This window comes from Mirounga leonina, unplaced genomic scaffold, assembly GCF_011800145.1.
Source record: "Mirounga leonina isolate KUSES-001 unplaced genomic scaffold, KU_Mleo_1.0 Mir_115, whole genome shotgun sequence".
In the NCBI taxonomy this organism is placed as follows: Eukaryota; Metazoa; Chordata; class Mammalia; order Carnivora; family Phocidae; genus Mirounga; species Mirounga leonina.
In genome coordinates this window covers 87,809,769-87,881,857 of record NW_023270268.1, presented here as the reverse complement: position 1 = coordinate 87,881,857, position 72,089 = coordinate 87,809,769, and the positions used below count along the sequence as shown (strand labels likewise).

Here is a 72,089-nt window from a genome sequence, read left to right as displayed (position 1 = left end):
TAAGCCTCTGGTCATGATCCTGGGGTCTTGGGATGGAGCCCTGCATCAGCCTCCCTGCTCAGCAGGGAGTCTGCTTCTCCCTCTGCTTCTCCCCCTACCCCTTCCCCTGCCCGTACTCATGCACTCTCAAATAAATAAATAAAATCTTTAAAAAAAAAGAGAGACATTAACAAAGCTATCGAGTGTAAAATGTATTTGTGCCACAGAGTATTGTGCCAAATACTCCAAGCCTGCGCTAGCAAAGGTCTGGTTAGGAGCAATAGCAAAACCAAAGTAAAACCAAGGGATTCTCTAAGCTGGGATAACCAGAGGGCCCACAGGAGGAGGGGCTGAGCGGCTGTGGTCATCTACGACCAGCAGGAGCCCTAGGTGGTTGTCCAATCACAACTAAGAGCTCCCTAAAACAGTACTGGTCGAAAGGCCATGGGGTAAAGTCAGTAGCAATTGCATGAATTGCATCATGCCCCCCGGGGAGGCCCTGCTGTGAAGACAAGCTTCTGGGAGCAATAAGGGGCAAGTCACAGGGCAAGCGCTGTGTTCCTCCAGGCACTCTGAAACAACCTGTTGCCTCCTCATTTACATATTCATTTCCACAAGTTCAGCAACCAAGTGGCTAAGCAAACGGTCACTCTGCTGACACTAATATGAAAGTATCAAATGGGAACTTAACATGGATAATGAGGAAGGGTAGGAATAGGTCCACTGTGGGCACGGTCTAGGACTAGGCTTAGCACTCAGCTGGAAAAATGCATAACGTTCAGGAGAGAAATTAGAATGGTTATACCTAACCACTAAGAAGACGTAACTGCAGAAGGTAGGTAGATGAGTAGAAAGTGCCTTCTTATAGAGCGGCAGATGGGAAATCCCTTAGAATCTTTTGTTGAGCATTTCAATTCACCCCATTAGCAAGTCCTAGACTAAAGGACGTAGCCTCCCAGACTCTGGAGAACCAGGTGGAGAGATGGAACCAAATTGCCTCTGACCTCTGGCCTAGGTCAGGCCCTCTCACGCCATCACCCTCCTCCAACAGAGTGGGGTGATAAAAACTCTGGCTGCTTCCGGTTCTGCCACCCAGTGGCTTGGCCTCTGAGACCAGGGTTTCCACCTCGGTAGGATGCAGGTGTTGGCTGGACTGGTCCCCTGCAGCCCTAATGCCTGCCATTCCAGAACCAGGAAATAAGCTACCGTTAAATGAAGCACGAGAAAAGAACACAGTGCCCTGGGAACCCAAAAGTCTTCCATGGGTCTGGGCTTTCATGCTGGCTGTAGATTTGCTTCTCATTATTTTTGACCCAGTATAAAATTAAAACAAAATTTTTTCCAAGAATATTCTGGGCAGCAGAGGGAAAAACAAGCCTGGAATGAAAACCATCCCCCAAATAAATCTCAGAACAAGCAGGCCTGCATGGTTGAGAGCTCACTGCAGGGTCAAAGGTATTGCTCCAGGTTCCAACAGAAGGGGAGCTGGAGCTTTTGGGCACTAGAGCCTAATAGTCCCACCTTCCTCTCTGCTGGTCAGTACCCAGCCTCCCTTCAGGGTCCTGCTCATGCCCACCCTCCTGCCCCCTCATCTTTGAGGCTTTTCCTGACCACCCTGGCCCTGAATGTTCGGCCACCCTTAAATTCCCCTAGCTGAGTCTATACACAGAACTTGTCTCTGTTTTCTAATTTCTTCATGAATGTTAGCTTTCCCCCCACATAGACCCAAAGTCTCTCGGGCATACCACCTTTGTTTCATAAACCTCCACAGAGCCAGAGGGAGGGCAGGTCTGTAATTAATGTTTGTTGGCTGAGGTACAGGTCATTCCATAGACAAAAAGAACACCACTCAATATGTATGGTAATAGTTATTCCTTCTTTTGTGCCTCTTATGTTTATATATTCATTTAATTTTCATAACCACCCTTGTCATCAGATGAGGAAACTGAAGTCACTCACAAAGGCTAAATACCATGCCCATTAACCAGGGCTAGTGAGTGAACAGGATGGCTCTGAACCTAAGTTTAACACCAAAGATCACATAATACCCTCATGCTGCTTCCTCCTGCCAGGAATCTGAAGGGGAGCTACTCTGTACTAGAAATCTCAGTCTCTGAAAACAAACAGCAAAAATTATAAAAAGCATCCCCAACTATGAAAACCCATAACTGTAGATGTTTCGTTCCCAAAAGATTATGAGAAATAACTCATAAGATCCTAGATTAACAAATTAGCATCAGGTCTGGGGGCCCAGAGTGGAGGTGGGGGTAAAGAGGCAGATCTAAAAGAAAGGGAAGTCTCTCCTCATTCCTTTTGTCTCCAGAGGGCTCGGCACTAAGGACCCAAGAGAAGAAGAAGAGAGGGGAGAAAGGGGACAGAAGTACCAACACTGGGGGAATGGGGACAATGGTGGGAAAAACCAAGAAGCTGGATCTATACAAAAATCTCCACAGCTCCCTAGTGGGGTGCCCCCTGAGCATTCACCCTCAGACACCAAGGGACAGTGAGCAGGAGGACAATGAAGATACGGTAGTGTGAGCATCTGGAAATGCAGCCTTATCCCCATGAGCTGCAAAGAGGGAGCAATGCTGTGGCCCTCCTGCTGCCCCAGCCCCACTGGGCTGGCTGTTACTGCCCACTTCACAGGGGCCACAGCCCTGGCATACCAGGTACATACACAGCAGGAAGGATGCACCTGCTGGCGTGTAGTGACAAACACTGAGGTCTGCTCACCTTGAAATTCTAAGAATTGCATTTGCTCAACATTTTGGCTTAAAATGCATGGAAAAACAGGAAGCCAAAGCTCAGTAAAGAGATAGGCATTCATCTGCAGAATGGCACAGGTGGGAGAGGAGAGTGGCTGGCTCAGCAGACCCCAGCCCAGCACATTCACCTTCTGTGCCTGTGGGGCAAGAGGATGGGGAGTGAAGGGATAGAGGCAGAAGTCACATGGCAAGGGAACCATCCCAGTGACATGTGTGATGGCCTCATTCTGGATTAGTGTGGGATGGTTCCTTGATTCCGAGCCCACATGCCACCCAAGTGTCCCCTTGTACATTTCCCATGCCATTGGTCCTCTCTAAGGTTCTCTGGGGGCACCTTCTGCCGGTCAGAGGAAAATGACACAATAGTCAAGATAGGCAAAGACAATGTTTTCCGGGGGGGGTGGGTACTTTCTAAGGCTTGTTCTCTAAATTTTACTACATTTACAGAAAGGATAGGTGGGAAACATTTAAGAATGAACAATTTTCCAACCTGCATGTGTTGGTTTGAATTGGGGTAAGGGCAGTTAGGCTTCCAAGTGGGCTTGGTGTATATTTCTAGAATACCAGTAAGTGTTGTTCCCAGAAAAATACTAAATAAAACTCCACATGTTCATGGGTTATCTGGACCCCTACCTGCATTCTGAGCCTTTTAAAAGTCAAAGAGCCAAAAAACCAACTAGTTTTACTCCAGACTCATATTTTGGGGGGAAACAGCAGGGGTCATTCTTGTAGACATTGAGTACGTGATGACCCCAGAGTGTTCACGATCTATTCCTCTGAGGCTGGTAAAGACCCCCGGGGAAGGATCAAGACTCCTCCCCCATCTTGGCACTGCAAGAGCCCCTGTCCCCTCAGCACCATCTGCCACCAGCTTTATTTTCTGACAAGCCTTCCCAGCAGACTCCCCTGCAACTGCCAGCTGGGGGCCCCTGCCTTGCAGTGAATGTACCTGTGTGTCTACTAAGCTCCAGGCAGCAGATGGACCCACCTGACCCTGACCTTACCAGTTAGACCAGGAACTTCCCAAGGGTCTAGTCTGCTCTGCACATATCCCCTGAGATCTGGCCGCTGGAAAAATAGTCTCTTGCTGAGGGGGTCAGCAAACCTCACACAAAGAAAAACTGCCACAAGGCCCCAGCCAGCCCCCTCCTCAGTTAGCCGTTATTGCACAAAACAAACAAACAACCCCCCCCCCACCACCACCACACACACACAAAACAAACGACCAGCACAAACCCTTCACCACTGTGGGGTGGTTCTCCAGGCTCATGCCTAGTGGTGTGTGAGGACCAGCATCGTTTTGTTTCATCAGTAAATGAGGGAAAAGACATGTACACCCTAGTGAAAAGGCTCTTGTGCAAGTCCCCCAGAGTACCCAGCACCCAGTGTCCAGTCACTCCCCACCCAGAGCCAACTCCCCAGGCCCCTACCTACTCTGCCTCAAGACCCTTGGCCCACTGAGGGTGGGAGACAGAGGGGGAACCTCACTCTGGACACCAGGAGGGAACATTCCATGCTGGCCTAGGGCCCTGTGGTGCCACAGCTTCACCCTCCACAGTCCCTGCAGTGTGGGGAGGGGACAAAGACAGGCTGACAGAGAAGGGAAGGAGCTCAAGAATTTAAGGGAAAAGAAAAGAGAGGGAAAGGAAATGATAAAACAAAAATTTTATTTTACTAGAACTCAAAATGCCCTTTAGGAACCCAATAAGGTTACCAGAAGCACCTACAGTTCCTCCAGAGGCTTCCATTGCGGATACCTGAGCTTTGAAGTGTCAGGGGTTCCTCTAATGGTCCTCTCAAGCCCCCCATTTGGAGATAATTTATTGACAACTTATTCACTTTGACATAAAGGATTCCACTAAGTCAGGGAAGAGCCCATAGCCCCCCTTGGAAAGGGGATTTAGCTCTAGGGCAGGCACCTAAAGGCTGGGGAGGGGGGGCAGTGAGATGGGGACATTGCACATACTCTGCTCTTTGCACCTGGAGTGAGGAGGGATGGTGAAAAACAGTGGCCTGGGGTCTGGCACCATGCCCACTGCCCAAGTGTACCCCCCACCCCAACCCAGCTTCCTGAATTGCAATGGCTACTTTTACCCTCTCTGGGCCCCAAAGGCCTGGGTCTTTCTCCTTCAGGTAATGATATACAGGGTGCTGTCCCTAACCAAAGAAGTCCTAGAAAACCTCTACCCAAGAGTCCACCTTCCCATCTGCAGTACCAGCCCTAAAAATTCAGTCCTTTGGGTCTCGAAGGGTGTTAGTAGCCACAAGTTCCAAGGAAGGGTTCTACCTCAACCACTGACAGCTAACGAGTCCTGGGAATTCGTTATCCAACTCTCTAACTGCAATGATCTGTGAACAAGGGTCCCTCAACCACCGAACCCCAGTAGAAGCTAAGGAAGCAGAGCGATGGGAGGGGCTTGACTAAGGAGCTGGGAGTGAGATCAAGACTGCAACGCCCGACGCCCCAGTTTTGCCTGGGACCCCACGGCCGCCTCCACTGCCTTACCTTCCCAGGCTCACGTTTGGGCTGGGAGGACCTTCACGTGGCACCCTGAATCCTCCTGCAAAGGGCTAAGGAACTGGAAGATGAGCCCACCTTTCTTCCTTGAGGGCTTCCGCGATAAGCACCCCTCAAATCAAACGCACCCCCTTTCGAATAACGCCTGTCGAGACAACCGCATCACCGTTTCCCAGCACCTCACCTCCCCCCAAAAGAAAACTCCTGGCTGTCTGGAGTCGTTAGGGTCCTTCCCTTACGCTCCACACCCACCCTCCCGAAAAAAACCCTCCTTGCCGCAAGTCGGAGCCCCTCTCCAACTGGGGAGCCGGTGGCAGGCTTTCGAGGAAGGGTCCCAATCCCCGACCCCCACCCTCGGAGAGTGACTTCCAGGGGCCGCGCCGGGACAAAAGCGCGCGGCGGGCTCACTCACCCGCGCGGCGAAGGCGGCCGGGTAGCCAAGGCACCGCGCTCGGCGGGGGCGTCCCTGCCGCAGGAGCGCAGCGCGGGCCGCGAGCTCGCTCCGCAGCCGGCTGCAGAGCGGGCGGCGCGGGGAGCCGGCGAGGCGCGTCCGGGGCGGGCCGGATGGGACAGGAGTGAGCGGCCGGCGACAGAGCAAGTGGAACAGCCAGGAGCGAACGCGCGCTTGTGCCAGCACTGAGAGCGCGGCGCTCAGGGTCGGACTCGGACTGCGGGCTGCGGCTCACACGCGCTGATTTGCATGTCGTTTGCATAGCGCTCCGGGAATGGACCTAAGGTCCTTCCCGCCACGCCCACCGTCGCGGCCCCTCCGAGCCGGGAGTCCCGAATTCCGAGGCAACCGAGCTCCCCACGCCGCGCCGCCCCAGCTCCTTAGGCTGCGGTCAACGCGTTTTCTCGATTTGTTTTGTATTTTCGCCTGGAAGACCGCCCGATACAGGACAAAAGAGGACCACTCATTGGAAAAACGCAGCGTAGACTTCAAAATTAATTTCCTGTCTGATGTGGCGATCAAAAACAACGAGTCGAGTAGATCCCTCAAAAGGATACAGTTTTGTTTTTTGGATAAAGTATGGTGAAAAAAATTCGCTCACTTTTAAAATTGAACAAGTTACGTGCAATTTTGTTCAGTAGTTGAAGAAATACAAAATTGTAGGGGCGCCTGGGTGGCTCAGTTGGTTAAGTGTCTGCCTTTCGCTGAGGTCATGATCCTAGGGTTCTGTGATCGAGCCCCCCGTATTGGGCTACCTGCTCAGTGGGGAGCCTGCTTCTCCCTCTCCCTCTGCTGCTCCCCCTGTTTGTGTGCTCTCTCTCTGTCAAATAAATAGGTAAAATCTTAAAAAAAAAAAAAAGAAAGAAAGAAAGAAAGAAAAGAAATACAAAATTGTATTGGATAGGATAAACCAGTTCTTAAAAATGTAGATTCTGGAGTTGTGAACCCTACCCTTTCTGGTTGCAAAACTTTGGGCCAGTGGGGGTTTATGATCTCTATTACTTGGTTTTCTTCTAAAATGGGGTTAATCTAAGTGCCTCATAGGAATGTGACGCTTCAATGAGATACAGCAGGTAAAGCTCTTAGGAAAATACCTAACATACAGTTACTGTTAACTTCTTTTTTTAAGATTTTATTCATTTATTTATTTGAGAGAGTGAGAACACATGCGCAAGAAGGGGGAGAGGGAGAGAGAGAGAATCTCAAGCAGGCTCCACACTCAGCAAGAAGCCCAACTTGGGGCTTGATCCCAAGACCCTGAGATCATGACTTGAGCTGAAATCAAGAGGTGAAGCCTAACCATCTGAGCCACCCAGGTGCCCCCAGTTACTGTAAACTCTTAATCATGCAAGTATGATCAGTGTCTCCTAAACCCAGAGTCAATCAGATCAAGAGGCAAGAAGGAGGGAGAAGGGGGAAGAAGCTATAGAAGGCCAAGAGAAAATGCCCTAAGATTAGACATAGTCTCTGGAAGGTTCAGACTGGGGTTTCCCACCCAGCTCTGCTGTGAGGCTAATTACCCCAGCTCTGAGAAAGCGGTTCTGCGTCTTCTTTCTCCCCAGAAGATCCAACTTTGAATGCATTCTTTGAAACATCCTCTTGGGAATGTTCTGGAGAAACATAAAAAGTTCAACTAACCACTTCTTTAAAAAACAGAAAAAGGGAAAGAAAATAATTAAAGTGTAAAGGAAGCAAAGTCTGTGTTGTGGTGGGAAAAGTCCCAGATGGGCAGACCTGGGTGTTAGACCTGCTTCTGGTACTATCTCTGTGGAGCTTGCAAGAGACACTCACTGTCTCTGGGCTTCAGTTTTAAAATGAGGAGGTTCCATGGGATTTTTTTTTTTTTTTCTGGGCATCTTCTCTGAAACTTTAGCTCCAGGGTTCCTCTGACATCTTCCCTTTGTTGTGTTTTAATCTCTTATTAGTTTGTGTTTTAATCTCTTATTAGTTTGTAGGATACCTACAGTCTTTTTTAAATTATTATTATTATTTTTTTGGCTCACCTAATACTTAGTTTGCACCTGACATGAATTATATTGTAGAATTTCCTCATCTGTCCACTTGTATTGTGAGGTAAGTATCTTTGCAGTCACCACCCAAGTCAACAGAGAGAACTCTGCCAGCCATCCTGGAAGTCTCTCCATTGCCCCAGCCCAATAAGGACCCCCAATCTCCTTCCTCCCAAAAGCAACCACTAACCTGGCTTTTATAGAATCACTTTTGCTAGTTTCTTTACACTATTATCTCCCAAGTGCATCTTGCTGCTTGTTTGTTTTTGTTTTTGCTTTTGCTTTTAGCTTGATGTGCCTTTTAAGTCTTTGTTACAATTATCAGTTGAAGAATTTAGGCCTTTTGACCTGTGGAGTTTCCCACTCTGGAAATTGTACTTTTATGGGGCAGTTCAGCATATTCCTGTCCTTTGCATTTCCTGGAAATTGGGAGCTGATCCAGAGGCTTCATCAGACAGGTTTGATCCCTTTTGCAAGACTATAGGTAGTGGGGTGTTCTTTGATCAAGAGGCACATGATACTTGGTTTTGCTCTTTTCTAAGGTTAGCAGCCGTTAATGCTCAATTTTAACACCCATGAAATCTATGAGGGTTACAAAATGATATTTTAATTGTCATTTGGTTTTTATTAGCTGAATACATTTATAAGGAGATGTGTCCTCTTTTCTAGTATTTGGTTACCAGGAGATAAGTTCATATAGGAAAGTCTGGATACATATTTGCTTCTTTCTTTTAATTTACCTATTTTCAAGATAATCTTTCAAGATATTTTGTCATCCTCAGAAGGTAACCTTTAAGTTTCTTTCTTAATATTATTAAAAATTCATGGATTTAAAGATATTTGATAGATTTCAATCTATTGCAATTTTAATCCTTATTAAAACTCAAACTGTCCTATCTTTGGCCAGTAGATAGCTTCCTTGCTACCTGATATGACAGGATGTTCCAGGCTCATCAGATGTATTTGTTGCACCAAACATGGAATTATCTTGGGCGCCTGGGTGGCTCAGTCATTAAGCGTCTGCCTTCGGCTCAGGTCATGATCCCAGGGTCCTGGGATCGAGCCCCGCATCGGGCTCCCTGCTCCGTGGGAAGCCTGCTTCTCCCTCTCTCACTCCCCCTGCTTGTGTTCCCTCTCTTGCTGTGTCTCTTTCTGTCAAATAAATAAATAAAATCTTTAAAAAAACAAACAAACAAAGATGGAATTATCCATTTCTCTAAGAAGCTCTATTTTCTTTTCTTGACATTTTAAGATGACAATATGGGAACTAGGGGTGTTCATTACTACTAGATTGGTAACTGTTTCTAGGCCTCTTCAAAAGATAGAACTAGGATAGAATACTTCATGAGTTCATATTAATATTTCGAATTTCAGGACGAACTATAGGGCTTGTACTTAACCTCTTCTATATTACATTGCCCTTTCTTTCCTTTCTTTCACATGGAGAATTCTGGTTCTCAAGGATAATGGAATTAGAATATTTACTAATTTGAAATTTATTTCACATTAAACATATAATAATCTCAAAGTAACAATACTACCACCACTGATCATGGTTCTTAAAAACAGTTAATTTTTGCATAGAGTATCCATTTTATTATAATTGTACTCTTTCTAAATTACTAGCTTCTATAGCCATTGCATTCTATAGTATTTTTTATTTAACCCTCATTTGGTCTTAGTTTTATGGGTAAATATACATTTAATGCTCACCATTAGTTCCTTATTTCTCTCAATCCAGTCATTTTGATTGTGTGAAAGCCTGTCCTCTAGTAGATTCCTTAGGAAAGAAAAGGCTTATGGAAATAGTATTCTCTGAGGTTTTGCATGTTGATACAGTTTGTCTATGCCATTTATAATTGCAGGTCAGTTTTGCTGGATAGAAATGCTTGGCTTGCATTTTCTTTCCTTGAAAATCTTATATTTTGCAACTTATTTATGGCATAAAGCATTGCTGTCAAAAAGTCTGATATAGTGTACTTTTCTTTCCCTTGTAAGTTAGATTCGTTTTGCATAGATACCCAAAGAACCTTATCTTTTTTTTAAGCCCAGTAATTTTACTAGACTATGTCTGTTGGTCATTCTTGTTTGATATTTCTCAGGTAGTCAGTGTGTTCTTTCAAAATGTAGCCTCAAATATATACATTTAATTTCAGGGAGGTTTTCTTTAATTATGGTGGTTTTTTTTAAAAGATTTTATTTATTTGACAGAGAGAGACACAGCGAGAGAGGGAACACAAGCAGGGGGAGTGGGAGAGGGAGAAGCAGGCTTCCCGCTGAGCAGGGAGCCCAATGTGGGGCTCGATCCCAGGACACCAGGACCATGACCCGAGCTGAAGGCAGACGCCCAATGACTGAGCCACCCAGGCACCCCTTTAATTATAGTTTTCAATATTTGTTCTGTTCCCTTGGTTCCCTTGCTTTGGATTGCTTCCCTGGGGGCTTCTATTATCTGTATGTTGGGCCTTTTTTGCCTGTCTTCTATATTTGCACTTTCCCTCAAGTCCTTTTAATTTCTTTCTTCATTTCTTTCTTATTTTGAAAATCTCCCTCCTTTTTACTTTCTCTTTCTGTTAAGGCTTTGTGTTTAGTTGCTCTTTTGTTCCTTATAGTTTAATCTTTATTTCTCAAAAAATTTTTTTAATTCAATTCTTCTTTGAGTTCTGATCCAATTTTTTATTTTTATTTTTATTTATTTTTAAAGATTTTATTTATTTGACAGAGAGAGACACAGTGAGAGAGGGAACACAAGCAGGGGGAGTAGGAGAGGGAGAAGCAGGCTTCCTGCGGAGCTGGGAGCCCGATGCGGGGCTCGATCCCAGGACCCTGGGATCATGACCTGAGCCAAAGGCAGACGCTTAACGACTGAGCCACCCAGGTGCCCCTAATCCAATTTTTTAGTTTCTCTAATTCTGGTGTATGTTATTCTTATATCACTTTCTCGATGTCTTTTAGCTCTTTTAGAACATTACAGCTTCGATCTGTTTTTGAGCATATCTTTCTGGCAAGTTTTCACTGTAGGGATATTATTCTATTTCTTACTCCCTTTTTAAAGTGACTTTTCATTAGAGTTGACCCTGATAATTTTCTGTTGCTCATTTTGACATGAATTTTTTTCCTGAACTTTTAGAAGGGGGTTTGGTCCAGATACCTTTTCTAACTTCACAGAGCTCCCCATTTTGTTGTTTCTGTGTAGTGTTAAAAAAAAAAAATTTGGTGGGCACCTGGGTGGCTCAGTCGGTTAAGCAGCTGACTCTTGATTTCGGCTCGGGTCATGACCTCAGAGTTGTGGGATCCAGCCCCACATCAGACTCCACACTGGGCGTGGAGCCTGCTTAAGAGTCTCTCTCTCCTTCTCCCTCTGCCCCACCTCATGGCCACACTGGTGCACTCTCTCTCTCAAAAAAAACCAAAACAAAACAACAACAAAAAACAATGGTGGCTGAATTTCTATGATTTCCTGGCTTTGTTTCTCTCACATTTATCTGGCTCTTCCTTTTCCTTCCACTTTAATTTTCTCTATTATATCAATTTTTTTCCACTTTTCTATTGTGGCAAAACATACAACATAAAATGTACCATTTTAACCATTTTTCAGTGTACAATTTAGTAGTATTTAGTACATTCATAGTGTTGTATAACCATTGCCACTATTTCCAGATCTTTTTCATCATCCCAGATAGAAACTCTGTATATGTTAAGAGGCAGCCCCCCCCCATACCCCATCCCCCTCTGTCCCTGATAACCTCCATTCTACTTTCTGGTTCCATCAATTTGCATATTCTAGGTACTTCATATAGTTGGAATCATACAATATTTGTCTTTGTGTGTGTGTGTTTCATTTAACATAATATTTTCAAGGGCCATCCATGTTATACCATGCACTAAAACTTCATTGCTTTTAATGGCTGAATAATACTCCATTGTATGTATATACCACATACCACATTTTACCTATTCATTCATCTATTGGTGGACACTTGGGTTGATTCTACCTTTTGGCTATTGTGAACAATGCCATTATGTATATTGGCATACAAGTATCTGTTTGAGTCCCTTTTTCAACTCTATTGGGTTTATATCTAGCAATGGAATTGCTGGGTCATTTGGTAAAGTCTATTATTACCGTACCATAAACTTTTGGAGGAAACACCAAACTGCTTCCATAATGTTTGCACCATTTACATTCTCATCAGCAATGCACAAGGGTTTCAACTTCTCCACATCTTCACGAATATTTTTAAGATTTCTTCTTTGACCCATGCATTATATAGAATATGTTGTTTAATCTCCAAGTATTTTAGGATTTTCCAGTTATCTTTCTGTTATTGGTTTCTAGTTTAACTCCACTGTGGTGTGAGATCATATGTGTGATTTCTATTCTTTTAAATTTCTTAAGGTGTGTATTATGGTCCAGGATATGGTCTTTTGGTGAATGTTCCATGTGAGCTTGAGAAGGATGTATATTCTGCTGTTGTTAAAGTAGTCTATAGATGTCAAATTTATGTACAGTTGATTGAGGTTGTTGAATTCAACTGTGTCCTTGCTGAATTTCTGCCTGTTGATCTGTCCATTTCTGATAGAGGAGTGATGAAGGCTCCTACTGTAGGAGTGGATTCATCTATTTCTCCCTACAGTTCTATCAGTTTTTGCCTCATGTATTTTGTTGCTCTGTTGTTAGGAGCATACATGTTAAGGATTATTATGTCTTCTTAGAGAATTGACTCCTTCATCATTATGTAATGCTCCTTTATCCCTGATGACGTTCTTTGCTCTGAAGTCTGTTCTTTCTGAAATTAACATAACTACTGCTGCTCTTTAAATTAGTGTTAGCATAGTATACCTTTCTCCAACCATTTATTTTGAATTTCTATGTATCTTTATACTTAAAGTATGCTTGTTGTAGGCAACATAGAGTTGGGTCTTGTTTTTTTATCTACTGTGAAAATCTCTGTGTTTTAATTTGGCACATTTAGACCACTGATATTCAAAATAATTGTTGATATAGTTGAATTAATAGCTACTATATTTGCTACTGTTTTCTACTTGTTCCCCTTGTCCTTTGATCTTCACTGTGAGGATGAAGTTGAGCTACTGGAGCTCAAAAGTGTGGGCCCCTCTCTTCTCTGTGTCTGGGTTCCTCTGAAGGTTTTAACTCTCAGACTCGTCCATACTGAGCTTCCATCAATTTGTCAGTTACAGTTTGGTTTGTTTTATGCTGTCACTGGTTAGTGCTTTTGCTTCTGGGTTTCTGCTCTGGTAAATTGTGATTCTCTGTATCCATTCGTTTATCTCCAATACTGGAAACAGCAGTTTGCCCTGTGAAATCACTTCTCTCACAGACCTAAGAAGAATTGTTGATTTTTGTTTGTTCAGCTCTTTATTTGTTATGATTTCCAAACTGCTTACATGACAGACCAGAAACCAAAAGTTTCTCATCAGGATTATTAACTTTCTGGGGTTTTTTAATTTTATAATGACCATCTTAGTGGGTATGAAGTATATTCCATTATGGTTTTGATTTGCATTTCCCTGATGACTCCTGATGTTGAGCATCTTTTCATGTGCTTATTGATCATTTACATATCTTCTTTGGAGAAATGTCTTTGAATTCTTTTGCCCATTTTTCATTCGGATTGTTGGGGGGGTTGTCTTTGAATTGTGGGGGTTCTTTATATATTCTGGATATTAATCCTCCATCAAATATATGATTTGCAAATATTTTCTCCCATTCTATGGGTTGCCTTTTCATTCTGATTGTATCCTTTGATCACAAGTTTTAAATTTTGATGAGGTCCACTCTGTTTTTCTTTTGTTGCCTGTGCTATTTATGTCATTGTTAAACTACTGCAAAATCCAAGGTCATAAAGATTTTCTCCTATATATTCTTCTAAAAAATTTATAGTTTTATCTCTTAATATTTAGATCTTTAATCCATGCTGAGTTAATTTTTTATATTGTGTAAGGTAAGAGTCCAACTTCATTCTTTCACATAGGGATATCTAGTTTTCCCAGCACCAGCACTCTCTCCTTTTTCTCATCAAATGGTCTTGGCACCCTTGTCAAAAATCAATTGACCAAATATGCAAGGGTTTATTTCTACTATCTATTCTATTCCATTGGTTTATATGTCTGTTCTTATGCCAGTATCATGCTGTTTTGATTACTGTAGCTTTGTATTAAGTTTTAAAATCATGATGTGTGAGACTTCCAAATTTGTTCATCTTTTTTTTTTTTTTTTGAGATTGTTTTGACTATTTAGGGGTTCATTGAGATTTCATGTAAATTTTAGGATTTTTTTCTTTTTCTTTTCTACAAAAACCAACATTAGGATTTTGATAGGGATTACATAGATTGCTTTGGTAGTAATGTTATCTTAACAATACTGTCTTGCAACCCATGAACATGGGATGTCTTCCTATTTATTTAGGTCTTCTTTAATTTCTTTCAGCAATGTTTTGTAGTTTACAGTGTACCAGTCTCACCTTCTTGGTTAAATTTATTCCTAAGTATTTTATTCTTTTTGGTGCTATCAAAACTGGAAGTGTTTTCTTAATTTCCTTTTCAGATTATTCATTGCTAATGTATAGAAATACAGATGATTTTTGTTTGTTGATTTTGTATCCTGCCCTGTTATGTCAATTTTATTCCACTTCTAAAAAGTTCTTCTTAGAAAGAGTCCTGTCCTGAAAGGGAAACCTGGCTGGTCATTTTCAAGAGTTAATGAGAACTAAACTGCACCAGTCCTAAACTCTGGTTAGTGACAAGATAAAAAGGGTTTACTCAAAGTTCTAGGAAATATATCACTTAGTCTGAAAAATGCTGTGGCCCAAACATACAAACCTAGCATATATACCTGGTTTGTCAAGATGAAATAAATCTGCTCCAGAGAGAAACATGTTTTTAGTTCCCTTAAATGTCCTGAAATAATGCAAGTTAGTTCCATTGTCCCAAAGCAAGAAACTAATTGTAGAATATATTCTTTTCCTTGGTGGAGCAGGGGTGTCTGTTTATCTATACTGCCTTCCCAGGAAGTTTAATCTGCAAGCCCTGGCCTCCATCTGTCTGTGCACATCCTCTGCACTTCCTTCCTATCTCCAGATCCCTTCCCTGGCCTGGCCCCCTTCTCTGCTGGGCCCTCGTTAGGAAAACCAAAGGAGAACAAAAGAGAAAGAAGAGAAGGTAAAATGTCACAATTTATTAATCTCTCACAAGTATAGAATAATAAATAACTCACCTTAGTTTCTGAATTTATTAAATTTCTGAATTTATTAAATCCACAGCATTAATGGATTCAGGCTAAAGACTTGCTGGTTTTCAAGTTTTCAAGTCTGGCTGCATGCTGGATTCACCTGTGGAGCTTTTTAAAAGCTTTTTATGTTTAAAAACATAAATACTAAAATATTAAAAATATTTATGTCTGGATATCCTCCTTTAGAAATTGATTCAGTTGATCTAGGGTGCAGCCTGGGGAATTTTTTTTTTCATTCCCCATAATTCTGATGTGAGACCAGAGTTGAGAACTATGTAAAGCTTAGGTAAAATCCATAACAGAAAGAACAGTTTAGAAATCAACCAGCTGTGCTTCTATTTGCTTTTCAGTCCTTAAGACTAATTATTTGTTTAAAGACCAGTGCCTCTACCAGAGGAATTAACAAATGAAAATACAGAATACTGAACTCCAGAAAGTATTTGTAGACTTGTTCCTGTAGTAAATATCTATAAATTGATTTTCTATACAGTTGACCCTTGAACAACAAGGGTTTCAACTGTGTGGGTCCACTTATATGTGGATTTTTTTACAGTGCAATATTGTAAATGCATTTTCTCTTCTTCCTTAATAACATTTTCTTTCCCCTAGCTTACTTTATTGTAACAATACAGTATATAATATATCTAACATACAAAATATGTGTTGATCAACTGTTTATGTTATTGGTAAGGCTCCCAGTCAACAGTAGGCTATTAGCAGTTAAGTTTTGGGGGAATCAAAAGTTCTATGTGGATTTCCAACTGTGTAGGGGGCTGGGTGCCCCTAACAGCCCCCCACCCCCGCATTGTTCAAGGGTCAACTACACTTTATTTTTATTTGTTTTTTAAAAGTTTTTATTTATTTGTTTGTTTGTTTCTTTATTTTAGAGAGAGAGCAGGCATGCATGCAAGATGGGGGAGGGTCATGTGGGAAGGAGGAGGGAAAGGATCCCAAGCAGACTCTGCACTGAGCACATGCTCCATGCAGTGCTCAATCTCAGGACCCTGAGATCATGACCCTGAAATCATGACCTGAGCTGAAACCAAGAGTCGGAGGCTCAACTGACTTGAGCCACCCAGGTGCCTCAATGGTCAACTGTACTTTAAATCCTATTATTTCATGCATTATCATTATGTAATTTAAAAAGTCTTTGGGGGGGGGAATACTTGACTACAAAGCCAATAATTAAAATATAACTCCTAATTCCAGAAAAATGTTTCATTTTTTAACCATAAAAGTCACAATTCTAATTGCTAGGAAAATAAAGGAAAGAACAGTACAGTAGGTAGAAAGCAAAGAGTAGCCATCATCTTGCTCACAGCCACGCACTGCAATCTCCTGAGTATCCTCTACAGAGAATTTCTTGGGTATCTTTCAGGAAAGGGCTGTTTCATTAGATCACTTCTTATAATAATAACAACTCTAAAATTTAGTCCAAGATGTTATGGTTAGTATGTTAGAAACAAATGTAATCCAAATCAATGATTTCAAGCTGCGGAACCCCCAGAATTCCAAAAGGTGATTGGAGTGGATGGAATGGGGACTCGGGCCAGGCCCCCAAGCACCCACCCACTCCTTGTCCAGAGCAGCTCTGCTTTTCTTGATTTTATGTGCAAAGCTTTCATGTATGACTTTGTAGAACACTTAAATCCTCTGTTTTATATAGTCAGAAAGACTAACAACAGTTTAAATAAAGACAAATATGGACTTGAGTGATCACATTCTATTATTTCACATTCTATCTATCATTCTCCCTCATATTCTACAGCTAAACCTACAGGTTCTCTATTTTCTCCCCTTCCCCACCAAACACAATGTAAAGGTTTATCTTAGAAACCACAGAGGAAAGTGCTATAAAAACCCAGCACAGCAAAGACCACATTTAAGGACAAAATGAGCACATGAAAATCATGGCTGAGAAATCCATCTATTGTTTAAAGCTAATTTGGGGGCATTTTATATGTAAGTCCCTTGATTTATAAATTCTATAAACTCAATTTTCTGCATTATGAGAATCTACCAGATGATATCATCTATTAAAATTTCTTTAAGGGAAATGGAGGTGAGAGGGTAAGTTGTACATTTCTAACTCAAATTCTTTGTGTGGAGGGAATATGGTATAGTAGTAAGATCTGAGTTAGCCCCTTGGTTTGCATTGGTTTGAAGCTTGTCATTAACTAGTTGTGTGACCTTGGACAAGTAACTTAAATTCTTCTGGGCTTTAATTTCCTAACTGTTAAAAAAGGTAAAATAAATCCTGTCTGCTCTATAGGGTTGTTTCGAGGGTTGAATGAGAAGATACACTGCAAAGCAATACTAGCAGAGTGCTTGATACATAATAATTGTTCCACAGATGGTAACTATTGCTCTGTGGAGCATCAATTAGTTATTCAGTCCTGCCATGCCAAATTCAATACTCTGGCCTCTGGGGGGCTGGAATTTTTTCCATTATTTTTGAATATACAAAGTGAGTGAATGGGTACATTTACTATATTACTTACCTGTGGAAAAATTTTTAAAGGTTTTCATTGCAAAAACAAATCAACCAAACTCTATCATAACAACAAAATGGTATTTCTAAGAGGGGGAAAAAAACAACAGAAGAAATCCTTTTTTGGGAAATTTTTGCTCTGGATTACCCCAGCATGTTTTATAATGGTCTCCAACAGGTCCATGTACCCACTGGAAAAACTGGTTAATTAAGTCAAGAGCCCTCACATAAATAGAAACCTGACAGTAGGTTAAGTAAAACAGCAACGTTCCAGATTCCTCTTCTTTGTTGGTCTTCCAAGGCTCATCTGGTCCCTCTCCCTACCACCAGCAAGACCATACCTAAACAGTCTTAAGGGCATATCCACTTTTCTTTCCTGGTAATCTCAGAAGCAGATTTCAATTCAGTTTGGAGTTCCAGTGATGGACATTCTGCCTGGAAAGTATTTTCTTTCTTTTTTTTTTTTTAAGATTTTATTTATTTATTTGATAGAGACAGATAGCAAGAGCAGGAACACAAGCAGTGGGAGTGGGAGAGGGAGAGCAGGCTTCCCACTGAGGAGGGAGCCCGATGAGGGCCCCGATCCCATGACTCTGGGATCATAATCTGAGCCGAAGGCAGACGCTTAATGACTGAGCCACCCAGGAGCCCAGGAAGTATTTTATTACGTCTCTGTAATCATTAATGCTGCTAATAAAATCCACTCAAATTTTGACAGTGACAACAATTTTAAATACTTAAAAGATTTAACAAGATAGACTCAGGATCTATAATGAAGAAAAGTGTGTGTGGGGGGGAACTATTAAAACACACAAAACAGGATTTTAATAAAATTAAAGTTACAGGTGTATAGTTAGGGAATAGGAAAGTCATTGATACGGGAAGAGGAGGTGGAGAGGGAGAATGTTGATGAAAAAAAATAGCAAGCATGATATGATCCTATATATATAAATTTACTTGTGTATGTATATGGCATGCATAAAGAATGCTTGAAAGGATAAGATGTCAGTCTCAAGATGATGGGATTTACTTTCTTTTTAAATTTATATAAAGATTGGAATTTTACAATAAGCATTTTTTTAAAGATTTTATTTATTTATTTGAGAGAGAGAGAGAGCATGAGTGCGGGGAGGGGCAGAGGGAGAGGGAGAAGCCAACTCCCCGCTGATTGGGGAGCACTGACATAGGGCTCAATCCCAGGACTGTGAGATCATGACCTGAGCTGAAGTCAGCTGCTTAACTGACTGAGCCATCCAGGCGCCCTTCATTTGATTTTTTGTATGATCAGAAAAAATAAAGGTATTTTCACTGTTGAAAAAAAAAGTGATTTACCATAGTAGCAAAAGCTATAAGATACCTGCGAATAAATCCCACAAAATTTTAACAAGCTCTTTATGGGACAAGTAAATGGAGCATTATACAATATTAATGGGTTGAAGGTCTCAATATAATAAAGATGGCAATTCTTCAAATTAACCTATAAATTCAAAGCAATTCCCATAAAATCTCAAGAGGATTTTTCACAGAACTTGACAAACTGATCTCTGAATTGACACAGAAGAGTAAATGGCCCAGAATAGCCAAGACAATTTAGAAGATGAAAAAGGAGAAAGGATCACCCTATCAGATATCAAGATGTTGTAAATCTGCAATAATTAGAAGTGTCGTATTGCACAGAGGCAGATAATGCATAAGTGAAACAGACTTGAGAGAATAGCAAAAGACGCACAAATATTGCAGAACTTGGTGAGAGACAGGTGACATTACACATCAGTGCGAAGGACAAGAGGGCAAACAAACATAGGTTGCTGGCCTCCTTCCAGAATTCACCTTAGAAATGCTACAGAAGTGATGGTGGGTTAATGAACAAGAGAATTCAGGAAGACAGGAAGTGGTTTTGTTCCTGTATGTATCTGGGAAATGGTAGCTTAGAATGAAAGAAGGCCAGGCAGAGGACAGGTTGTGGAAGAACAATTTTATTGTATTTTCTTCCATCCTCCACACTGTTCTGGGTGAGTCACTACTCACCTCAACACCTCTGTATTGGGCAGAAGTAATGCCAGCAAGTGCTACTGGATATAAGAATAATATTATAGCAGAGCTGGAACCTGGCTGGTGGAGAGTGGCTAACAACAGGCGCAGGTCAATGTTTTGACTCCTGAGCCGTTCTTACTCCTATCCCAATCCTAAGGGAGGAAACTCGTGAAAAAGGGCAGAGCTGAGGGAGGAGATACAGGACAAGCTAATTCATGTGGGTAGCTAAATAGGGAGTGATCAAATTTAGACTGAAATAACAGAAGTCATCGGTCTAAGGAATATTTCCTGTCCCTATGACCACCACACCACGACATCATACATGTTGTATAAACTCATCAAGAGAGGTCTTAGGTTAGAGTATAGATTTCAGTCTCTTCTCCCAGGTATGCATTACTAGGTAGCTAGGTCTAGGTACCTAGGTTTCCCAGGGTAATATGAAATTATAGGGGGAAAGAATGACAAACAAGGTACACATACTTAATGGTCCATGCTAAAGGGAACAGAATCAATAGATCAAAGATTTAAAATATACATAATATATTGAACAAGACAAGGGAGAGTATTAGAAATATGAAGCAGGAGCAAAGCAATTATAAAGAACAAACTGTTCCTCTAATATAACAACTGAAATTCAGTAAATGAATTTATCAGCAAAAAAGATATAGGTGAAAATCAAATTAGCGAGATGAAAGACCAGATCAGGAACCTTTGCTCATAAAAGTTAAGAATAGACAAAGAGATAGCAAAAATAAGAGAAAAGTTAAGAGATGTGAAGGTTTGAAGTAAAAACTTAGTAGACATCACAGAAAGAGAGAGGAAAACAAATTACAAGGAAATACTGGAAGAAATATTAACTGAGAATTTTCCAGGATTAAAAAAAATGTGTAAGATTATTGATTTAAAGAGCTCATAGAGGGGCACCTGGGTGGCTCAGTCGTTAAGCATCTGCCTTCGGCTCAGGTCATGATTCCAGGGTCCTGGGATCGAGCCCCGCATCGGGCTCCCTGCTCAGTGGGAAGCCTGCTTCTCCCTCTCCTACTCCCCCTACTTGTGTTCCCTTTCTTGCTGTGTCTCTCTCTGTCAAATAAATAAATAAAATCTTAAAAAAAAAAAAAAAAAAGAGCACATAGAGCACTAACTGGAGACATTAAAAAACATACAGACATAAATACAACACTGTCATATTCATTACAGTGAAACTGAAGATGAAACTCAGAGAAAATTCTAAAGGCCTCCAGAGAGAAAAAATTTTATCAGCTTCAATGCAGTTAGGATTTGCTCTATGTCAGGCTTCTTGATAGCCACACTGGGAGCCAGAAGACAACAGTGCAGTGTAATATGCAACATGCTGAAGGAAAATAAATTTGAACCTAGGATTTTATACCAAAACTATGTTTTAAATTTGTTGATTTTTCCCTTCATTTCTTTCTTTTTTTCCCCCAGGGCCCTGGGACCATGACCCGAGCTGAAGGCTGACACTCAATGACTGAGCTACCCAGGCACCCCTTTCCCTTCATTTCTGAGATGGCTTAATTTTTGCCTTTCATTTCTTTCCTAAGCTCTACTAGCTCCTGCTTCATATCCTGTTGTCTCACGTTGTCCCTGAGCTCTTGCTTCTCTGCTCAATGCTCTTTTTTTTTTTTTTAAAGATTTTATTTATTTATTCATGAGAGACAGAGAGAGAGAGAGAGAAGCAGGCTCCCAAGGAGCAGGGAGCCCGACGCGGGACTCGATCCCAGGACCCCGGGATCATGACCTGAGCCGAAGGCAGACGCTCAACCATCTGAGCCACCCAGGCGCCCCTCTGCTCAATGCCCTTGATTTGAGTAAACAGCTGTTTATAATTCAGTTTTAAAAGTTCACAGCCAAGGGAGCCCGGGTGGCTTAAGTCAGTTAAGTGTCTGCCTTTGGCTCAGGTCGTGATCGAGCCCCGTATCAGGTCTCCTGCTCAGGTGGGAGTCTGCTTTTCTGCCCCTCCCCTGGCTTGTGTGCATTCTCTTTCTCTCCCACTCACTCTCTTTCTCTCTCAAATAAACAAAGAAAATCTTTTAAAAAAACTCTCATTGAGTCACAACTTTTATTTACTCTCTGGCAACATTTTTCTGATGTGTTTTTAATTTACTAATTAAAGTAAACTAATTTAGTTTCATTTTCCTATTTTTCCTATTTTCCCCCTCAAAATATTTTAGTAGAGATCCTCTGCTGGTCCTTCTTGATGACTTAGGTTTTGAAGCACGTAAGGAAGTTTCCCTGGATTGGCTATTTGCAGAATGCTTGTGCGTAAGAGGGGTTGGAATGGTCCTCAGTACTCGGAGTTCTGCGCAGTGATTTGTTTAGTGTTTCTTCTCCACATGGTAATAGGCATCTGTGTGTTTTCCCCCAATGTAAAGCCTATGGATCGTCTTCCCATGTCATAAACTAAGGATTTAAAACTTCTCTCATTGGGTGCGCTGTTCATCATTGAGAAGTGTGCTTTGCTAGCTCCTTCTGCATCTGCAGTCATAGCATCTACCCTGTATTCCCTCTCACCTGCACCCTGCTTGACCACTACCACTTTGGGCAGTCCTTCTAATCTGTGGCTTGTTTTAGAGCTGCCTCCTACTTTCCCCACAAATGGAGTTCATACTCCTCTTGTTCACTTTGATTTCTGCAAAAGAAGGGAAAAGGGCAACTTTACACTACTATTTTCGCATTGAAATCCAATGGAAACTATTGTTGAAATGGTGAAATATTGTTTAAAAGGGTGAAATTAAAATATTCAAGGCCTTGGGCGCCTGGGTGGCTCAGTTGGTTAGGCGGCTGCCTTCGGCTCAGGTCATGATCCTGGAGTCCCGGGATCGAGTCCCGCATCGGGCTCCCTGCTCGGCAGGGAGTCTGCTTCTCCCTCTGACCCTCCCCCCTCTCATGTGCTCTCTGTCTCTCTCATTCTGTCTCAAATAAATAAATAAAATATTAAAAAATAATAATAATAAAAAAATAAAATAAAATATTCAAGGCCTCGGAAAGGCACCACACAAAGATACTCTTTGAAAGTGACATCATCCAGGAGAAAAAGAAATAGGGAGGACACCTAAGATATGAGTATTAAAGGAAGAAAGAAACAACAGCAATGCAAAGCTAACATTCTGTATGACGCCAACATGGTTTGAGTGTCTATGAGCTACATGCCTAGTTCCTTTGGTATTGGAAGCCCTCTCTTTGGAAAAGAGCATTTTGAGCTGGAGAGAATTTGAGATCATATCTCCTCATTTGGCAGTTTCTGGGGCCTTAGGTCCCTCAGAGGCACACTTTGTCTTATTTACCTTTAAATGCTCAGTGTGTAGCACAGAGTAGAGATATGGTAAATTATAAATGAATGAAGGTCACATAGAATATGAAGACAGTCACTTGATCATCTGTCTCATGATCCAGAGCTCTTGCTCTTCTAATGCACTGATATTAAAATAAACCTATCCACAGACTTAAATATCACTGCCTAAGTGTCTCATATTCATCAATGATCTATCATGACTTCTCTCAAACTTTGGCCAAATATATAAAACTACAATTTAAATTCTCATACTCTTTCTTGCTAACTTGGGGGTTGAAGGATTTGCTTTATGTGTTAGTCATCCATTATTACAGAAATCTGATCAGATGGATTTTTAATCCAATTGGGATGGGGGAGGGAAGAGGTGATGACAGAGGGCTCAGTTCTCTGGTGAAAAAAATGATCATTAGCTTTGTGATGGGGGGAGGATGGAGGGGTACATATAGGTCACTGCTCTAAATAGTGAAGACCCACTTATTCAAATATTTCTTTATTGACTTGCTCTAGTTTGTGTCTCATCTTCTACCAATCTCCCTATCCTAAGACAGCAAGTCTGATGGTATTGACCTAAAAAAAAAAAAAAAAAAAAAAGATTAATTTTCTCGCCATCCATTGAGGCTCTGGATTTGAAAACTTATTTTTCCTTTACTCCTTTCTTCTCGCCAAACCACAAACAAACTACTACCCTCCAAGAGGGTCTATTCTGCTTGTTTTGGAGCTGCGGACTTTGAAAATATTTGATTCTGGTATCCTATCCCATTCTGGGCCTAGAGCTCACAGCCAAGTGCAGAATAATCTGGAAATGATGGTGGGGTAAAAATATGTACCTTGGCTGTGTGCTTCCTACTGAGCAGTAGACATTTCTTGTTACAGATTTCCCTCCTGGATAGTTTGTGATACCTCCACATGTCTTCTTGAAGTGCCCATGGAGAAACGAACACTTTCACCCTCTAGGCTGAGCAGATGGTAGTGCTGGGTTCCTGAAAATGTCAGAACTCACTGTGAATGCCAGTGTCGATAGGAGAAAAACTCACGTAACTTTCTCCATCTACTTTAAACACAGCTTTTTTTTTTTTCCCTAAAGATTTTATTTGAGTGAGAGAAAGCATGCATGAGAGAGCAAGCGAGCTTGAGGGGGGTAAGGGAGAGCAGAGGGAGAGGGAGAAGCAAGGTCCCTGCTGAGCAGGACCTTGGGATCATGTCCTGAGCTGAAGGCAGATGCTTAACTGACTGAGCCACCCAGGCGTCCATAAACATAAGTTTAAATAATGACTTCTGATGGAATTGGCCAAGTGACAGGTAGGAGGATTGTTTTACTAATATTATGCCACATGCTACACAGAGATTTTAAAAACACTGTGTGCCTTTCATAAAGCAAAAGTAAAACCTTAAGTATCTAGTACAGTATATATACATGTGCATGGATCAATTATATATAGTGATCATTATCATCTATTTAGTGTTATAATTCACAAGGCAGTTTTTACTTATCTTATTTAATCCTCTTAATAAATTCCAGGTGGAAATTCCTTATTAGACCATGCTAGTAGAGAAACAAAGGCATACAGCTAGATCCTGGTGGCAGATTAGGGGCCTCAGGGGCTCAAGTGGTCATGAGTTAGCAGCTATCAGGGAGACAAAATAGTGAAGAAAGTAGACTGAAAAATCAGAGTATCTTGTTCAAAGAGTTAGTTGTGTGGCTTTGAGCAAATGTCTTTAATATTTTTTTGGTTTCAATTTCCATATTTCTAGAAATGAGACTGGACTAGAGAATCATAAGATCCCTTTTACCTATAAAAGTCCTGTAAAAAATAAAGCAAAAATTATCCACAATCTTTTTTATACCAGGAGTATTTCAAACTTCTAAGTTGATGTTCAAAAATTAGTCCTGAAAAAAACAACCCCCCCCCAAAAAAAACCAAAAATTAGTCCTGAGATAGAATTAATAGAGACACCAGTAATATCAGAGCTTTTTTTTTTAATCATAGGTGGCAAATAATGACCTCCCTTCTATAAATCTTCTCTAGAGTTGGCAAGGCCATTCCTTTGATAGGGAAAACGACCTGTCTACTTCATATAAAGCTCTAAATACCCTGAGTAGAACCTTCACAGTTGACTAATTGAAAGATGTCTAGTCAAAATGCTAGAATATTAAATAGGATGTCAAATCATGGGGTGACCAAAGAACTTTTAGTCAAATCCTCACCTTTTGTAACTGTAAAACAAGGTTCATACAGAAAAACAGTAGCAAAACCTGAACCTAGGTCTCCTGGTTTCCAGTCTGCCTCTTTTCACCATTCTTCATGGCCTCTAACCGACCTGGCTTCCCTGGTGAGTTTGTGGTAAGTGTGAACTCTCCCTCTGGGGCAGCTGAGACCACTTGTTGGTCAGAACCTGAGCTTTGAAGAACGGCTCACTTCTGGCTGGACAGGAAGGACCTGGGCCCCCCTGAGCTGTCCTAACATGATGCCACTCAACACCAAGAATGACAATGAGAATACTATCTAGAAAGGAACTATAGCCCTAATATGATCTGTAATAGAATTCAATGGCTAAACCTTTAACAAGATCATAGTAAGTGGTGATCTAACTGCTTTCTTCTTGATAACATCACATCTGGAGTTCCTCTACTCATTGCTGGACTTAAATTTTAAGACACTGACAAACTGGAGGACATCAAGCGAGGGAAAGCAGGATGGTGAGGGCTCTTTCAGTGTTGTAAGTCACTGATTATACAGTGCCCTCGTTTTCAAAGTGCTTTGCCTACAATGATCCCTCCCACAAATTGGTAAGGTAGGCTGGTAGGATAAATTTTCCCTGCAGTGGTGACAGAGTTTAATAAATGCTTCACCCTATCTCCCCCGCTAAATATTAAAAAATCTATGACTTCTCCACAGCACAAGTAGTGTGTGGATATTTGCTAAACAAGTGGATTTTGCTTCAGAAGTTAACAATGGGAATAAAGAATAAAAAATACAGGGAAGCTAATGCCAGCTTAGATGTGTGTAATAAAGCTACAAACTGTTGCATGAACTTACCAACACCAAGAGAAAATCAAGTGAAGCCGAGATGACCATTTGCCAGGGACTTAGCAAAGTTCAACAATTGTTACTAACTGCCTACTATATGACAGGCACCAAGTGCCATGAGAGGTGTCAAGGATGAACAAATGCTGGTCCCTGAAGGATATGGGGTAGAAGAGGTTGCCATGCAAACAGATACATGCATCAACAGAGGCATATACACGGTACAGTAGTAGTATCATGGGTCTGAAAAATGAGTAAGAATTGGTCAGGAGGAGCAAAAGGGTGGTCCAGGCAAAAGGAATACATATGGTGCACTTGGGATCCTACCAGTAGTAGGTATCACTGTAGAATGGATTCCTTCTTTGGGTATAAATGTGAGATAGATAACTTTTATTAAAGTCCCTTCAAAAACTCAACTTAAGCCCTTCAGAAGTCCCTAACATCTTACCATCTCCGGTAATTCTCAGGGAGGTCCTATTCAGGCCAACTGCTTTAAAAAAAAGTGTCCAGTTCTCTACAAGTGGTATTCTAAAACATCAAAATATAAGGTGAATTTAAGCAATTCTGAGCAGAAGGAAACCAAGAGTTAACAGATCTAAAACATGATTAAGGGAGAGTTAGCTCACAAATCAAATCCAGCTTTATCTGGTAGCATGCTTAAATTCTTGATTCCTAAACATAATTTTTGAGAAGGGGCTTCTTAATCTAATAATGGAAACTTAAGCCAATTCTGTCATCTTTGTCCCCTTCCCGTTTTTTCTTCACAGTACTTACCGCTCATGTTCCTTTGTTTCCCCCTTTAATGTAAGCTCGAGGGCAGAGAAGATCGTATTTATTGTTGTATTTTCAGAGCCCAGAATAGTACCTGGTAAATATTAGAGCTTTCATCTCATTTATTCATTGAACGAAAGAATCTTTAGCTGAACAGATTGCCCCACAATGTGAGGAGTAAATACTTGGTAAGTTGTGACTAGGCCGCATGTCCTTTTATCTAACTGGGCATTGCAGTTCTGTCCTTTGCATGTGGTTGAGGCAGCCTTAATAAATTTTAAGGCACTTGACATAAATGCCATTAGTGAAAAGAAAAGATTTTCACAAGATTTACTCAGCTCCAAGGGGGAATAAAGGAAGAATGTGTACAAAGTACTTCTTGGGCTTCTTTAGCCCTTAGGATCTCCACACTTGGTCATAGAACCAGATTCTTTCATCTTCAGTGGTATTTACAAATACCAAATCCATTGTGACGTCTGCACATTACCTCCACAAATCCAAGACAGGACAGAACAGTGACAAAATGCTTTAGGACAATTCTCTCCCATTCTACACCCAGTATCTATCAAGGAGACACTGAGTTCCGCCTGTCAGAGGCTGGGGGATACTCCGCTAATCAGCTTTTCACACTCTGGGACATCTGAAAAGGCTTTGTGCAGGGGCTGGGATTTGGAGGCAGACTGACCCTTCTGAGACTGAAGAGGCAGTTACACTGACTTCTTGTGTGAAGATCTAAAGAGGACTACTGAGAATGGGCATGCTTTCTCTCCTTTTTATCCCATTCTCCATTATCAGTACTGTTATCAAGACTTAACTTGGAACTTGACCAAGAACTTCTTCATTTGAGACATTGCTCAGTGTGACTCAAACTGACCAAATTGGAAACTTCGGAGTCATCTTTGATTTTTCTCTTTCATTTTCTATTGTCACCAAGCCTACTGAAAGTTTTTCAATTCGTCTCTCCTTTTTCACCTTTATTGCCAAAGGCTTGTCAATTTGTCTGGACTACTGCCACAGCTTTCTAGGTGGCTTCCAGCCTCCCCCCACCTCTACTTTTTATGTACGATCATTCTATGCAATTCTGAGAGCAGCCAGTTGTATCTGGTGGTCCTCAGTTAAAAACAAACGAACAAAAAACCCACCACCGCCAAATATACCCAAACACCCAAGACTTTATGGTTAATGGTTATTCCTCAGCCTGGAGCTCAAGACATTCTGATCTGACTCTAACTCTTCTAATTGTGCTATCATCATTTGCTGTTACCTTTATCATATACAGTTGACCCCTGAACACAGGTTTGAACTGTACAGGTCACTTTATACATGGATTTTTTTCCCCAATAAATACAGCACTGTGAATGTATTTTTCTCTTCCTTGTGATTTTCTTTGCATTTTTTTCCCAGCCTATTCTAAGAATACAGTATATTAATACATATAACATACAAAACATGTTAATCAACTGTTTATGTTATTGGTAAGGCTTCTGGCTAACAGTAGGCTATTAGTAGTTAAGTTTTTGAGGACTCAAAAGTTATATGCCGATTTTTGACTGCATAGGGGGTGTTGGTGTCCCTAAGCCTTGTGTTGTTCAAGAGTCAATGGTAGTAATCTTGATCCCTCTATGTTAGTCAGGTTGGTGTACCTATCATCCTCTTAATATACTATTCAACCCCCATGTTTTGATGATACTTTCTTTATGGGGCAAACATTATGAGGATATTCACAGGATTATTCAAATCCTACACATTCTTAAACATCAATATGAAGTTTCTTCTCTTCTAGGTCTTCCTGTACCATTTGCTGCTTCCTTTTAGTTTAAACTTCTATGAAGCTGTCTATCCCATCTTTTTTGCTAGAATCATATTCCATCTTGAAATTTAATCAAATAATTTCATGTTTCTATGCGATGTTTGTCTTATATTAAATAAATAGTAAGCTCCTGGTAAGGTTTCTCAAGGATTTTCCAGTCTCATTTGTTTTTCAATCACATTGTTAACCCTTAATTAAGTGAATCAACCCATAAGCATTTAATAATTTTCTTTGCATGAAAGAATGCTTATCCTATTTTAAGGGCAAAATACAATGCTCTTCTTGTATTATCATATAATAATCTTAAGAATTTCTGCATATGAATAACAACTGAATATTTGGGAGTAGACAGATGACACAGTTTTCATCCTTGCTGTATTTTATATTTCTGAACTGTACTTTGTAACTTATGTTGTTGAAGAGTTGTGGCCTGTTATCTCCAAATACACCAATGAATTAATTTAGGAATACTGGAAGAAACATTAAAAATATTAACGGACAGTTCTATGAAAAAAACCTACTAAAAATTCATTTAGTATTTTTAGACTTAAGAAATCCCTACCTCTAAAATCTGGACATGTCAAAGAGATTATATCTGGGTCCTTCAGAAGTTGTAGCACCAATACTTAAAAACCAGTAGGAGGAGGTCCTGGTGCTGGCAGAACATTTTAATGCTAAGGCCTGCCCAAGCACTGTGCATAAAGACACCCGCCGGTGACCAGGAGGTGTTGGTGGCAGCACAACACTCAGGCTTCTAATAGCTCGAATGGGCTTACACGGACAGAGGTGACACCGAGTAGTTAAGAAGTGCTAGTACAGAGAAGCAGAGACTAACTTTGCTCCTATTACTTATAAAATAGGGAACGTCCTCAGCTAAAGGGCCGAAAAGGAATTAGTGCGGAAAGGCAGAACTATAACCAGTGCAAGATTTACAAACTCCTTTATGTTCAAATAGAATAAGGACAACAATACATTTATTATTCATACACTTATCATACATAATTGGTATAAAACACCATTTCTCTAAAGAAATTCAAAATATGCATTCAGTGCGGCCAAGGTCTATTCCTAGAAGCAGCACTCAGTCCCTTATTCTTCCGAGTTCATTTCTCCAGAAGACCCATCCTTAAGGACTTCTGCAGCCTGGCAATATTCGCGTCCAGCGCTGCAAGGCCGTTCCGGAAGTCTTGCTCGTCACGAGAAGTGAACGTTGACAAAGAAGAGATGCTCCAGTCCGACGTCACGTCAGAATTTAAAAAGCTACCGTCGGAGACCGCGCTACTCCTCCCCCGAACGCCGCTGCCCTGACGGGTGGCGGGGCCCGGGCCCGCAGCCGCCTCCGGCAGCTCCTCAGCCGCAGCAGGGATCCTACTGATGGCCTCCTTTATCTTCTTGAGGAGCTGCCTGTCTTCCCTCTCAGCTGGCCTGGGAAGTTTCTCAGGTGCATCTTCGGCTTCCTTTTTGGAAGAGGAACAAACTCCAGGTTCACACGACTTATTTGCCTTTTCAGAGACAAGGCCGCTGCTGCCGACCAGCTGTGGCAAAGCCGCCGTGATCTGTGGCTGGGGGGATAATCTCTTAGATAGTGGTGACGTCTTTTTAGAAGTGCTTCTAGCAAATGGAATGTAAATTGTGTTATCCAAATTACACTCATTGTCTATTAGAGTTGTAATTTCGCTCTCCTCAACAGAAACCTGTTTTGAAAGCGTAGAAATCATCCCAGGGCCTGATGCTGCTTCCTCTGAGCTTCTTGTGTGACTATGTTGAGGGCCTCTGGAGGGCAGGACGTTTTCATAAGGTCTATCTGGCTCCATGCTCTCCTCATTGTTAACTGCAGAAAGTGTCTCAGAATGTGCAAAAGTGTGATCTGTTTCTAACTTATTTAGATAGCTCATTATGGAAGTATGAGCAGGGATTGGGTCATGTTGAGGTTGTTTTTCGTAAATGTTCAGAAGTGATTTGGTAAGATTATTCCCAGACTTGCAGCGAACACTGTCCATACTAAGATCTGAGAGAAGCCTTGCCATACTGCTCTGTAAAGTTCTGTTAAGAAGAATTTAGTACACTAATTATTCTTTTTTACCTGTTTCTTTCATTTATTTATTTATACCTCATCTTCAAAAGAAAGGATCTGAGGCAAGCACCTGGTTCATAACATGGAAAAAAGCAACTAAAAGCACAAAATCACAGAATGCGTCTGGAACGAGTAAATTACAATAACAAATGATTAAAAGATCTTGGTCTATATCAAATCTAATATAATGATATTTAAAAATACAGGCTTAGGAATTTTTTTCACTTAAGGTATGAAATGCTTTATTCTTGAGCAATGTTGCAAAATGGTGTGGATGAATGAAGTTATTTCTCTCCATTCAAAATATATATGCAAAGGGCACTGGAACAATACTGGGAAAAAAGGATAGTTGGAGATAATTATCTGGGATAATTAGGTATAAGCAACAGCTAGGTGCCAGAAGTGTGTTATAAGAAAAACCACTTGGGGTTGAAAGTCAGACAGAAATGGAATCAAATCCTATCACTAGCTGTGATCTTGGGCAAGTCATTCAACCTTTCTGAATCTCAAGTTCCTTCATTGCAAAATGAAGACATCTACTGTGGAATTACAGTGAACATTAAATAAGATAAAATAATAAAATATGAGGGTGAAGTGCTTAGCACTGCTTCAGGTTATATGGGTGTTCATTTGATGGCAGCTTTTATTAGTAGTCCCATTAAAGCCATTTTATACCAAGCTTTTGGTCTTTTTGAATTGAATCATATATAGGTAATTACATATAAATAAGAAAAGAAATACATCAATTTTTAAAAAGATGCAGAGGATATCAACAGGTAGTTTTAAAAGATTACAACTAGCCTACTTTTTAAAAGTTCAACTTCTAAATGGAGAAGTTCAAATTTTTTAAATGTGATTTTTTTTTTTTTTGCCTATCAAATTAGCATGGTAAAATAAGACTGATACCCACTGTTAGAGAAGCTTGAAGAGGCAGGTACTACTAGTGGGAGTGTGCACTGGTATAACCCTTCCAGAGCACAAACTGGCAATACGTCAGAAGTCTTAAATATTTGTACATCCCACATTTTTGGACCCAATAATTTGCACTCTAGGAATTTATCCTACATATATTCATCAAGAGGCTGTACCCAAAGATATACTTACAAAGATAAAATTTATAATAGAAAATAGATGGATTGAGTATCTTTATCTTCAAATACAGTAGAATGATTGAATTATGCTATAATCGCACCATAGCCATTTATAGTTGTGTTGTAAGGAATATTTATTGATGGAGAAATGTTCATTATGTAAGGTTAAACTTAAAAGAGCAGTCCATAAGTAACATGGATACAATACTATTTTTGTAAAAATAGTCACACACATCCAAACAAAATACTAAAAGGAAATCTCTATACTAAACAGCAGTGATTATATCTCTGGATATAGAATGAGTGTTTTTTTTCCCTACAAAAGGAAAAACAAATTTTTTCCAACCTGGCTTACCCTGTCATCTTTTTATTTTTTACGATTTTACTTATTGCAAGGGAGAGAATGGAGAGCGAGCGAGCACATGAGAGGGGGGAGGGTCAGAGGGAGAAGCAGACTCCCCACTAAGCAGGGAGCCCGATGCGGGACTCGATCCCAGGACTCCAGGATCATGACCTGAGCCGAAGGCAGTTGCTTAACCAACTGAGCCACCCAGGCGCACTTACCCTGTCATTTTTTTTTTTTTTAAGATTTTTATTTATTTATTGAGAGAGATAGTGATAGAGAGAGAGCATGAGAGGGGGAGAGTCAGAGTGAGAAGCAGACTCCCCGCCGAGCAGGGAGCCCGATGTGGGACTCGATCCCGGGACTCCAGGATCGTGACCTGAGCCGAAGGCAGTCGCTTAAACAACTGAGCCACCCAGGCGCCCCTACCCTGTCATTTTAAACACATTCTGAGTTCTGATTGCTCTTCAAATGGCAATGGCTCCTACCACTTTTTCTCATACCTCTCTCAAGAAGCTAATGAACTATTACTAAAAGACAAAAAATGTTATATGAACATATCTTTTAAAAATGCTGTAATGAATAATCACCCACTAATTAATTCGATCAGACTACATACTAAAATTTTCATTTTGTTTTTAGAAAAGGAATACTTATGTTGAGGTTTCTTTCCAGACTTAAATAAAAATGTTATCTTTGCTGTGAACAAAATCAGTGATGAAGAAAGAAGGGACATGACATTAATAAGTTTAATCTCTGGAAATTAATGGTAATCACTAAGCTTCTGATTTAAACAAGAAATGTGACTGACCATTGTCTCTGAAACTAAAAGAAAAATCTCTGTAAGTAAAGAAATGACAGTATGTCAAAATTTTAAAGGAAGCAATACAAACACCTGAATAGCTACAAAGTAGATATATTTCGGTTTCTATATGTGGGATACACCTAAACACACTGATTTTTTAATGCTTAGAAAACTGACACATCTTTATAATAGACATTCAAGGTTCTTTCTCAGCTACTTATAAAAATATACTAATTTAAATAAGTATCAGCACTCTTAAGAGTGTTCTTAGAAGCTATGAGACTATTTACCACTTGTTCACTGAAAATATATTAATTTTCCCTCACATTTTAATGGTTTATAACATGTGTTGTAGTAAAATTTTGAAAAGTGATAGGATGTATTTCAAAATTATTGAAGGCTGGAGAATGGAAAGATGGTTTAGGGTATTTGTTTAGAACTCATACATGTACCTTCTAGTCCCATTATCCCTCTCCAACAATCTGAGAAAGGCACTCAGAAATTCTGTGAAATCTTTAAGAGATTATTTACAACACATACAAAAACCATACATCTATCTTACCGAGGTGTATGACTATAGGGAAGAAGGATGGGCTAGTTGAACATGAAGCTTTAGCTGTACTGTCAGATATTGCTGCATTACTCTCTGTCAAAAGCAAAATTAAAGTGGTCACAGTAGCCCAGCTATCGTACTGGAGATGTTCCTAATTAACTAAATCGCACAGGGTATCACCAAACATACTATCAATCACCAATGTGGGTGAATTTAGCTCAAATACGAACTTTTTATTTTGTTTTGACAAAAAAAAATTGCCATCGTGGGAATTCTTAGATTTTGAAGTTGTTACTGAATCTTCAGAAAACGCAGGGGTAGTACTGAGCCCTGTAAGACAATGCTAAGCTTGCCCACTGTGTTTCTATAATCATTTAAAGAGGCCAGTTAATCTAATGAGTGAGTTAGTAGTCATGATGCAGGATTTATCCCCAGCATAAAAAGCAAAGGTCCTTGACAACAATGGAAAACACATGATAGGAAAATCTTCAGAGTCTTTAGAAAAGGAGAGCAAAACATTTTCACCTAATATTTTAGACACAGTCTTTTCTAAAAGCAGATAATATACAAGAAGTAATGACCTTTTTCATTTCCTATGCTTCTGTGTTAGGGTGAATGTTAAGAAAAGGCTCTAGTTGCAAGTGAATCCTTTTCATTCCTTTAAAAAAAAACACTAGATGGATAAAGAAGATGTGGGGTGTGTGTGTGTGTGTGTGTGTGTATATACACACACACACACACACAATGGAATACTACTCAGCCATCAAAAAAATGAAATCTTGCCATTCACAACAATGTGGATAGAACTAGAGGGTATTATGCTAAGCGAAACAGGTCAATCAGAGAAAGACAATTATCATATGATCTCACTCATATGTGGAATTTAAGAAACAAAACAGAGGATCATAGGGAGTAGAAGAAAAAGTGAAACAAGACAAAATCAGAGAGGGAGACAAACCAAAAGAGACCCTTAATCATAGGAAACAAACTGAGGGTTGCTGGAGGGGAGGGGGGTGGAGGGATGGGGTAACTGGGTGATGGACATTAAGGAAGGCATGTGATATAATGAGCGCTGGGTGTTATATAAAACTGATGAATCACTGACCTCTACCTCGGAAACTAATAATACATTATATGTTAATTAATGAATTTAAATTAAAAAATTTTTAAAAAGGAAAAAAAAAATAAAAAGCCATTAAAAAAAAACACGAGAAAAGCCAGACTGTGTTATTTTGAAAGAATGAGCAGGTACAAAGATATCTCCTACACAAGTAGAAGAATCTCTCCAAAAACATGTCTTCTTCTGTCAGAGAGCAGCTGTGCTTTCCAAACCAGAAAGGAAGGCTCAAGAGGAAATTTAAAATCTTGGCTCAGGTACCAGCCTGGGCACAACGAGCTCTGAAAGTCAGGCAAGTCCCTTCATTTCCGTGTGCTTCCATTTATGCTAATTTCTATAATAATAATACTATTACTTACTATGAAAATCGCCCTTACATTTTTATTAATTTTCTTCACAAATGCACCACACATGTTAAAAGAGTATTTAGTCAAGTTCATTCTTAAAAAAGGATGTGTCTTCCTATATCCATCATCAAGGTGCCAGAATAAGCTTTTAACTCAATGACATGGATATTCAGCAACTAATATGATTATATATTTTTGTATTTCACACGTGTATATTTGGGACATGATATACAATAAATGTTTGTTGAATACATGAATAGGCAAATGAATCCATCCATTCATCCCTCCGTCTCTCAGATTAAAAAAAAAAAATACTAAGGTTCACTTAGACTAAATTAGGCATGGAGTTGTTACCAGGAATAAACTATTTTAGCTAAGGATATGTCATGTGCAAGAGTGAGAGAAAACTTGCCTAGGGATTAAGAGACGTGAGTTCCAGTCCCAGCTCTGTTATTAACTTTCTCTTAATATTTAACTTACATGGTCCTAGTCTCCCAATCTATGAAAATGCAGATATTAAAATCTTTCCATCATAGATGGGGACAAACAAAATAATAGATATGGGATGGAGAAGAGTTTGAGAAAAAAAATCAAAGTACATTATAAATAAAAGATAACATCAGCTTCTGATTTCATGCTCATAAAGGAGCTAGATTTAGTAGTATGAAGTAAAGCCTGTGAAATGAAAAGCAAATTCTCAGGCAACTAGATCCTCTGCTGCATTTTCTCCTAGAGGCAGAGCACCATGCCCCTTACACACTTTCTCAAATGACACTCATCTTTAATTTCTCTCCAAGTCACCAGTGAACATGACTCTCCTTTTACTTCTGCTATATTCTCCTCAGGGCCTATACTGAGGAGATGCTCAGGGACACCTACGCAACTGCTCATGGAATCTGACCATGCTGACTTGCTGTCCTAGTTTTCTTTTCCAAATGGACTATACACCATATGTACTTTTTAAAAAAAAGTTTATTGAGATGTAATTTATATACTATAAAATTCACCCTTTTAAAGTGTATAACTGAGTTGTTTTTAGTATATTCATAGAGTTATATAATTGTTACCTCCATCCAATTTCAGAACATTTTCATCACCCCAAAAGGAAACTCTGTACCCACTAGAACTCACTCCCCGCTTCTTCCCCTCTTTTCCCAGCCCTTGGCAACCACTAATCTATTTTTTGTTTCCATGGGTTTGCCTATTCTGAGCATTTCATATTAAGTGGAATCATAGAATGTGATCTTTTGTGACTGGCTTCTTTTATCATAAATACTTGATAATAACAGAGTTTTCATCCCAAAATTACTCCTCCAAAAAGAGGAGATGTTTTTCTTTGGCAATTTTATAAAGGCTTTCATAAGGAGGGACATTCTCTCACTTTACTTTGAACAAGAGTGGTATAAGCCAACATTTTAGAAACTCTGACTAGAGCCTAATTAATTATAACACTACATAGATATACAAGTGTCTTTTGCTTGTCCCCACTGTTCAATAAAAGTTTGAATGAAATGTGAATGTGAAAAAAACAGTATTTCTATATTAACATAGCTATAATCATTTCAAATATGTTTACAAAACTAAATAAATTATCCTGTATATACATATATATATATCACTATTTCATCTATTTCCCTAGAAGTTCATAATTCAAAACAGATCTTCTCATTTGAAATATAAAGGAGATTATTTTATATTCAAAATTGTTTTATATTTGGAACTGTGAACTTCTAGGATCATTCAAATGCATGGTCAGATCTGCTGATATTCATCAAAATTACTGACTTCTCTAGGATTTAAATAAGTAGTTGGAAATCCAATTCTTAACAAATGTCTCAAGAGAAAACTGTGGCGCAGTCCGTTAAGCGGCTGCCTTCGGCTCGGGTCATGATCCTGGGGTCTTGGGATCAAGCCCCACATCCAGCTCCCTGCTCAGCGGAGAGCCTGTTTCTCCCACTCTATCTGCCTGCCACTCTGCCTACTTGTGCTCTCTCTCTCTGTCAAATAAATAAAATCTTTAAAAAAAAAAAAAAAAAGAGAAAACTGAACTTTGAAAGTACGTATCATATAAAAATTGAGTGGGGTGATTGTATTTATTTGAGAAAAGACATGTTAGGGAAGCAAGGGCTTTTAGGGGTTGCTGCCAATTCCTTCACTTTTGTGATGAAATGATTGAGGCTCAAAGAAGCTAAATGACTTTCCTGAGATCATCTGGCATGAAGGCTTCTGTGCTCAGTGCTTCATGTGAATGATTTCTTAGTGTTCCCATCAACCCTAATCATGCCCCACTTTACAGCTGAGGTTTAGAGAGGTAAATAACTTGCTTAAAGTCACACAGCTAGTACAATGGCAGAGCTGGGATTCCACTCATGTCTCTCTGGCTTCAGAGCCAGAGGGCTCTCCACCATTTGCTAAGTTACTCTTCAGCTTACTTATAAAAAGCTGAAGCTCCTTACAAGAGCCCTTTTCCTGGAATCACATGGTTTAAAAAAGCACTGAGCCAGGTTTGGCATTCCTAAACCCAGCTGGAGCAGAAGAAAACATCATTAGAAATTATTGACAAAATAAGAGAAAAGGGGGAAAGAGAGCAGACCTACAATGATTTTTGAAGTCTATAAATAATCTGACAAGAGGCAAGTTAGTCAAATGAAGTCAACATTACCTGGTTAATTCTCTCAGTCGAGTCACCTCAGCGTCACGCTGACGTAATGTTATTCCCAATATTTGATTTTCCTTTTCAGCAGCTTCTAACTTAAACCGGGAGCTTTTCACATTGACCAAGGCTTCCTCCAATTCTGAAACCACAAAAAAGTTTCAGTTACCTCAATCTTTGAAAAAATGTAACCATAACTACAATTCAAATACATACCAATTTTTATTCTTGTTGTCTCAATGTCAAATTGTTGTTTATTTTCAAGTAAAGTTTGATCTTTCTCTTTAAATATACCAGCAAATTTTTTGTTTTCATCTTTCTGATTTTCAATCACTTTTAAAAGTTCTTCATTTTTACTCTGCAGTAATTCCTGGCTCTTCAGTGACTCTTGTAATTGGTTTTGCAGGGACTTGTTCAATGACTGAAGGGAAAACACTGCAAGACAAAACAGATCAAATAATTGTTGCCCGAATTTAAAAAGCACAAACCTGGAAAAGATCTGTTTTTAAAAAAGAAAACAGGAATTTATTGATTTTGCTCAACAATTATATGCTTGAGTAGTTCTATATAAATACTAAATATATTTTTAAAATTTGATGCAGAAGTCATACCTTTCTTCTCCAATTGATATCTGGGGCATTGAAAAATTTTTTTTTACCTTCATTAATGAAATAATAATACAGGCACAAAGTAAAAAAAATTCAAACACGATGAAATACCAATGATACCAAATGATTCTCAATGAAGAATCTTCCTCCCCACCCTACCTCTGCTCTCCTCCTAAAGGCAATCACTATTAACTTTGGTATCTTTCTGGAAAAATACCTGTGCATATAACATATATATTTAAAAAGAGATGACTCATACTGTACGCATAGTTTCTAACCATCCCTTTTTTCCCCCCATAAGATCGGTATGTATCAGCACAGAGATCTATCATTCTCTTTAATGGCTATAAAAGTCTATGGCACCATCCACTTAACAAATGCAGCCTTGAGTGAAGACTTACTATGTGTGAGGCATGGTGTTAGAATCTGGACGTACAGTGATGATTAGCAGACATGGTCCCTGCTCTCAAAGAGCTGATAACAAACAAGTAATTACAGATAGTGATAAATGCTCTCAAGGGAACATTAAGGTAATGAGCAGAGACTAAAAAGAGATTAGCTATTTAGAATGGCAACCACCAATCTCCCCATTTCCCATCTTGGCCTCCTTTCCCACCCATCCCCACCCCCACTGTTTATTCATAGGGGAATCAGAGTGACTTTTTCCAGAAGTACTCTGGTGAAGATGAGCATTTTTATGAAGTGTGTGTTCTGTTGGGTGGTCATATTTTTCTTATTGCTTTGTAAGAGCTATTTATATATTTAAAAAATTAAGCCTTTGTCATATCATGTATTATGAAAACATTTTCCCCATTTTGTTGATGTGTTTTAAATGTGTTTATAATTTTGCTGCGCAGAAAGTGAAAAAAAATTCTGAGGACAAATTTTATCATCTTTTCCTTTGTGGCATCGGAGTTTTGTAAGGCTTAGGAAAAGATCCCAAGAATACAAAAACAAACAAAGAAACAAACAGTTCTCATCTTTTCCTCTGGTATAGGTTTTTTTCCTTTTTTTCTATTATTTTAAATGCCATGATCCATAAGCACAATTTGGCAATATCTGTCAAAATTACAACTGTATATCTCCTTTAACTCAATAATTCTATAGCTATAATCTACAAAATGCTCACACATGTGCACAAAGACATACGTATAAGACTTTTACTGCAGCCCTGTTTGCACTGGGAAGATACCTAGATAACGATCATCAGAGAACTTCAAATACATTAGGATGGAACCACATAAGCAGAATATCTGTACAGTTCTTAAACAGAAAGAAAAATACCCCCTAGATTTTATTGGGGGGAGGGAGCTAAGAGGGTGGCGTAGTAGGAGGACCCTAGGCTTGCCTCGTCCCTTGATACAGTTAGATAACTATCAAATCATTCCGAACAGCCAAGAAATTGATCTGAGGACTGATAGAACAAACTGCACACCTAGAGGGAGAGAAGAGGCCACATGGAGGAAGAGAGGAAGTGCAGGGCTGTGGTTTGGGGGAGAAGAGGGTTGCAGGTACTGTAGAGGGGAGGGAGCCCTGGTCACAGAGAAAGCGAAGGGAGACTGGGGCACACAGGGATACCTAAAAGGAGAACACTTCCCCAAAGCCACTGCCTGGGAAAACGAGAGGGGCTGATTTTCCTGAGTGTTTGCAACCAGCAGGGCTCAAAGACTGGAGTTTTAAAGGTCCCTGGGCTTGGCTGGGATAGAGCTCTGAGGGCACTGCCCTGCTCCTGGAGAGAAGGCAGGCAAGCAACCCCAGGGCAGACAGCACGATGTGAGGATCACCTAAGGGGCCCAGGGAAAGACTGTTCCTACTTCCAGGAGCACACCCGTGAGAGGTGATATTGCGTCTCCACAGACAAAAGAACTAGCAGGTGCCATTTCCCTCTCCCAGCCCTCACCAAAGGTGCAGTGACACCTGCTGAGGGCAGCTAACCAGGACACTGGCTGTTTAACTGGCTTGCTCCAAACCCCACGCCCCCGTCCTCTGGCATAACGGCCCTTCTGTCCCAGTGCAGCAAGACCCTCCCCTGGAAGACCAGCGCGAGTCTCTACCACACCAGGTCCACAGAGTTTGGAGTTTTAAAAGTCAGCAGGCTTGGCTGGGATGGAGCCCAAAGTGCACTCCAGGCAGGCAAGCAACCCAGAGATGGACAGTGTAAAAACAGCAATCTGAAAAATGCACAGGACACGCAAGGGGAAATTATTCACTCTTCTGAGAGGGCCTCCCTGAGAGCAGCAAGCATTGACTCCCCTCTCTGGGAACAAAGGGGCTGGCTGGCACCACTTCCCTCCCCCACCCCCCACCCTCAGCATAAACCAATTTGGTAAGCTGCACAGCACCAACACTGGCTGCCTACCTGCTCACACCAAGTCCCGCCCTGCGGTCTACTGGTACTGCTTTTCTTGGACAAGTCTGTTTAAGGACCCAGCACAGCAGGCCCCTTCCCAGAAGACCAGCACAAACCCCTGCACGCACCACGTCTACCGACCATAGAGTTCTGCAAGGCTTCAGCTCTAGTGGAAATAGCATCAAGTCTCATTTAACAAGCAGGCCAGAGGTACCTAATTAAAACTCGCCACACTCTGGCCAAGGTTCAAACACTGCCCACGGCAGGTAAGGAGAACCTCTGCAGACGACTGACCTGAGGGACAGAGCAGCCAAACACAGCAGCTGAGTGCACGCAGCACACAGCAGAGATGCTCCCTGAAGCACCAGGCCCTGGACTGGACACTGTATGACCTCTTCTTCATGAAGTCATTATTCTCAGGAGCAGGAAATATCACAGGCTTTCCTAACACACAGTAGAAGACAGAGACCTAGACAAAATGCCAAGATGGAGGAATTCATCCCAAAAGAGCAAGAAAAGGTCATGGTCAGAGATCTAATCAAAACAAATAAAAAGAAAAAAAGGAACACATATAAGTAATATGCCTGAATGAAAATTTAAAACAACAATCATAAGGATACTTGCCGGACTTGAGAAAAGCATGTAAGACTTCAGAGAGGCCCTTACCACAGAGATAAAAGAGCGAAAAAACAATCAGGCAGAAATGAAAAATGTCATATCTGAGATTTGAAACCATCTGGATGTAATGACCATAAGGATGGAAGAAGCAGAGGAACAAATAAGTGATACAGAAGATAGAGTTATGGAAAATAACGAAGCTGAACAAAACAGAGAAAGAAGAATGATGGATCACAAGAGTAGACTTAGGGAACTCAGTGACTCCGTTAAATGTAATAACATCTGTATCACAGCAGTCCCAGAAGAGAGAGAAAAGGGGGCAGATGGTTTATTTGAGGAAATAAAAGCTGAAAACTTCCCTAATCTAGGGAAGGAAACAGACATCCAGGAGGCAGAGGGAACTCCCATCAAAATCAACAAAAGCAGGCCAACACCAAGACATATTATAGTTAAATCTGCAAAATATAGTGATGAAGAAAAAAATTCTAAAAGCAGCAAGACAAAATAAGTCCCTAACTTACAAGGGCAGACCCATAAGGCTAGCTACAGATCTCTCCACAGAAACTTAGCAGGCCAAAAGGGAGTGGCATGATATATTTAATGTGCTGAATGGGAAAAATCTGCAGCCAACAATACTCTATCCAGCAAGGCTATCATTCAGAATAGGAGGAGAGATAAAGAGTTTCCCAAACAAACAAAAACTAAAGGAGTTCATGAACACTAAACCAGCCCTGCAAGAAATATTAATGGGGACTCTTTGAGTGGGAAGGAAAGACCAAAAGTGACAAAGACTAGCAAGGAACAGAGAAAATCTCTCGAAACAATGACAAAACAAGTAATAAAATGGCACTAAGCACATATCTATCAATAATTACTCTGAATGTAAATGGACTAAATGCTCTAATCAAAAGACATAGGGCATCAGAATGGATAAAAAAAATAAGAGACTCATTTTAGACCTAAAGACACCTGCAGATCAAAAGTGAGGGGATGGAGGGGCGCCTAGGTGGCTCAGATGGTTGAGCATCCAACTCTTGGTTTCGACTCAGGTCATGATCTCAGGGTCCTGGGATCAAGTCCTGTGTCAGGCTCCATACTCTGTGGGGAGTCTGCTTATCTCTCTCCCTCTCCCTTTGCCCCTCGCCCTGCTCATGCTCTGTCTCTGTCTCTCAAATAAATAAATAAAATCTTCAAAAAAAAAAAAAGTCTATACTTCCCAAAGCAATCTACATATTTAATGCAATCCCTATCAAAATACCACCAGCATTTTTCAGAGCTTGAAAAAATCCCGAATTTTGTATGGAACCACAAAAGACCCTGAATAGCCAAAGCAATCTTGAAAAAGAAAAGCAACACTGGAGGTATCACAATTCCAGACTTCAAGTTATACTACAAAGCTGCAGTAATCAAGACAGTATGGTACTGGCACAAAAACAGACACATAGATCAATGGAACAGAACAGAACGCAGAAATGAACCTACAACTATATGGTCAACTAGTCTTCAACAAAGCAGGAAAGAATATGCAATGGAGCAAAGACAGTCTCTTCAACAAACGTGTTGGGAAAACTGGACAGCCACATGCAGAAGAATGAAACTAGACCGCCATCTTACACCATACACAAAAATAAGCTCAAAGTGCATGAAAGACCTAAATGTGAGACAGAAAACCATCAAAATCCTAGAGGAGAACACAGGCAGCAACCTCTTTGACATTGGCTGTAAAAACTTTTTACTAGATAGGCCTTCTAAGGCAAGGGAAACAAAAGCAAAATAAACTATTGGGACCTCATCAAGATAAAAAGCTTCTGCACAGCAAAGGAAATCAACAAAACTAAAAGGCAACCTTCAGAATATTTGGAGACGATATTTGCAAATGACATATCTGATAAAGGGTTAGTATCCAAAATACATAAAAAACTTACCAAACTGAACACTCCAAAAACAAATAATCCAGTTTAAAAATGGGGAGAAGACATGAATAGACATTTTTCCAATGAAGATATACAGATGCTAACAACACATGAAAAGATGCTCATCAGTCAACATCAGGGAAATCCAAATCAAAACTACAAGATACATCCTCATACCAGTCAGAATGGCTAAAATTAACAACACAGGAAACAACAGGTGCTAGTGAGGATATGAAGAAAGGGGAACCCTCTCACACTGTTGGTGGGAATGCAAACTGGTGCAGCCATTCTGGAGAACAGTATGGAGGTTCCTCAAAAAGTTAAAAATAGGGGCACCTGGGTGGCTCAGTCATTAAGCGTCCGCCTTCGGCTCAGGTCATGATCCCAGAGTCCTGGGATCAAGCCCCACATCGGGCTCCCTGCTCAGCAGGAAGCCTGCTTCTCCCTCTCCCACTCCTCCTGCTTGTGCTCCTGCTCTTGCTATCTCTCTCTTTCAAATAAATAAATAAAATCTAAAAAAAAAAAAAAAAAAAGTTAAAAATAGAACTACCCTATGACCCAGCAATTGCACTACTGGGTATTTACCCAAAGGATACAAAAATACAGACTCGAAGGGATACATGCCCAATGTTTATAGCAGCATTATCAATAGCCAAATTATGGAAAGAGTCAAATGTCCATCGACTGATGAATGGATAAAGAAAATGTGTTGTGTATATATATACATCAAAAAGAATGAAATCTTGCCATTTGCAACAACATGGATGGAGCAAGAGAGGATTATGCAAAGCAAAATAAGTCAGTCAGAGAAAGACAAATACCATATGATTTCACCCATATGTGGAATTTAAGAAACAAAACAGATGAACATGGGGAGGAAAAGAGAAGCAAACCATAAAACAGACTCTTGGGGCGCCTCGGTGGCTCAGCCAGTTAAGCGTCTGCCTTTGGTTCAGGTCATGGTCCCTGGGGTCCATGGTCCCCACATCGGGCTCCCTGCTCAGCAGGGAGTTTGCTTCTCCCTCTGCCTCTCCCCCTGGCTTGTGCTCTCTCTCACTCACTTTCTTTCTCTCAAATAAATAAAATTTTAAAACCAACCAACAAACAAATAAATAAATAAAACAGACTCTTAACTATAGAGAACAAACTGAGCATTGCTGGAGGGGAGGTGGACAGGGAGATGGGTTAAATGGGTGATAAGAATAAAGGAGGGCACTTGTGATGAGCACTGGGTGTGGTATGTAATTGATGAATCACTAAATTCTATACCTGAAACTACTATTACACTGTATGTTAATTAACTAGAATTTAAATAAAAACTTGAAAAAGAAAGGAAAAAAAAAGATTGTCTACTACATATTAAGTGAATAAATGCCACATTCTGCATGGAGCACTGGGTGTTATGCACAATGAATCATGGAACACTACATCTAAAACTAATGATGTAATGTATGGGGATTAACATAAGAATTAAAAAAAAGTGAATAAATGCAAGCTTCAGAAGAGCATATACAGTGTAATCTCATTGAAAAAAAACACACATAGTTCTTTTAGTGCTGGGCACATGGTAGGAACTCAGTATATGTGAAACAGATCAATTGTATATACAGTAGACATGTGAAAGGAAATACAGCCTTTTAAAAAAAAATAGGGGTATATTGTTGGGATATAATAGCATAGATCTTTTTTTTTAGTTTTTTATTTAAATTCAGTTTGTTAACATATAGTGTAGTATTAGTTTCAGGGGTAGAATTTAGTGATTCTTCCGTTGCATATAACACCCCATGCTCATTACATCAAGTGCCCTCCTAATGCCCATCACCCAGTTACCCCATCCCCGCCCCAACCTCCACTCCAGCAACCCTCAGTTTGTTTCCTAGAGTTAAGAATCTCTTATGGTTTGCCTCCCTCTCTGTTTTTTTGTTTTGTTTTAAAGATTTTATTTATTTGACAGAGAGAGAGAGCACAAGAAGGGGAGCGGCAGGCAGAGGGAGAGGGAGAAGCAGGCTCCCTGCTGAGCAAGGAGCCTGATTGGGCACTCGATCCCAGGACCCTGGGATCATGACCTCAACCGAAGGCAGATACTTAACCAACTGAGCTACCCAGGCACCCTCCCTCTCTATTTTTATCTTAATTTTTCCTTCCGTTCCCCTATGTTCATCTGTTTTGTTTCTTAAATTCCACATATGAGTGAAATCATATGGTATTTGTCTTTCTCTGACTTATTTCACTTAGCACAATACCCTCTAGGTCCATCCATGTCATTGCAAATGGCAAGATTTATTCTTTTTGATGACTGAGTAATATTCCATTATCTATCTATCTATCTATCTATCTCACATCTTCTTTATCCATTCATCAGTCAATGGACATCTGGGCTCTTTCCATATTTTGGCTATTGTGGACATTGCTAATAGCACAGATCTTTTATTTTTGTTTCTGTGCTACTTTAATTTTTAATAAGAAGTATTATTCCTATTTTTTCCAATATAAATTAAAAGTCTTCTTAAGACAAAGTAATTAAGAAAGTTCAATTCTTTATCAGTATTTCCAGAACAAAGAATTTACTATCAGTTCTTAAAGTTCTTTTACTTACATTCAAGGTTGCATTCCAGAGCACCAGATGCCTTTTGAGATTTTTCTTGTTCTCTAAGTTGCCGGTTCAAAATTCTCAGTTGCCTAAAGGAAATAATAAAGAAACATGATTCCAAGAACCCCAAACTCATTTAACAGTGTACACCTAACAGCCTATTAAAAAAGACAACACCTTCTCTCTGGTAACCATCAGTTTGTTCTCTATAATTAATAGTCTTTTTCTTGGCTTGTCTTTCTTTTTTCCCTTTGCTCATCTGTTTTGTTTCTTAAATTCCACATATGAATGAGATCATATGGTATTTGACCTATTTCGCTCAGGTGAGTAGGGGGATGGGGAAAAGGGGGGATGGGCATTAAAGAGTACATGTATCATGAAGAAAAAGATTAAAAAATTAAAAAGAAAAAGACAGGATAAAAGATGGTACCAACTAGGATTGCAGAAGTCCATCTCATCCCCAAAACAAAAGATAAAAACCAAATAAATAAAACAACAAAGCCACATTGCTGTTATTATTCATAGGGCCTGAGATAATTTTTAAAAGATTGCCTGGAACAGCATAAACTCTCCCTTCACAAGAAAAAAGATGACCTCTCTTATTTTCCCTTTCCTTTTTTGTTCTCTCAATGATTTCCTTGTCTTTTTTTTTCAATTTCTTTCACTTCCTATCTCTTCTGGCTATTTTCTTCTTCTGTCTTCCTTCTCTGTATTTTCATTACTGTACAAACAACCTACTTTTTTAAAAGATCTGTCATAACTATGAACTAGAATACTTACAGGGACTGACTGCTATCAGACATGCATCTGCTTGGTTTGTCACATATTGAAAAAATGGGAAATGCAAACCTATGCTTCTAATAATTTCTTTATTAGATGGAAAAGTTAATGGCCCTATTTTAAACAAGTGAATGCTAATGAGCAGCAACTTCGCCCTACAATGAACTTCACAATTTGTGGCACTTCACAAACTGGAACATACAAAAGGAACCACAAAAATGTTTACTTCTAAGAAGTTAACGCTGAAAAAAAGTTGTCTCTATTATCTTTCCCAGAATTAATTACCTGAAAATATTCTGTATTATTTATTTTTGTTACTGAATCTAAAATGATAGTGCCTCACCCCATATCATTTACATGTATTAATTCCAGATGGATTAAGGAGGTAAACATAAAATGGACAAACAAGACCAACCATAAAAGTTTTAGGTGGAAATCTACGTAATCTTGAAGTGGGGAAGGCATTCCTAAGCAAGACTCAAAATCCACCAACCAGCAAGGAAAAGAATGAAAGATTTAATGATATCAAAATTTAAAACTTGTTCTAGAATTAGCAGTCTGGAAGCAAATACATGCCACATATATGAGACAAAAAAATCATAATACTTAAAGAGTTCCTGCAAATCAGTAAGAAAGGCAAAAAAAATGGGCAATTCACATAAGAAATAGAAATGACCTAGGGGCGCCTGGGTGGCTCAGTCAGTTGAGCTTCTGCCTTTGGCTTAGGTCATGATCCCAGAGTCCTGGGATCAAGCCCCATGTCTGGCTCCCCGCTCCCCGCTCCCCGCTCTGTAGAGAGACTGCTTCTCTCTCTCCCTCTGCCCCTCCCCCTGCTCGCTGCTCTCTCTCACTCTCTCTCTCAAATAAATAAAATCTTAAAAAAAAAATGGCCAATAAGCATACAAAAAATGCTCAGCGTTACTGATACGAAGAAATACAAAGTTAAAACAGGAGATATTTTATGGCCACAAGATTGACAAAAATAAAAGGAAATAATCTTTGGTGAGGCAAATGAATTATTTCAATTGGTGGGAGACTACTGATATAACCATTTGAATGGCAATTTGACAGTACCCAACAAAATGTAAAATGTTCATTATCTCTGACAAAATAATTCTAAGTTATCTAGCCTCAGAAATATAATTGAGCCTCGAACAACACGGGTTTGAACTGTGCGGGTCCACTTATACAGAGATATTTTATAAATATAGTACAATACTATAAATGTATTTTTCTCTTCCTTATGATTTTCTTAATGTTGTCTTTTCTCTAGCTTACTTTATTGCAAGAATACGGTACATAATACATATAACCTACAAAATATATGTTAATCAAAACATTCAATGTTATTGATAAGGATTCCAGTCAACAGTAGGTTATCAGTAGTTGAGTTGTGGGGGAGTCAAAAGTTATACACAGATTTTTAACTTCGTAGGGTGTAAGGGCCCCTAACTCTTGCATTGCTCAAGAGTCAACTATAGTTGTACATGTGCAAAAGCATCTACAACCTTTAGATATATTCAAAGATGTTCACAATAGCAATATTTAGTAGTAAGAAGTTAGAAACAACTTAAAAGGGTACATAAATTATGGTATATCCATAATAAGAAATACATAAGTACTTTTTAAAAAAGAGACATCTACATGTACTGACAAGGAAATATCTTCAAGAGTCACTGTGAAGTGAAAAAAAGCAAGCTACAGAAGAACTACAGTATAATACAATCCCATGTTTGTTTCAAAACAATTCTGCTTTTCCGAAAAGTTTCCCCTTTATAACAAAGAGTGAAGATCTAGGAAAGGCAGCATAGACTGGTAATCTATAACTCTACCTAGAATGCTTATTTTGGTATTTTCTAGGAAAACTGAGGTCCTCTTACACACCAAGTGTATGACATAAGCTTTGCTTGACAATTTTCTTGTACGCATGTCCCTAGTCAGATTCTTCTCTTCTCTTCCCCTGTATGGCCAGCCTAAACTTTCATCCCTCACTGTAAGCCTCTCATTCCTACCCTCTCCTCTTCTCAGTAGGATACTTTCCTATTTTCACTAAAAATAACATGGCTTGGGGACAAACTGTTACCCTTCTGCCCCAGGGTGTACAAATTTATCCATATATATATATACATTAATCCTCACTTCTTTCTTCTAGTCTTAGAGAAAGGGAGCCTCATCAGCTTCCTGGATCCCAACTTCTCCTCTACCCTAAAGGACTCTGCTCCAATTCCACCCCTTTTATCTTCTCCACCTGCAGCTTCTCCTCCTTTAGATGTTCATGTGCATAAGCCAAGAAGCATACTAAAAGCACTCCCATATTTAGGAAAATATTCCCTCCAATCCAACTGTACCATTAGCTACTCTCCTTCCTTCTCATTCCCAGCTTTCAGGGCCAGGCTTTTAAAACATGATTGTTCTATTAAAAATGATACATGATAAAAAAATAACAAAAGATAATCTTGTAAAAATGGATAGTTACACACGCTTTTAACAAATATTATGTATTATATTTTCATGTACTTGATTTAAACAAAGGAAAAGAACTGATGACATTTAGGCAAATATTTTTTTTCAGTTTACTCACTTTTTAAAAATATGGCTCTACTGAAATGAAACATATATAATAAATTGCACATATATATAATCAAAGTATATAATTTGGTAAGTTTTAATATATGATGTGATGAAACCATCACCACAATTAAGATATTCATCATGTCTCCAAATTTCCACATGCTCCATTTTCATAGCATCCCCTTCCCAAACAACCACTGATTTATAGATTAGTTTGCATTTTCTGGAATTTTATACTATATATTTGTACATATACAATTATCTTGTAAATGTAATCATACAATATATTCTTTAGCCTGCCTGCCTTCATTCAGCATAATGATTTTGAGATTCATCCATGCTGTTGCACGCATCAATAGTTCTTCCTTCCCACTGTTGAGTGGTATTCCATTGTACGGATATACCACCATTTGTTTATCCATTCACCTGTTAACAGACATTGGGGCTGTTCCCTATGAACATTCACAAGTAAGTTTTTGCGTGGTCATATGCTTTTACTTCTCTGAGTACATACCTAGGAGTGAATTGACTGGGTCATATGGTTTATGTTTAATTTCTAAGAAACTACCAAAGCGGTTGTACCATTTTATATTCCCACCAGTAAATTATGCAAGTACCAGTTCCTCCACATCCTCACTAACATCTGGTATAGTCTTTTGAATTTTAGTCATTCAAATTGACTATGGTATGTAGTGTTATATCATCATGGTTTTAGTCTATATTTTCCTAATGATTAACAATGATGAGATTTTCATATGCTTATTTAATAGCCATCTATCTTCTTTGATGTGTTGTCTATTAAAATATTTTGCCTGTTTTTTGAGTTGTAACAGTTCCTTATACATTCTATATGTACAAGTCCATCAAATATATTTATTGCAAATATTTTCTCTGTTGTTCGCCTCTTTTAGTAATAGTGTCTTTTGAGGAGCAAATTTTAAATTTTGATGAAGTCCAACTTACAAATTTTTTCTACTTAGATTTTTTGTTATATTTAAGGAATCTTTCCCAACCCAGGATCCCTAAGATTTTTTTCTTATGTTTTCTATAAGTTCTATTTAACTTATTAAGTTTAATAAATATTTAAGTTATATATTAACTTATTTAACCTATATATTAAGATTTGTGATTCATTTCAAGTTAATTTTTATATATGGTGTGAGGTAAAGGTTGAAGTGGTCCTGTCCCTCTCTCCCTCCCTTCCTTCTTTCCTTTTTCCCTTTTTTTGTATATGGCTCTCCAATTGTTCCAGCACTATTTATTGAAAAGACTATTCTTTCCCAATTGAATTTCCTTAGCATCTTAGTCAAAAATTGGGTTACCTTTATTTATTATTATTATTTTTAAAAGATTTTATTTGAGGGCAAGGGAGAGAGAGAAGCAGGCTCCCTGCTCAGCAGGGAGCCAGACCCAGGACCCCTGAGATTATGACCCAAGCTGAAGGCAGATGCTTAACCGATTGAGCCACCCAGGTGCCCCTAAAAAATGAGTTACCTTTATATGTGAGTTTATTTCTGGACTCTATTCTGTTTCAATTATATATCTATCTTTACACCAATGCCACACTGTCTTGATTACTATAACTTTATGTCTTGAAATAGGATAGTACCAATTTTGTTCTCCTTTCCCAAAGTTGTTTTGGTTTGGTTATTTTAGATTCTTTGAATTTCCATACAAATTTTAGAATAATCTTTCTAAAAAAAAGATGCTGGGTTTTCCCCAGAGTTACATAGCATCTATAGATCAATTTGGGGAGAACTAATATCTTAACAACAATAAGTCTTATAATCTATGCATCCAGTTTATCTCTCACTTATACAGGTCTTCTTTAATTTCTCTCAGCAATGTTTTATAGTTTTCAGTATATAGGTCTTACACATTTTTAATCAAGTTTATCCCTAAATAGATCATATTTTTTGATGCTATTAATAGTATTGTTTTTAAATTTTACTTCAAATTGTTCATTGACAATGTATAGAAATACAATTGCCTTTTGTAAATTGATCTCATATCCTGCAACCCTGCTAATAAGCTCATTTATTAATTCTAGCTGCTTTTTTGTAGATTCTGTAGGATTTTCTACAAAGACTATCATGTCATTTGTGAGTAAGACAGTCTGTACTTTAAAAGGCTTTTATTCCCTTTCCTTGCTTTAGTGCACTGGTAGAACCTCTAGCACAATACTAAATAGAAATAATAATCACTACTTGCTGGATATCATTCAGACATTTTTTAAGCCTATACAGAGAGAAAAAATTACCCAAACAGATAATATTACAAATACTATTACAAATATTACAAATACTATTTTATATTATAATTTTTATAAATATAAAATTTTATATTTATATATTTATTTACATTCAATATAAATATTGAATTTAGGATTAGATGATTTTATCTGAAGGAAAAGTAACAACTGAAATCAGAACTATTGAACTTTAGGCAAATATTTCTCTACTTCATAAAATAGTATTCCTAAATAACCTTAAATAAAGGAAATAGGATATAAAAACACTGATTTTGGAATTTTTATTGTCAAGATAACAAATTCTATTCTGTACCTTAATTTCCACAGTTGTCTTAGTTCTATGTATAGATTCGATGTTTATCTCTAATCCACCCCTTTATTTGAATTCAACTCTTGGTTAGTTAGAATTTGCCATTCAACAATTATTTTTTGTTGTTTTTAAAGGAATCCAAGGGTGCTGTATTTTCTAAGTTCTTGCACACTTGCGAGTATGCCTTTACACTAAAAGGATTGCTGGGCCACATATGAGATTCTTGGGACATACCTTCTTTCCCTTAGACCTTTGTAAATAATGTTCTATGATCTTTGGGTAATGAATATTCCTGTGAAAAGGCTGAGGTCAGCCTGATATTTTTCTCTTTACACATTATTTGCTTTTATTTTGAATGTCTAGAAAAGTTAATTTTATTTTGTCCTTAAGATGTGCTGACTTCATTAGCTTGATGTGGTGACTTTATTAGCTTATGTCTTGGTGTGGATCATTTTAATGTTCCTGGGATCCTGAATGCCCTACTGATCTGTTGACATAGATTTTTAGTAAATTTCCCTTTATTTACATTATCTTTTAACGTTGTCTTTAATCCACTTGTTCTGCTCTCTTTATCAGGAACAGTCATTATGCCAAATTTTGCATTCTTTGTTTGTCTTCCATATGTATCTTCTTTACAATAATTTTTAATTATTCTCTATTTTGTTTTGTTTTATTTCTTCAACCTTATCCACCATGCCTTCAGTCATTTAACAAACATTTATCAGAGTGAGTGTTAGGCACAATTCTCAGCACTGGAAATAACAGCAACAAACAAAAGAGACAAAAATTCAGCCTTCTCAAATTCACACAGACAGAAAAGAGGACAGACGTTATCAGAAGCTAAGGGGAAGGAAGAGAGGGAATTACTGTTTAATGGGTACAGAGTTTATGCTGGGGATGAAAAAGTTTTGGGGAATAGACAGTGGTTATGGGAACACAGCATTGTAAAAGTATTTAATGCCCCTCAAATGTATACTTACAAAATGGTTAAAAAGATAAATATTATGTCATATTTATTTTATCACAAAATAAATAAATTTTTTTAAAAAAGGGTTTGGGAAGAGGAATAAGCTAAAGTTGGTAGGAGACACTGAACTATGAATTTAGTAGCAAATGAAACAGAAAGATTTGGGGGGAAAAAGCAAAACCCCCCAAACAACAAAATCAGCATTCATATTGCTTAGGTTCTAATGGAATATAGTAAGTATCCTAATGGAATATAAAAAACCTGACTTCATGTTTGCTTTCATTTTTGTAAGATGTTTTGCTTTTACTTTCCTGAGCTCATCTAATTCACTTTTCTTCTCCTTTGCTGTCTTTTCTCCTTTAAACAGCATTCTCTCTTTTCCTGCCTCTAAGGATTCTATTATCTTTAATCTCCTTGAAACTGTGGAATACTTTTTCAAGTTTTCTTGGGTTTTCTTTGAGCAAGTCATCTGGTGATGTTTATTCTTGACCCCCTTTTATCTCTTTTGTCAGTTTGTTTATTCTGAATGCTATGCAAAGATCTCTCCTATATATTCTTTCTTCCCATGGCTTTTGTGACATCTCTCTCTCCTGGTTTTCCTCCCACTTCCCTACGTGCTCCTTCTTGGGTTTCTCTCACAGCTTCCTGCCCCCGTGTTCTTTCCTTAAAAAGCTGTTATTCCCCAGCACTTCACCCTTGGCTGGGTTCACACTCTATACCTTCCTGGTGAATCTACCACTTACACGCTGATAGCAAATCACTTGTTTTTAATCACCATTGTCTCCAGTGCCTACAACAGTGCCAAATCTATAGTAATAGCTCAATAAAAATGTGTTCAGTGAATAACTCCCCAGTCTGCATTTCTATCCTGGATCTTGTTCTGTGCTCCACTTACACCATATAGATCTCCAGATGGTCTAAATGACAAATTTGGCATGTCTAAATCTTAACTCACTGGCTCTCCTATATATTCTATCTCAAAAATAACATGCAATAAACAAATAAACAATATATTCTTCCTTTAGTAGCTTCCATCTGGGAGAATTATGTTACCATCTGTCAAATGATCAAGCCAAAAGACTGAATGCCACTCCTGGCTCCTCCCTCTCATTCCTATTTCATTTTTTTGTTCTGTGTGAGGACATAATGGCCTCATATTTGAGTCTATAGTCAGGAAGTGGTCATGAATTCTAACTTGCCCTGTACATACTAAGGAACTCTCTAGCTCAATGGTTCTTAACTGGAAGTAGTCCCCTCTCAACGCTCATGCAGGAAATTTGGGAATGTGCAGGGGCTTTTGGTGGTCACAATGAATGGGACACTAGAGACATTTCATGAGTAGGGACCAGGAAGGCTAAATGTTAAGAATGTTATCAGAATTCCCAGAGGCGCCTGGGTGGCTCAGTCGGTTAAGCGACTGCCTTCGGCTCAGGTCATGATCCTGGAGTCCCTGGATCGAGTCCCGCATCGGGCTCCCTGCTCGGCAGGGAGTCTGCTTCTCCCTCTGACCCTCCCCCTTCTCATGCTCTCTCTCTCTGTCTCATTCTCTCTCTCAAATAAATAAATAAAATCTTAAAAAAAAAAAAAAAAAGAACGTTATCAGAAGGCCCAAATAAAACCTGTGCAGCCCCAAATGCCAAAAACGCCCAAATGCCACAAGAACATTGCACCTGGCTATTTTTTTTAAGCCACAAGATGGCAATAAACTCCAAGAAAGTCCTGAAAGATCACTTTTCTGGCTAAAGAGAAACACGTAGTTTCTGAATGTCCAAACAGGAAAAAAAATTTTTTTGATTGAAAACGCTGAAAAACGGGCACCTGGGTGGCTCAGTCATTTCGGCTCAGGTCACGATCCCAGGGTCCTGGAATCGAGCCCTGCATCAGCTCCCTGCTTGGTGGGAAGCCTGCTTCTACCTCTCCCACTGCCCCTGCTTGTGTTCCCTCTCTCTCTGTCTCTCTCTCTGTCAAAAAATAAATAAAATATTAAAAAAAAAAAAAAAAAAACCATGCTGAAAAACACTATTGAATGAACCTATGTATTCCAACTTACATTTGTAATGGAAATTATGGATGATTCTTTCTAAATTAAGTTACCAAAGAGGCACAAAAATTCCTACCCCTCTGCTGGAAACCTCATTCTACTAAAAAGACAAATTCTTTGTTTTTCAGATATTTCATTTTTAGAAGGTCAAGTAAACAGTGGGAATAGCATGCTATATAACCTTTGTCCTCTAAGGACATAGAGCCAGAAAGATCTGGTGCCAAGTCTGAAGAATAAGGCTAAACATCAAACTAATACCTTTTAAAAAAATTAAAAACAAGCAGTGGACCAATAAAGTAAGTCTCATTTTCCTGAGTGGCTTATAAAGTAGCTCCCAAAACAATTCTAAAATGTTCTAAAGAAGGGAAATAAACAAGAACCACTGATACTTCCCATGGGCACATGTTTAAAGAGATAATATTGTGAGACTAAGTTCTGGTATGTTTATTTAAAGACACCAATTAGTTGACAGTCATACCTTTAAAAGCACGCTTCTTTCAAAGAGCTTACAGTACAGTCTGCTATTCCACAAAATACACTTAAATATTGAAGTCCTGAAGTAAAAATAAGTTAGACTCTATTTCCTAGCAGAAGCAATGCAGAATGTAGAAATTAAGATAATTTGTTCTCTAAAATCAAACTACCCAGTTTGAATCTTTTTATACATGTGACTTTGGACAAGTTACATAACCTCTCTGTGCCTTGGTTTCCTCATCTGTAAATGAGCATAACATAATATCTACCTCATGGAGCCATTCTGAGAATTTAAAGAGGTGACATATATAAAGGCATAGGACATGAGAAACATTCAATAAATGTTAGTAGTAGTATTAGCTATTACCATTACTATTATATATTTATACATGTTTTTTATTTTGAAAAACTAATGCTATTATAGGTCAGAACTGAAGACAGTATTATTAGAATTTAAGCCCAGCAATCCCATCCTATATCATAGTATCTTAGAGACTAATGACCTTCAGAGAAATAATCCTAAGCAAGTAAATCTCACTAGGTGTCATGCCTTTGCAGTCTCCCGATCCATAAATTTGAGCTCCTCTCCAACTAGGAATCCTATTTTACTGCTTTCTAATTTCCTGAAAATGTTTGTGACAACGTCTACAGCTCATGCAACCATAATCCCCGCTCAGGGCTCATGCACACTACAGGGCCGCAAAAGAACCGACAATGTATTCTAATTCTCTGCAAAGTACGGACCCTGCAGTAGCAGCCTTGGTGGCCATCACGGAAACATTCAAAGTTAGGATATTGCTAATAATGCGTGATTTCCTACATAAGTTAAAATAGCCAAAAGAAAAAATATCTAGGAATTTAAACGAGTTTTTTCTATGTCTGAGCATGATGGGGCTACTGGTGTTCACCCCTATCAGGTTGTCCTTTCCTCCCAGAGTGTATGGGCAGTATGGGAAAATTTTATGTCCCAAATCTTTACTTTAGGCAGGGCCATATGCCTCATTTTAGCCTACAAAACAGAAGTAGAAGCAAGACTGTCACTTCTGGGCTGGGGTGTGTAGAGTTGGTGCGCCAGATCCGTCCATGTTCTCTTTTCCCTGAAAAACATGTTTTATGAGACAGTGGCCTCATAAGATGGAGGGAACCTAAACCCTGAGTGATAGAATGAAAGAGGGTCTTGGCATGAAGGAGAAAGAAACTTTGGCCATGCTATGCCACTGAGATTCTAGAATTTGTTACTGCAGCACAGCCCAGACTAGTCTGACAAATGTCCTGAGGAACTTCATTTTTCTCTCTATACCCTATCAACCAAGTGACAGTGGAGGCAAAGGAGGTGGAAGAGAATATGTCCTAGCAAGCAGAAGTAAGAATGCTGGCAATGTTTAGAAATGGAGAAGTAAAAGTAGAAACGCAATAAACAGTAAATCTATTTTTCTTACAGAGTCCTAGATAGCTCATTTGGCACCTTTGTTCTGGCCATAGGACATCTTTGCATATGACAAAAATATTCAAAGAATGATTCGTACCTGCGTAACTGAGCATTTTCACTTCTTAGTGGTTGCATGGCCAGTGCTATTTCAACTTGAATATTTGTGTTTCCACTTAGTGCTGGAAGTAGAGATATACATGCCTCCAATTCTGTAATCAACCTCTGAATTTCTGAATCCTCTATAAAAGAGAGAAGAAATAAGTAATAACAATACCATAAATTATTTTTGGATGATTATTCATGTGTATTACTAAAAAGAAAATTCTTCAGATATGTACATATTTGCTAAAAACCAACAGCTCGATTACTTATAATTGTGATGTATATAAATCCTATTTTCCTCTTTCCTGCTCCCTGTATTTGCTTATTCAAAAGAATTCTAAAGAAATTAAATTCAGTGAACTAAAGATTAATCTTCTATCATAGGATTATTAGTCTTTTTTTTCAGTTAAAGAGTCCAGTAGGAAGATAGCTGACATGTCTCCTAGCTCACAATCTCAAAGGACTATTGGACTCCTATCACTGCTGAAGGGTTTCCTAAAATTGATTACAGTAATAACATTTACAACACAACCTTTGATCCTGGCATAAGCAAATAATTCACTTTAGGTTATTCAATTTGGCAAAATATTGAGGGAGGATCTACTCTGATAAGGTTTTATTATTTAATTTTATAAAGTAGATTTAAAACCAGCCACACCTCATTTGGTGTCCACATCAAAAGCAGTACCATTTTTGCTATATTAATTTCAGGAAGTGGATGGTTTGAGAGATGGCAAACAGACACAGGGAGAAGGTGGATTTTAGATCTTTTGTCCTTTTATAATTGCCCCTTCATTTCCATTCAAATTTTCTGTGGACTGAAAACATTTAATAATTATAATATTTACTCTCTTATACCCAAAAGAGGTAGAAAGTATACTCTAAATTACAAAACTTTACTCAATCCCATGGGTATTTTAACACCCTGATGTAAATAAAGTACATGTACACAGTAAACATCTGTGACCAACTACTGAGAAGTTCCCTACCAATCCTTTGTAGAGTGGTTTTGCTCATAAGCATTCGAGGCAGAGACCTGGGCTCCACCATTTTCTAGCAATGGAACTTTAGTCAAATTACTTAACCTCCTGAAGCCTAGATTTCTTGATAGTTAAATAGAGATACCAATACCTCATGGGATTGCTGTGAGGATTAAATGAGATAATGCATATAAAACACTCAGCACAGTGCCAGGCACATGGTAAATACTCAATAAATGACAATACTGTTACTCTTATTATTATTCTTACTATGACTAAGTATTTGGTTAAGAGAATAGTAATAAATTGAAGGTCTGAAAACATGGAGATTTTAATACATTAAGCCTTCAGATTAATAGTGCCATGTTCTTATAACACATTTTAAGATTTGGAATCTCTTTTTATCAATCTGCTAATATTAGGTATTCAGTCAGTGCTGCCATAATCAATTACTGTGGTTTCTATGGTTTCTAAGATGACAAATCTGTAACTCACTCCAAGTGAAAGCTATTATTTAGTATATACACATAATGAAAACAAATGAATATGACTTGGCTCAAATATCTCATAACTCGACCTAAGACATTTTTCTTGATTTAATTTATAAAAAAACCCCAAAAGTAAACTGAAAATGGCATTAAAAGGTTTGGATTACTTCTCAAAGTCAGATTTGTTAAACCTTATAACAGCTGGTTATTAAAGAATGATGGGAAGAAAATATCTGCATCTTTTTAAAATAGGAAAAGTTACCAGTCTATTCTAGGGAGTTAATCATCTTTAGGGCTCTTGTAACCCCTAAAAGTTTATGGTATAAATTCTCTTCAGTTGAATCTTTTCAAGGTCTTTTTTGATCAAGTAGAATGAATACACACTTGCAAGTAAAAGACTGTTTGACACTCTCTTGTACATTTCAAATCCACAGGAAACAAGAGATCAAAATCTAAAAAGTAACAATAAAATAGGCAGAACTCACTTCCTTATTAGCTCAAGACATATTTCTGTGGAAAATACCACAAACTCCATGTCGACTATTCTAAATATAAATGATGACTAAATAATATGGCACTTCTGTTTAGCATTAACACCCCACTACAGAAAATTATTTTAGGGCGCCTGGGTGGCTCAGATGGTTAAGCATCTGCCTTCGGCTCAGGTCATGATCCCAGGGTCCTGGGATCGAGTCCCGCATCAGGCTCCCTGCTGGGCGGGGAGCCTGCTTCTCCCTCTGCCTCTGCCTCTCTCTCTCTCTCTCTCTGTCTCTCATGAATAAATAAATTTTAAAAAAACTTAAAAAAAAAAAAAGAAAATTATTTTAAAAGTGCTCATATAGGGCGCCTGGGTGGCTCAGTTGGTTAAGCGACTGCCTTCGGCTCAGGTCATGATCCTGGAGTCCCAGGATCGAGTCCCGCATCAGGCTCCCTGCTCAGCGGGGGGTCTGCTTCTCCCTCTGACCCTCTTCCCTCTTGTGCTGTCTCTCATTCTCTCTCTCAAATAAATAAATAAAATCTTAAAAAAAAAAAAAAAGTGCTCATATACCTTGCTCTGCTAGCAGGGCCTTGAGCTCTCCCAACAAATACTTTATAGTTCTGGCTTTTTCAGCACTCTGGTTCACATTTTTTGCCTTCTGCACATCCTTTATTCTGGAATCTTGCATGTGTATGTTTAAATCCTTTCCTTCACTTGTGACTTCTCCAATTTGTTCTTTGGCACATTTGTCTTCATTACTGGACAGGAAAGCTGGTGGCAACAGAGTGGGGCTTCGGCGAATCTGACTGTCCGGATGAGAATGCAAGAGATTCACATATGTTTGAATACACTTTAGTAGGTCTGGTTCCTTAGGAACTCCTTGCTGTGGCAGAATTCCATTAATAAGACCCAGCTGCTGAAATGGTGGAACAGCTGGTTTGTCCGTTTTAGGCAGGCTACATGGAACGCCAAGACCAGTACTGAAGGAATTCTGTAGAACATCAGCACAGTTCACAGAAACTGTTTTACTTCGTGATGCAAACTGGTTGTCACCATCAGTTTGAACCTCCTACAGACAGAAGAAAACAAGTTAAGCCTTCAAAAATATGAGCATTGACTTGTAGGCATTAACTATAATAAACTCAAACCAGAAATATTAGAAAATGACTTTTGCAGGATGGAGTTATAGCTTACCAGTGAGTAAGCTGGATTTCCCTTGAGCACGATATTCTAGTTTTTTTAAAGCTTATTAATTAGTTCACTCTGCAATATGGGAACATTATAAAGCCATGACTAAAATGAACTGTTTGCAAATATCACACATGGTTTAAAGGCATCAAAAATCAGTCCACCTTGGGACTAAAACAAACTTCCACTTTGGGAAATTGCATTGCAAGAAAATAAGCTCAAACATACGAAAAGCTTTTGCACAAATATGTTTACAGAAACGTTATGGTAGTAAAAAACTGTTACTTAAATGTCCTATCATAGGGGAGTAGTTATGTGGACTATAGTATATCCAGTAAATAGAGTATTAACATATTAAAAATTTACAAAAGGTATATGTTAATTGAGAAACATGTTTACAATAAAATGCTAAGTAAAAAAGGTAGTATATAAAACTGTATAATTTAATTATGACTATATATATATATTTAAAGATTTTATTTATTTGACAGAGAGAGAGCGCACAAACAGGGGGAGATGCAGAGGGAGAGGGAGAAGCAGGTTCCCTACTGAGCAGGAAGCCCGACATGGGGCAAGATCCCAGGACCGTGGGATCATAACCTGAGCTGAAGGCAGGTGCTTAACCAACTGAGCCACCCCGGTGCCCTTATGACTATATTTTTAAAAGAAAGCAAACTTAAATAAAAACCAGAGAATTAAATGATTGACAAGTGCTCTATCAATATGTTAACAGCAAATGTGCTTAAGTAGTAGGTATGGGTGATTTCTTTTTTCTGATAATCTCTTTCCTCCTCCCCCCCCTTATCATCATCCTTAATAAATGGGTAAAACTTTTCTAGTAAAAAATAATTTGAAAAAATAATGCATTATCAATCAGTAAACTCAATTTTTTCTCTTAAGGTGACAATTTCTCAAAGCAAATAACTACTTGTATAATGTATAAACTGTACCCACAGAATGAACCACTGGAGGGCAGGATGGATGCTGAAGTAACTGGACTGGGGTGGAGGTAGATAAGCCGTAACTAGAATGTACAGTTGCCTGAGATTCTAAAAGGTAAGAGGAGAAAAAGTTATCACATCTCATACTGCTTTTACAATAAGTAGGTAACATAATTAGAGTTTATATTCATGCTTTTTAAAATATCATTCATACTAACCAGAATCAGACATGGTCTGGCAAGGTACAGTAGGAATTCCATTAGGGTTGTTCTTTGAAGCCAAATTATTCATCAGTGACATCTGAGTCTGCACATGCTCACAGAGGGCTTGGTATATTATGGGCGAATACATTCTATAATGATCTTGCAATGACCAATTCTGTGGTATATCTGATGAGTCTCTCTCACTTCCAGCAGAAGCTTCATTAGGTATATGCTTCTTCTTATCTGAAGATACTAATATGGAAGAAGGGAAAACAAATTCTTGAAATATGATTCTTCAAAAACTTTTACCATAAAATATTAGGGAAGAAAAGACTCTCAGAAATAGCTCAATTTATCATCTACTTTATAGAAGGGCTTTACCACTATTACCCCCTAAAGAAAATCACCTCAAATTGTCTTTTAAAAGTAGTTAATGAATGTGTACATTCTCCAGTCAAAAATTATTTTTACCACATCTTTAAAATCTCTAATAAATGGTATCTGTAAACTCCTACAATTACAAGACCCCTCTTTACGGGTGTTATTTCTAAAATCTAATAAAACTCTTTCACCTTGCTCCTTGTCCAGTTCATGCTCTCAGGGGAAAATAGAGTAAGAGAGACAGGAAACCCTGTAACAATTCTGATACTTGGACCATTAAAAAAAAAATCAGAGCTTTGAGAGCAAGAATAAAAGTGTACTTAATCTACACGCTGGGCCCTCAGACAAAATCCTAAACCTGGCATTTAAAGTTGAGTAATAAACCTACTTACAACATATACACATAAAATGACTTTAAAACAATTAGTATCTATAAGTATGCACATGAAGCACAACCAATTTGTGGTTATTTATGGAATTAAGTGGCAAGGAGAACAAAGATAACACTATATATACCTCATAAGTGTCATTCTGAGTTTGAACTTTCTTCTACAAAACCCAGTCTGTCACTTTTTCTACTTTTCTTCTTGGGAAAGTGATGGTAAACAAAGTAACTACCCAGTAGTTAGAAGCAGAATAGAGAAAGAGAAGCATAAGCACACACATACACACCTGAATAACCCACATATTAAAATGAAAGAGCAACTGCATACTCCCAATAATTTATCAAAACCCTCAGAATTAAAGATTATATATATATTTTAAGATTTTATTTATTTATTTTTTTTTAAATAGAATTTTTTTTTTTTTTTTTTTTGAGACAGAGAGATACAGAGAGACAGAGAGAGAGTAGGAGCAGTGGGGAGAGGCAGAGGGAGAGGGAGAAGCAGACTCCCCTCTGAGCAGGGAGCCTGATGCGGGGCTCGATCCCAGGACCTGGAGATCATGACCTGAGCCGAAGGCAGACGCTTAACGACTGAGCCACTCAGGCGCCCCAGATTTTATTTATTTTTAAAGTAATCTCTACACTCAACATGGGCTCGAACTCACAATCCCAAGATCAAGAGTCACACCCCCAAAGATCATATTTAAACAAAAAAGAGAAAAAAATACTTACAAATTTCCTTCCGGACTCCTGAAGGAACATGTTTTTCATGTCCTTTCTTTTTAGCTCCAAATCTTTTGCCTTCTAAGGATCTGGGATTATATCTATTTTCTGAATATGCTATTTCTGAACCTATTAATAATTAAAACAAAAATTCATTTGCATTAAGAGAATTATTTGAGAAAAGGTGATTAGCCAAGAGGTATTTAAAAAATTAAAAAACCTGAATCTTCATTTCTCAAAATGTCCTGCAGCAAAGAAGCACAACCATCAAGCCCTTGTACAGTTTCAGTCTGTAAGGAGAAAGCCATTTAGAAATGCATAGACAAAATTTTAGTGCAGAGGAAAAAATAAATAAATTATGTAGTTTTAAAATTTCTTTTTTCAGAAGCAATTTATTATTGGCAGAAATATTTTAAAGCGAAAAGCCTTCAATACTTTACCTCTGAATTTTTATTCCCAATTCTTAGTTTTTAACCTGAAAATTAATTATAATAGTGTATATTGTATCTATTCAGTTTAATCTTACCTGACTTTCTGAATCAGAATGGATAGCATAGCCAGAATCTGCATTAAAACGTGGTATCTTTCTTAAATGGGTCCTAGAAAACAAGTTCGTTAATATTTTCACAAATACTACAAAATTTTTTTTCCAAAATATATTAATAAGTAGTCATTTTCTTCCCAGCAAAGGTTGGATAAGAAAGCTTGTCCATAAAATGGACTTAAATAGGATTTTATAAAGATTATAAGGGCTGTTAAACACTAAAATGATCAACATGAGTAGATATGGAAGGTTCCTCCCCTGAGTCTGTGAAGGTAGAGACCCACCTAGTTTTCTGGGGTAGGCAAAATTTAGTGCACCCAAAAGACCTGAAATGTTTCTTGAGATTTTCTGAAGTTGTAAACTTCTTTAAATACTTACCCTTTCTTTCCATTTGTTAATTTAGCAGGTCCAGTGTGTTTTCCTGAAGATAACACCTATGATATAATGCATTATATTATAGTAAATATACAAATATTGTTCTATTATATTCTCAGTAGGCTGTCTTGACAAAACCTGAAATGTTGTTTCCTTTCTTTTTGTGGTAAAAACATGACATAAAATTTACCATTGTAGCCATTTTTTAGTGTACAGTTCTGTGACATTAAATAAATTCACACTGTGTAACCAACACTACCATCCATCTCCAGAATCTTCTCATCTTGCCAAACTGAAATTCCGTACCCATTAAACATTAACTTCCCACCCACTCTTGCCCCCAGCCCTGGGCAACCACCCTTCTAATTTCTGTCTCTATGAATTTCACTACTCTAGGAAGCTCATATAAGTGGAATCATACAGTATTTTTCCTTTTGTGACTAGCTTATTTCACTTCACCTAATGTCTTGTAGCAAGTGTCAAAATTTCCTTCCTTTTTAAGGCTGAATAATATTCCATTTGATGTATATAGCATCTTAGTAATTTTTTATAAATGTGATATATCCTATAAATCCATAATTACAATTGAACTCTTATTAATAGTTTGTTCTACATAAAATGTCAAGCAAACAGCACATATATTTGTTTCTTCTATCTGTGTAAGCTGAAAATGAAACTGAGGTATTATTTTAACTAGAAGTATCTACTAGAGTTAAGTTTGGACTATATTCAATCTGAGCATGCCCTACATTCCCCAAGTCTTCAAAACATAAAGTTAATTCAACATACAGCATAGAGTTCATAACTCTGATTCTATTTATTCACATTATTTAGAATGCCTGACAAGACCAGCCCATGAAAACTCATTATCCAAATTTCATTCTCTTACTTTCTTCTCAAACTCATATAACAATATTTTTAAAACAATTTTATTTTTATTATTTTTAAATATTAATAACAATTTGAATTATTATTATTAAAAGTAAAATAAGTGGGCTACCTTTTGTGTACAAGAAAAAAATGCACTTGCTTTAACGTGCATCCACTATCTTGAAAGTTAGGCAAGTAAAAGTTCATTGTGTTTGCCTCTGGGGAGAGAAAATGAGAATCTGGGGGACAGAGCAAGAAGGGAGACTTTCCATGGTATACCTTCTTATATCTTAATAACAGATAACTATAATCTCTATTTAAAATATAATTTAAAAAGGATTTTATTTATTTGCCAGAGGGAGAGAGCGAGTACAAGTAGGGGGAGTGACAGGTAGAGAGAGAGCAGGTTCCCCGCTGAGCAAGAAGCCCGATGCCGGGCTCAATCCCAGGACCCTGGGATCATGACCTGAGCTGAAGGCAAACGCTTAACTGACTGAGCCACCCAGGTGTCCCTAAAATAGAATTTTTAAAGGACAAGTTAAATTCCCTATTCACTCCCTCATTTCACCCTTCAGAAGTAGTCACCACTGTTGGCAGTTACATTTATGGTTTCTCTTGACATGTTACATATTTCATCCCAAGATAGCTTTCAGCAGTAACTATTAAACTATCTGGAGTTATATGCAACTGAGAGCACATTTTATTATTTTTTTTTTAATTATTTTTTTTTTTAAGATTTTGTTTATTTATTTGACAGAGACACAGTGAGAGAGGGAACACAAGCAGGAGTGAGAGAGGGAGAAGCAGGCTTCCCGCTGAGCAGGGAGCCTGATGTGGGGCTCGATCCCAGGACCCGGGGATCATGACCCAAGCCGAAGGCAGACGCTTAACGACTGAGCCACCCAGGCGCCCCTGAGAGTACATTTTAAAAACTGGGTTAATAGAGTTACACTTCTCCTTGAGATAACCCGGGATATGATGGAGTCATAAGGCCAGCAATGAGAACCAACGCCGTAGGAAATAAGACCCTATGTAGTGTTGCTCTGCTGGTCCCTGCATGACATCCTTAGGGTCTTTCCCGTTGGTACATACATATGTTGGTGTTCTGGCCAGAATCATAATAAAATTCCAAACCATGGTGCTGCTATGTTCTAGACCAAGTCTAAAAACCACTACCACAATTATTTTATTTCAAAATTTTTAAAAAAGTATACAGAGGTAAACACATGGCATAATTGTACGATAACATGATATTTCTCTAAAAAATATACATGAGGTTATATTACAGAAAACAAGGTAATGAAAATTACCCAGGATAAAAGCAACAGTAACTATAATAATGGCACATTTCCATCAGAACTTTTTTTTGTAATTTTTATTCTGAAATAACAGTACAAAGAATTTCTGTATACCTTTACCCAGATTCCCCAACTGTTGATATTTCACTATATCTTCCATGTTCTCTCAAAATATATATATTAACACAATATATACAATACAAAAAATATATACAAATAGTATTATTGTTTTTCTGAACCATTTCAGGGTAAGTTGCAGGTATGATATTAAATATTTATTCCTAAATATTTCCCAAGAACACGGTCACTTATATAACCACAGTATAATTATCAAAAGCAGGAAATTAACACTGATACTGTATTATAAATTACATACCTTACTCACATTTTGCTGATTATTCCAATACTGTTCTTTATAAAAAATAATGCTAGTACATGTGCAATGCAGGATCATATGTTGCATTGAATTGTCACACCTCACTAGTCTCCTTTCATCTGGAATAGTTCCTCGGGTTATCACTCACTGGCTTTTATAAGCTTCACATCTTAAAAATACAAGCCAGTTATGTTGTAGAATGTCCCTCCGGACATTTAGACTTGTCTGATTTTCCCTCATGATTAGATTGAGGTTGTACATTTTTGGCAGAAATACCACAAAAGGGAAGTTTTGTCTGTCTTAATATGAGTAAGCACATGGTATCAATTTTCCCATTATAGGTGATGTAAACTTTGATTATTTAAGATGGTGTCTGCCAGGTTTTTCACTGTAAGGTTACTATTTTTACCTTTGTATTAAGCATTTAATGGGCAGATACTTTGAGATTATGCAGACTTCCTATTCATTAGACTTTCACCCAGTAGTTTTAGCACCCATTGATGATTCTTGCCTTAATCCACTTGTTTGTGAAATGGTGACTTGTCTAACTTACATCATTCCTTCTACATTTATTAGTTGGCATTCAACTCTAGGTAAGCACTTTTCCTTGTTTGTAAGTATGGACTCATTCTTATTTTATTCAATGGGTTATGATCCATTATCATCATTACTTAAAATATTTTGATGCTCCATTGTCCCAGATTCTGTCAGTGGTAGCCTTTTCAAACTGGCTCTTGTATCATTTTAATATGTCCCCACTATTTTTTGAGTAATTCCTTACTTTCTGCAACAAGGTGCTCTGGGCTCATCCTTTGGTTTTGTTTTTTCATAGTAGTAAGAACACTTAACATGAGTTCTATTTTCTTCACAAATTTTTAAGTGCACAACACCATATAGTTAACTACATGCATGATGTTGTACAGCAGATCTCTAGAACTTATTTATCTTGCATAACTGAAACTTTATATCCATTGAACAGCAACTCCCCAAATCCCCCCACCTCCAGCCTCTGGCATCTGCCATTCTGCTCTCTGCTTCTATGGATTATGACTATCTTAGATCCCTTATATTAATGGAATAATGCAGTATCTGCCCTTTTGACTGGCTTATTTCACTTAGTATAATATCCTTAAGATTCATCCCTGTTGCATATGGCAGGATTTTTCTTTTTTTAAGGCTGAATAATATTCCATTGTGTCAATTCATCCATCAGTAGACATTTAGGTTCCTTCCACATCTTGGCTACCATGAATAATGCTGCAATGAACACAGAAGTGCAAATATCTCCTTAAAATTGTATTCTTTTGTATAAAAACCCCGAAGTAGAATTTCTAGATCGTATAAGAGGTCTATTTTTAACTTTTTGAGGAAACGTTATGCTATTTGTTATAGCAGCTGCACCATTTTACATTTTTACCAACAGTTTACAAGTGTTCCAATTTCTCCATATCCTTGCCAATGAGAATTGCCATCCTAAAAGGTGTGAGGTGTTATCTCATTGTGGCTTTGATTTGCATTTCCCTAATGACTAGTAATGTTGAACATCTTTTCATGTGCTTACTTATACATCTTCTTTGGAGAAATGTCTATTCAAGTCCTTTGCTCATTTTTTAATCAGGTTATTTGGTTTTTGGCTATTGAGTTGTAGGAGTTCCTGATATATTTTGAATATTAACCCTTTAGTAGACAGACATTTTACAAATCTTTTTTTCCATTCCGTAAGTTGCCTTTTCACTCTGTTGTTTCCTTTACTCTGCAGATGCTTTTTATTTTGATGTATCCAGGCTCATCTTATAATTTTCCTGCTTCAGCTGTGGAGTTGACCATTCCTTCATGAAGTCATGGCTCCTTTTAGTGGACGATGGTATTTAGAAACCAAGATCTAGGCACTAGATATTGCTACTGGGTGTTCTAATCTTTTTTCATATCAATTATTTACTTAGTCATAATGACTAGCTGGTTACAAAAGAGTAAATCTTATGGTTTTATTTTTAAATCTGTTTCCATATTAGCATACCTCCAAATTTTCTTTTAATGGTTGTACAGTATTTCTTTGAGTGGAAGTAATATAACATGTCCTAGGTTTGCTTCATATTTTTCACAATTGAAAAACCGCCTGAAATAAACCTCCCAATATACAGAAAAAAGCCTTTTCATAGTCAGGATTAAAAGCTTATTTATTTGGTGAAAGGCCATTATTCATTTAATAGCCCTTGACACAAATTACAAAAATACACAAATCACAATGCATGAGACAATCATTTTGTTTTATCTCACATTTACTTCCACTGGGTATTATCATTGCACTATTTTTCTTTGCTATTTGAGAAAAATATAAGCTTTTCTTACAAGTTGTATCTCCTACCAACAAGTACAAGATAAAATTACACTTGTAGAATAGAGTATCCCAAAGTCTTTCATTTCCATTTAATCCACATCCCATGATTTATTATTTCCGTGAAGTAGAACCTAAATTTCAGAAAGGAGGCTTGTTCAACGTCATACATCTGATTAAATATAGTGTAATGTTTAAAAGAATGGACTCTGGCACCAGCTTTGTAGGTCTGAATCCTGCTGCACTGCTAATGAGTTTTGTAACTACAGGAAAATTATTTGAACTCTTCGTTCCTCACTTTCCTCATCTATAAAATGGAAATGATAATAGTATCTACCTCATAAGGCTATTATGAATATTAAATGAATTATGTGTACTATGTAAAAATACTTAAGAGTAGCATCTTTCACACAAGTGCTACCTAAATGTTAGCTATTCTTATCGTTAAGATGGTTGTAAACTGTTTTTACAAGAACCAAATTTTGTTGCATATTTATGCCAAGAGTGAAAGAGATGTTTTACCAGGTTCTCTCATTTAATCTCCCCAATTCTTTGAGGCAGAATGATACCTACTTACACCTATTTTATAGCTAAGGGAAAGGAGGCTTAGAGAAGTAAAAAGTACTTTGCTTAATATCACTACCACAGTAGTGGCAGACTGGGAATCTGAATCTGTAGGTGACCATGATTACAAAAACCATGTTTTCCCCCGCTTTCTGACTGCACATACTCTTGAGGTTACTCAATGTAAGAGAAAGATCTAAAAGGGTGAGGATGGTCAGGAAGTACTCATGAAGAAAGTCTTTTGAGGGGCACCCGGGGTGGCTCAGTCGTTAAGCGTCTGCCTTCCGCTCAGGTCATGATCCCGGGGTCCTGGGATCGAGCCCCACGTCAGGCTCCCTGCTCCGTGGGAAGCCTGCTTCTCCCTCTCCCACTTCCCCAGCTTGTGTTCCCTCTCTCGTTGTGTCTCTCTCTGTCAAATAAATAAATAAAATCTTTAAAAAAAAAAAAAGTCTTGAGCCAGGTCTTGAAAAAAAGCGTAAGATTCACATTAATGGGGAAGACAGCATTACAGGTGAATTGATAAATGAAGGGAGATTAAAAAAACAGAAAGAGAGGTGGATATATTTAAAGAGGAGTAAGATCACTCTAGGTAGCGAGTCTCTGAGAAATAGTTGATTCATTACCTGAAAATCTACTATATGCCAGGTGCTGTCCAAAGCCTTGAGAATATAGATAAATTGTGTAATAAGGGAGGTAAACATATTGGCAACGTCTCTCGCCTGAAAAGGAGTTTGATTCTGGTTAGCACAGAGCACAAAACGGGCGGCAAGGAGCACCCAAACAATGGGGATGTACGAGTGCTAGGCAAGCCTTCTTTCTATACGTCGCCCTCGAGCTGAGGAGATGGAGAGTGGAGATACCAGGAATAGAAGAGCATTCTAAGCCGGACAGAAAAGAAAGTGCAAAGGCATGGAAGCATGAGGGGGCATGGGGCATCCAGGACATGCAGAACAGGTGAACAGTGCTGGATACTTCAGGAACGGAGGCGGGGTCTGGTAAGGAATGCACTGGTGGGATCAAAAAACGCTGTATTGACAGGCCAAAGAACTGAGATTTTTACCTTGAAACCAAAGTGTTCGTGTCAATTTTTAAGCAGAAAAGTGAACCATTTAGTTACAACGAGGGGCATGCATTTGAGAAAGGTAAGGCTGAAGGCGGGGGCACTAATTGGGAGACGTTTGTGGTTTTTTTGTTTTGTTTTTTAAAGATTTTATTTATTTATTTGAGACAGAGAGAATGAGAGACAGAGAGCATGAGAGAGAGGGAGGAGGGTCAGAGGGAGAAGCAGACTCCCTGCCGAGCAGGGAGCCCGATGCGGGACTCGATGTGGGACTGGATCCCGGGACTCCAGGATCATGACCTGAGCCGAAGGCAGTCGCTTAACCAACTGAGCCACCCAGGCGCCCAGAGACGTTTGTTTTTACTAGTGGTAAAATAACCAGCAATTGTGACGGAGGACCAGCTAATAGCGGCACTAGGTGGAAAAGCCGAGAACCTGGATTTGATGCAACAATGTACTGAGCCTTGGAGAGGTTCCTCCACCCAGGGCGGAGGCTGGACTCGAACCCGCGCCCCACACCGAAGCCAGCACTCTGGCGGACTACTACGATTAAAACAGAATATACGTCTAGGGACGGAGCGGCTGTTGGGATGTTAAGATTGGGGGTCCCCCCAACTCCCCTTTCTCAGCATTTTTAATGCCGCCGCATTGTCTTTGTTTTTACTTTTTTCAGAGTTTTGCACTTCTCCCGGCACTAGAACCCCCTCAATCCCTCTCTACCCCCATGGTGGACGCCTCGGGTCCGCAGCCCTCACCTGGCCCGATCGAGATCCGGACCTGACCATCTCTCGCAGCCTCAGGGAAGCCCACACGGAGGGAAGTAAAGCCGCCCGATAAAAAGAATTAACCGCCGCTGACTCCCGGCCCCCCTTGGCCCGCCCCCCAAGCTTCCGCTTCCGGGAAGGAGCCCGCCGAACGCCGCGCCTCATCGTGTCGGGAGTACAGCCCAGGTCGCTCCGGTACTCTCAGCGCAGCGCTCTGGGCGTGCGCAGTTGACCCCTCCCAGCCGCCGGCTCGTCACACACAGGCAGGGAGCGTGGGAGAAGCCCACAGAATGCGAGCGGGGCGGGGCGGGACGCGGCCCGGGGTAGGGGGGTGGGGCCGGCCGGGAGGGGCTCGGAGTGCGCACGGGGCCGAGGAGTCCCGCCCCTGAACGCCTGAAAGAAATGAGTTCCCTGCCCTGTTGCGAGGGCTTCTGGTGCAGGACCTGCGCCCTGCACGAGCCGGGGGAAGTGGCGACAGGCATTCTCCAGGGTCAGACGAAGGGACTGAGGAAGAGGGCGGTTAGGTTTCAGAAGGAAGTGGTTCGCTCTGTGTTTTGTGTGCTATTTTGAATGACTTTGTTTTTGATAGTCAATAAAAATCAATCCTCGGTCTGGTTATCTTTGCGTAATTCTGATGGCAATTTCAAAATTATTCGCTGTCGCCCTTGATCTCAGAATGATGCTCGTTAGTTGGGATTTTTGTTTTACTTCCATGCATACTTGTTTACTCTTCAGTCGAGGTAGTTACTGTTAATGAAGAATGATTCAGTGTTCCTATATTAGCATGCTTCACGGTTTTTAATGGGAATTAGTCTTTAGTGTTTAAGACATTGAGTTTTGGGTTAATGTTTTAAATCGAATTGGGGAGAAATTAACCCAACTGATTACATTTTTTTAATAGGAAGAAGAGCTACGTTTTGAAAGTCTTAGTTAAAATTAAAATAAAAATCCAAAACCTAAAATCATACTGATTTGGGGAAACCAGGTATTTAATAAATTTAGCTTTGTATTGAATTAGACTTGAAAACCTCTCCCTTTCTTCATCCCTCTCCTATAAGTGTTTAACATAGTTACTTGAGATTACAAAGTTTTTTCCTTAAGTTGACTTGGTTTTTAGAAACTTAACACTGATTTTTCTTAATACATGCTTATTTTAGAAAATAGAGATAAGAAATGAAAAATCATCCATAATCCCAGGGAGTACCACTCTTAGCAATTTGGTGCATTCCCTTCTAGATTTCTCCCAACTGTATATATATATATGTATAAATATATTAAAACAATAATATGATATGATGCATATTATTTTAACATGAGAGTTTTAATATCAACATCGATTCTCAGTAATTTACAATTACAAAATGGCTGCCTGGTGTGCCATTTTCCTACTGTTTGGAATTTTATGCTCCTCCCCCTCCTTTTTGTTTGTCTGCTTTTTGGTTTTCCCTTTTTCCCCGTTTTTTTTATCTTTTAAGGTAATAGCTTCCAGTGTTTTTTGTCTTTATTTTCTCAACTTTTTTTTTATTGTGGTAAAATACACAAAACATAAAATACACATCCTAGCCATTTTTAAGTGCACAATTCAGTGGTACTAAATACATTCATAATGCTGTGCAACGTCACCACCATCATCTCCAGAACTGTTTTCATCTTATGAAAGTCAAACTGCATACCCATTAAACAACTCCCCATTCCACCCCCCTACGCCTGGGAAGCCCCTGGCAACCACC

General features: G+C 38.9%; 1 protein-coding gene across 3 annotated transcripts; it reads right to left on the bottom strand.

Moving 5' to 3' along the window:
- Positions 1-29,373: 29,373 nt before the first annotated feature.
- CCDC14 (coiled-coil domain containing 14) lies at positions 29,374-70,453 on the bottom strand. 3 transcript variants are annotated; one of them, XM_035000004.1, is made up of 14 exons: positions 70,351-70,453; positions 69,159-69,254; positions 63,096-63,151; positions 62,700-62,772; positions 62,394-62,463; positions 62,183-62,302; positions 60,700-60,936; positions 60,495-60,589; positions 58,923-59,421; positions 56,402-56,543; positions 45,488-45,570; positions 37,619-37,837; positions 37,412-37,544; positions 29,374-30,462 (listed from the first exon to the last, which is right to left on the bottom strand). In XM_035000004.1, exons 1-14 carry the CDS (start codon positions 70,378-70,380, stop codon positions 29,523-29,525), a joined length of 2,793 nt encoding a protein of 930 aa, XP_034855895.1. In that variant the 5' UTR covers positions 70,381-70,453; the 3' UTR covers positions 29,374-29,522. The 3 variants fall into 3 exon arrangements, with proteins under 3 accessions (XP_034855895.1, XP_034855896.1, XP_034855897.1); XM_035000005.1 differs by lacking the exon at positions 69,159-69,254 and having other exon boundaries at positions 29,523-30,462; XM_035000006.1 differs by lacking the exons at positions 62,394-62,463; positions 63,096-63,151; positions 69,159-69,254; positions 70,351-70,453 and having other exon boundaries at positions 29,523-30,462; positions 62,700-62,759.
- Positions 70,454-72,089: the final 1,636 nt, after the last annotated feature.

Coding starts and splice junctions, on each gene's coding strand:
- CCDC14 (XM_035000004.1), bottom strand. CDS start 70,380: ATGGTCAGGTCCGGATCTCGATCGGGCCAG. Junction 63,152..69,158: donor GGCATATAGTAGATTTTCAG/GTAATGAATCAA, acceptor ATTATATCATAG/GTGTTATCTTCAGGAAAACA. Junction 60,937..62,182: donor AGGAGTCCGGAAGGAAATTT/GTAAGTATTTTT, acceptor CTTCCATATTAG/TATCTTCAGATAAGAAGAAG.